Source organism: Gymnogyps californianus, chromosome 1 (genome assembly GCF_018139145.2).
Source record: "Gymnogyps californianus isolate 813 chromosome 1, ASM1813914v2, whole genome shotgun sequence".
In the NCBI taxonomy this organism is placed as follows: Eukaryota; Metazoa; Chordata; class Aves; order Accipitriformes; family Cathartidae; genus Gymnogyps; species Gymnogyps californianus.
The window spans coordinates 179,558,074-179,630,162 of NC_059471.1; the positions used below are offsets into that span (position 1 = coordinate 179,558,074).

At 38.4% G+C, this 72,089-nt stretch overlaps 3 protein-coding genes across 7 annotated transcripts in view; all 3 read right to left on the minus strand.

Annotated features, from left to right (window-relative positions):
• Positions 1-2,272: 2,272 nt before the first annotated feature.
• SLC35E3 (solute carrier family 35 member E3) lies at positions 2,273-8,697 on the minus strand. Of its 5 annotated transcripts, XM_050913847.1 has the most exons (5): positions 8,294-8,697; positions 7,998-8,108; positions 6,245-6,403; positions 5,247-5,329; positions 3,661-4,775 (listed from the first exon to the last, which is right to left on the minus strand). In XM_050913847.1, exons 1-5 carry the CDS (start codon positions 8,681-8,683, stop codon positions 4,589-4,591), a joined length of 930 nt encoding a protein of 309 aa, XP_050769804.1. In that variant the 5' UTR covers positions 8,684-8,697; the 3' UTR covers positions 3,661-4,588. The 5 variants fall into 5 exon arrangements, with proteins under 5 accessions (XP_050769797.1, XP_050769804.1, XP_050769808.1 ...); XM_050913840.1 differs by lacking the exon at positions 5,247-5,329 and having other exon boundaries at positions 2,273-3,728; XM_050913851.1 differs by lacking the exon at positions 7,998-8,108.
• A 1,100-nt stretch (positions 8,698-9,797) lies between these two features.
• NUP107 (nucleoporin 107) lies at positions 9,798-41,896 on the minus strand. Its single transcript, XM_050909017.1, has 28 exons — positions 41,859-41,896; positions 40,979-41,064; positions 38,548-38,637; positions 33,961-34,076; positions 31,916-32,051; positions 31,280-31,383; positions 29,249-29,376; positions 28,869-28,917; positions 27,561-27,632; positions 26,979-27,067; positions 25,988-26,066; positions 24,907-25,020; positions 22,588-22,678; positions 21,306-21,382; positions 20,731-20,790; positions 19,193-19,338; positions 19,049-19,097; positions 17,818-17,887; positions 17,255-17,373; positions 15,566-15,604; positions 15,046-15,196; positions 13,907-14,013; positions 12,807-12,909; positions 12,468-12,628; positions 12,149-12,274; positions 11,323-11,436; positions 10,871-11,038; positions 9,798-10,120 (listed from the first exon to the last, which is right to left on the minus strand). The coding sequence occupies exons 1-28, from the start codon at positions 41,864-41,866 to the stop codon at positions 10,013-10,015; spliced, it is 2,760 nt and encodes a 919-aa protein (XP_050764974.1). The 5' UTR covers positions 41,867-41,896; the 3' UTR covers positions 9,798-10,012.
• A 6,644-nt stretch (positions 41,897-48,540) lies between these two features.
• The window catches only part of RAP1B (RAP1B, member of RAS oncogene family), a 31,677-nt gene continuing 8,128 nt past the window's right edge, over positions 48,541-72,089 (minus strand). The window contains exons 2-8 of the mRNA XM_050895944.1: positions 61,051-61,135; positions 59,568-59,636; positions 56,688-56,744; positions 55,118-55,258; positions 53,183-53,326; positions 51,301-51,416; positions 48,541-49,849 (exon numbers count right to left, since the gene is read on the minus strand). Of these exons, the coding sequence (XP_050751901.1) occupies positions 51,330-51,416; positions 53,183-53,326; positions 55,118-55,258; positions 56,688-56,744; positions 59,568-59,636; positions 61,051-61,107 (555 nt within the window). The 5' untranslated portion in view covers positions 61,108-61,135 and the 3' untranslated portion in view covers positions 48,541-49,849; positions 51,301-51,329. The remainder of the gene's footprint in view (positions 49,850-51,300; positions 51,417-53,182; positions 53,327-55,117; positions 55,259-56,687; positions 56,745-59,567; positions 59,637-61,050; positions 61,136-72,089) is intronic.

A 72,089-nucleotide genomic window follows, 5' to 3' on the forward strand; every position in this document is an offset into this window, starting at 1 on the left:
CTAAATTTGTCAACTACTGCAGCATAGCAAGAATTGATACAATTCAGCTCTTGTATTCTTTGCAATACCTGCCTGGAGATAAACTCACACCTCTCCCTGCCGCTTAGCACAGGTCTTTTTGGTAAGATGCCTCTGTGTCTGAGAATAGGATTTCTCATTACCCAAGATTATATCAGCTCCTCCTGATAGTTTTTCACTTCATGTTCTTAACCTTCTGCGGCTGACATCCCAATCATCTTTACAGCAACTGAGCTGTCAAATGGAAGGCTGAGACTGCGATCAGAGAGAGCGCACCAGCAGGAAGACAGTGAATTTGTACGGAGCAGAAAGCTGGTGCTTTGGTGCATCTACCTGATTACAACTGTAGAGAAACAAACAGAAAGAGCTGCATCTTTACAGTTAGAAGAGTGAAATCATTGTGCAAAACAGGACATATCTTCACTATATATCGAGTCTACCTTTCATTTATTCAACATTCCTTTCTTTTTTGTTTTCTCATTAAACAGGGAACTTGGGTTGTGAATGGCTAACATAAAATTTTAAGAGGAAAAAACCCATAACACAAGCAAACACCTGCAAGTCCGCAATCCAAACTCTGCTTCTTTTAAAATCCAGGTAAGACACCAACTATGTAACTGGGAGCAAAACAGACATCTTGGGAGAAAAATCTTATTATGAAAGGTGATTTGAAAGACACTAAGGCCTGCTCTCTGAAATCCCTTAAACTGCAAGCCTCATGTTTGTTGTTAAAAGCAAGAAGATAAAAACCTCTCTCACCTATCAGAGTGAGCCTTCTTTTTCCTTTCCTAGGCACGTTGGTGAATTTCAGGCTTGATGTTTCTAAATCACTGCTAAATACATTAACAGTATGCCAGTGTTTAGTAGCACAGTATTGCTCAAGAGCAAGCCCCTTCTCAGCAGCCCAACTGTATAAATATATACAGCCAGTTACGAAATCCATCAGTACCTTTTGATAGATTTTGCAGAAGATGTGACAAACTAGACATGGGTTGGACATCAGCTGTACTCCAAAATGTTATAAAAACTCTTCTGAAGCTCCTATTATATAAGACTTTATAAAAACGAGATTTTTACCTTAATACTTAACCAGCATTGACTACCACTAATATTTTAAAAAAAGTTTAATAAAAACTATGGGTAGCCCAAACAAGGCTTTAATGTTGCTTTAGCCCCGGGGCCATCACTGGGCATTCATTTCATGAAATGAGACAGAGAGAGGATACATTCCTGCTGAATTGCAGCTCTGTCTTGAAGGTAGACTTCCTGCAAGACAAACCTCCTTTTCATACATGTAACAGCAGCAAACCACTCTCCTTCAACCTCAAGCCTGAGAGTAGCTGTTCACCCATCAACAGGAAAACTCCTCTGGCACAGTGCCCCCGCAGCCTGCAAGAACTTAGCAAGTCGTACAAAACCAGTTGCAAAATCTGTCAAACAAGTGCCGAGCTACCAAAGTCAAAGGTAACACAAAGCTTTGAACTGAGTATCTCTTAAGTGAAGGCATACTTCCTATTCCTTTGGGGAAAATGAGAAAACCTCCTGTATGTTGTTCTAAAGTGTTTTCAGGGACAAGGCTAGCAAAGATAACTTACCACCACTCACTCATATTTTAATCAGAATCATCTGGATCTGCCCTAATTTTTAAATGCCACCCTGGTATCTGCGCTAGCTTTTCCACTGGAACTACATCAATGGTGGCTTTTTAAAGTAAGGAATGCTAATATAAGCAGCAAAGCGCTCAATGGCAGAAAAGGACCAAGGTCTATCTTGTTACCACGGTTTAGTCGTATGTAGAATATGAAGTAAAATGAAAAGCAGGAAGTACACACAAGGGTTTGTACAGTACGGCTCCAATTGCAACGGCACATACAGGGTGATGACTACATATTGTTAAAGATGCCAAGTCTCTGATTTCTCTTTCAGGAAAGCCAAAATTAATGAAATACACATAATTAGCAGGAAAACATATTAAAGTGATACAGTAAAAACTAGAATAAGCAAGTTTCCCACCAGGAAAGTATCAGTAATTTTTACAAGACTCCAATTTTACCTCAGGATTTAAAAGTTCCCTCATTCATGTCATGAGTTCAGCCCCAAAACATGCAAACTCCTTGAAATATTTACACAGACAGAAATCCAAGTGGCACCATTTTGTCTTATACGCACCTAGACCCCCAAAGTGTATGCAATTCAAGCAGAAGATGAAAAAAGACAAGAACAACCGTTCTCCTCTGCAATAAGCAGATATCAGTCAAGTGATTAAAAATTTATTCCCACTCTACACATGGTATCGAAAGAAACAATACATACAAAGATCTATTTATCCCATGATTACACAAGTCTCCTGGATTTAATATTTCAAACCATATGACAAAGTTCAAGATACTTTGCTAGATACAACAGGTAAATCTCAAAGGAGAGTTCTTGAACGTATAAAAAAAATCATGTCGCTTAAGTCACCTCCACGACATACATTCCAGCAACAGACTGTATTTATAATGTATTGTTTTAATGATACTGTTAACTTTCTCTTGTGGATCTGCTCCTCTCCTTAAGGAGTCTTTTGTATTTTCAAACATGGTTTTGTTCATTCTACCACTTTATATGTATTTACATCAGTCTCATCCCAAATATTGTTGTCATACAGGCTTCTAATTCAGTTGTTTTCTAACTATAAGAGTCTTTGTGGTCTATCTACATTTTAGAAGAACTTGTGCACAGCACAAATTAATGCAAATGGCTTTCTCAGTGTACGTACTGAAGGATATGCATCCAGAGATTGACTGTCTGAACACATCTTTCAGTAGTCCAGGCTGTATTTTTAAACTAATTATACAGATTTATAAAAACGTATACAAAAAATTATCCGTGGACCAGTACAACGTCTAAGACACAGTTGGTAAAGATGTAAAATTATTCAGGTATTTCTAACTCTGAAAGGATATAGAATATTACGGTGTAAACTTAGGTTACACAGAGAAATAACTTTTTCTTAAATCAAGAACTCTGTAACAGAATAAATAATTTACAAGCTTGAGAAGATCTGCATTGTTTCCTACAAAAAGACTTGTTACCTGTATTGTAAAAAGCTTAGAGGAACTAAATATCATTTCTGTCGGTGGTTGTAAAACTTAAATACCTGTTTTTGTTCACATAATTCCCCTCTTTAAATCTGCTAGAGGTAGATGAAGATAAAACAAACCCCAAAATGTAAGGATTAAGATACTGCAAATAAATTCTAACCCTGCAAATCTAGCGAACATATGTTCTCACCAGATTTACTGAAAGGAGTTATTTTTTCTTCCTTCTTTTAAATAGAACAGCATTCAACTTCTTCCTTCCACGTTGTCAAAACCAGTGCTTGATACTGTCATAAAGTAATTTTCAAAGCATTCCTGAATTAGAGCAGAATCAAGTCCCACCTCGCACTCTTCAGTCGCTCTGATACATTTCTGGGGACTGTCTGTTGAGGGAACGCTGCCTACCCAGCACTGCCCAGACAGCCTCTGGGCCTCCCCCCAAAACAATGACAACAGACAAATCTGCAGATCCCACCAAAGGTAACTCCTGGGGAAAGGTGCGGGAGCAAGGGAGGTGGGGCTGAAGGCAGGAGAGAGAACTGGGCAACCTTCACGTCCATTACAGATGGTGACCTTTCCGAACATTTCTCCAAAAATATTTTTAGCATGGGTGTCCGCGTGCAAGGCCTGCAAAATATTTGGTTATTACCACAAAATCAGACATTTTATTAGGCTCATGAGTATTTACGAGATCTCATGTAAAGCCTTGGTTTTGGCACAGAGAAAATTACAAAGCAGTAACAGAATTTTCTAAAACATGAATGACTTCATTAATGTCCTGATGGACCAAAAGAAAAATCTAAGATGCACCGTTTAGATCTGACTTCCTACTTTTCTACAGCTTGGCCTGTGGCTTCAAGTTTTCCAAAGTCTCCTCTAGTCTCTCTCCACCTGTAATTTTATCTACTTCCTTCAGCCAAAATCTATCAATGTGTTGAAGCCAAACATACATAAGAAAGCATACAGAAACAGGAATGAGCGTGGCAGCCCTTTTTCAAACTATTCAGCCAAGTATGTTTCCTCTTCATCGTTCACCAGACAAAAAGGAGGAAGCATCACTACATACCAGAACATCTGCATAAAAGTGCCTCCAAGTTTCTTCACAACAGCAATACTGACATGATCACAGAGACAGGATTCCTTTTCTTTCTCTCTCTCTGTATTATAACTGTAGCCATCATGATCTCATTTGGTATGCAAAATATATAATTACTTCAGTACAATTTCCACAGCAATCTGAAGTGTGCCTTTTTCTCTTTTAAGTTACCATTTAAATTTAATGAAAATGATAGGACGGACTGAGATGGCAAAACCTCAGCATTTTACATAATTCAGTTCTTTTTGTTTAGTTACAGAATAACTATCCTGGCGGTTAAACTAAAACCATAGATATAAATGAACGAGGCAATTTTGTGCATTCTAGAATCAATGCATATTTAAATACTTGTTTTCCTTCACAATATTATTAATCTCCAGAAACCCTTGCTTTATGGACGCTGAACCAATTTACTCTTACTGCTTTCCTGCTCGCTAAGCTTGAAGTGGGTGTAAGCTAAAATGCCCAACAACGTGCACAGAATCCCAAGGCCTTGATTAACAGACAGTGGATCCTTAAATAAGAGGCACCCTCCCAGAAGGGTGATGCAGAACTTGAAATGTCCAAACATGTTATACCTAGACATCTGTTAAGGATAATAGCAAATATCAGTATTATTTTTTGTAAAAGGAAACACTTGGGAACTTCATTAATTACATCCAAAGCACGCAATGGTATGTCACATTGACTTCAACTCATGCAACTTTCCCGCATCTCTGCGGCTATGAGAATTAACCTCCACCTAAAGCCTTTCACCCATCGTACGCTACAAACCAACTGACAGGCCAACACTTCCTCAAGGTACCAAAAGTGTAGGTAAATATTCTTTGTCAGTATGAAGGTCACATCAGTAAGTTAACAGCCATTATCTATACAAACCCCAAACAAAGAAATGAAATACACTAAAACATGAACATGCTTTTCCAGCTTCATCGTTTAAGATAAAGCAGGCAGGTTACCAAACAATTTTCCCACAGTAAATCAGCCCAAATGAATGCTAACATAATTCATCCGGAAACAGGAGAAACAACTAATGTTACAAAGGATACGTGACAGGTGACGTATTTCCAATGATCCAGTAAATGGACAAGTTTACCATAAAGGCTATTATTCCAGACAGCAGTACCATTATCTGTGGATTAATGGACACAGTCAGTAATCTGACACACTTTTGGCCATTTGTAGATACATTCCAGGTTATTTGTTTAGTTTCCTTTACTTTCAAATGCAAAATACCAGGCAAGAAAAACATATGGAGAACAAATACAGAAACAGCTTCAAATCAGTACAGGCACTGGTGATGCATAGAAGTAGCTCAGGGTATGATGTCCATAAATATATACTGATATAACCACAAGCCTTTTCTCCTTTACTCTCAGGGAACATTTAAGAGTGATTTGGAAAATCTGGCTGCTCATACACATAGAGGTTGTATTCTTTACTTTTGAGACAAAGTCTTATTTATGGTCACAACAAAAACTATTTTGGAAAAATATCCTATTTTATTACTGCGAATACTTGCTATCCCATTCATAAACTGCAGCGCTGAGTGGCACAATCAGCAGTGGTAAGAATATGTGACTGGGACAGAAGGGTAAAGAGAGAAATTATAGCCTTCTTGGTGAAAATAAACTAGCAATCTAGAGAACAACCAATGCTGGCATCCTTCCACAGAAGAGGAGTTGAGAGTGTCAAAAGTGAGCATGCTTGTCTCTTTTCTGAGTGGATAGTAAGAGCTGGAACTAGGGCACTTACACATTTTTAATTTAATACACTAAGGGAAGCTTCTGGATTTTGTCAGATTTTCCTGTTGTTCAGATGCCCTCTAAACAGAAAGAATAAGGAGGTAAATCAATTGACGGAGACTCCTCTAGGAGGAAGTGGGGCAGACACAGCAAGGGTTCTTTTTCCTCTTGTACATGCCCCTCTCATCTCATCATATCAATGACTGTACAAAAATCTGTTTCACAAAGAAACAGATCTTACTATCAAATTTAACTATGTCAATGATGATTATTTATTTAAATAGAGTCCATAAAAACCTTACCACAGCAGAAAGCGTCCAGGGCCCAAATATTCCCCCTTCTCCAAAGACTGGCTCAAAGAAGGGTATGATGAACAACAGCATAGCTGAGGACATTGGTGCCTGGTAGTACAGCAACTGCATAGAGTTTACCTGCAACTCATGCTGCTTAGCTCCTACCCACTAAAACCAAAAGAGAAAGCTGTTAAACATCAGGGAAAAAATCCATAAATTGAAAACTTGAGCAAAAGCAAACTGGCTACTAACACAGGAGGAGCCTCATGTGGACAGTACTACATAAACAGATTGTTGAGCATCATCTTCTACCTTTGCCTAACTGGAGGCCCATGTGTTCGTCTCCTGTGAGCACAGAAGCCATGTGAGGAGAAAATCATATGCAGGGGCAGTGAAAAACTCCTGAGTGCCTAAACGTTCCTTTTCGCATAGCCTGAGGGTAGAGCATTATACTTGAGGAAAAAGTAGCAGAGCTAGGAAGAAAATGGCAGCTCCCTTTTTTTCTCAAGACAAATTCCAGATCCTGTCTATGATGGAGCTGAGCACCTTCGCGTAAGCAGAGATCTGCTTTTGCTCCTTTCTTCTCACTTTCCTCCACACACAAGCTAACAAAACCAGTAAACATTTGTCTTTCTTTTGCCAGTTTATTCCAAATTTACTGGATTTCATTTCAATATTGACTATAACTTGGATTTTCAATGTAGCATGCTTTAAGAGACAACATTAGTTATCTAAGGTTATGAAGACAGATGTCACAGCCAAAAAGATGCATCTTTATATCGTACTGAAGAATGACGTTTACTTTAATACTTCATAAATCATATTAATTGGTAACATGCATTCCAGCATATAAACTTACTAAGGCTTTTTTTTTTTAAATTACAGAATAATTTCACTCAGGTACTATCATTTCTCCAGTACACACACCATCACTTCAAGTTGTTACGCAGCATCTCTCTCCTCCTCCTGCCCCAAAACAGGACAAGAAACCATTATTTATCATCTTGCACACTACAGGTCAAAGAGCCTCACTTCTTTTGGAGGCACAGTACACCTGTTACAAAGAAATTCACGTTTAAATTGATGATGACTATTACATCAACGTGACAGCAGACTCTAATTTGGGAGGCTTTTACAGTCATGGCCGATAATGAACTGCTCGTGAGCTGTTAGTACAATGTTGCAGCGGAAAGGGTTAAGGCAGTCCTTGGACATATCTATTTTTTCAACCATAATCAGCCATAAAGCTTATATTGTGCATATATATTAATGCACCCTCCACAAAAACACCTTAGACTGTGTATAGTCGAAATTGAAGAAGAATGTCGATAAACTGTAAATAGCTCACAGATAAACCATGGGATTAACTGAAGGAGTGGAAAACGTCCTTTCTAGGGAAAGGCTCAAATGCAAGGCACTTGCTTCAGCAAGGAGAAAATCTGTGCTCTCTAGAAAAACAGAGTTTTACCGATAAAGCAATCTTTACCCCTTGAAAATATGCTCATGACCACGTTAAAGATGACACCCCAATTTTTAGCAGCAAGGACAATCAATTCCTTAAACGCTTTACCAGGGGTCGTGGTGGATTATCACAATTTGTTTGGGGTTGTGTTTTGTTTTTTTTTTTTTTTTTAAATAAATAACGGAGTATGGAGCGTTTCCTGGAAGGCAGGGTGCTATTTAAAGGTGATCTAACCAAGGGACGGCAACAGCTTGAAGACCAACCACCACAACGCTCCCGCCCTCTCCCGCCATTACCCACCACTTGGTAGAGGGAGGTCACCAGGACGCCCAAGGTGGCGAACGCCATCCCGAGGACGCTGAACTTCACGTCGTAGTAGGAGTTGAGGAAGACGCCCAGCGTGATGGGGACCTGTGGAGATGGAGAAAGGGGTTTTAGGCCGGCCCGCTGCCCTCGGCCATCGCCTCAGGCCGGGCGGGGGGGGGGGGGGGGGAGGGGGCGCGGGGTTCCCCCGCGCCCCCCCCCCCCCCGCCCGGCCTGAGGCGACGGCCGAGGGCCGCCCCTCCCCGCTCCCCTCAGCCCCGCCACCTCCTCACCAGGGTAAGCTTGATACGGAGAGGGAAGGTCTTTCCGTAAGCCAGGCTCTGGATGACCACGATGACCGGCGTGGTCATGGCCTTAGCCAGCTGGTAGGTACCGATGGTGTTGCTCTGCAGGGAGAGGTTGGTGAAGACGACGAAGCCGCAGAAGCTGAGGGCCAACGGCAGCACCTGGGAGGGCTGGAGGCTCTTGGGGGAGAAGGCGCCGAGCGCCTGGCACAGGTAGAGGCCGAGCCAGGTGATGGCGAAGTGCACCAGGGTGAGGCTGAGGTTGGGGAAGCCCAGCCGCACGTACAGCCACTTGTTCAGGAAGACGATGCAGATGGAGGCGGCCAGGTTCACCAGCAGCCCCGCCGCCAGCCGACCCTGAGCCGGCATCCAGCCCATGGCGTCCCGCGGGGCCGGGCAGCAGCGGCTGAGGCAGCCCGCCGGCCGCCAGCGTACCGGCCGGGCCGCCGCCGCCGCCGCCGCCGCCTGCCCCCGCCCCCGCCGGGACACGTGGGTTCGCGCCTTCCGGTGGCCCCGCCCGCCCCAGCGCAGCCCCGCGGGCGCGCTCGCGGCGTACAGCTCGCCCCCGGGTGGCTCTGCTTGCCCCCGGGAGCTACCGGGCAAAGGGGGGAGCTGCAGCCGCCCCTCCACGGCCCGGGAGCCACGCTTCCGCGGACCCCCGTACAGGAGCGAGAAGCACACGGAGAACGTGCGCCAGAAAACGCGCCCTGCGGCCCTGAGGACACCCACGCAAAGGTGCAGGACCCCTCCCCGGCTCCCCCCGAGTACACCCACGCAGGCATACCTCCCCCCCCCCACTGTCCAACAGTCCAGCGACGGGCAGAAACACACCTTCTCTCCAAGGTACAAGTACCTCCCAACAACTGGACTGGGTATTTCTATAAACACACACATAAAAATATATGTACATATAGGTATAGCACGAATTATGTTGTCAAGTGTCAGAAGACGATGACTGGGTGAAGGAGCTGAAGCCCTTGCCAAACTGCCCTACCGCTGTGTCCTCCACACTCTCCAGTTAAGGGAGAAGCAGCTAAAAGTGTGTTTACACATGTAAACAGGGCCAGAACAAGGTTTCTAAATAAATTACAAAATCTCAAACTTGAGAGTTTCAAGGTATGATCACCTTTCCTCCGGTTCAGGATTACGTCAGCATTTTAGCAACAACACAATGTAGGTGAGAACAGTACAAGCCCTGAAGCAAGCCCTTCTCTCTTCCAAAGGGCTGGCAGTAGCCCTTCGCTTTTCGCTCTTCCTTTCATGTTCCTCTCCTCCAGCCCCCTGCGTCTGCTTTCTTCTTCCCTGCTTTCCACACACATCCTCCTGCAGTCTCACTTTCCTCTCCGCTGTATGCTTGCACATTCTTCTCCTGCCGAGTAATGTTTCCAGTCTACAGGCAGCTCTTTGCTACATGCCAAAGAGATTAAGGAGGTTCATACAATCACCATATTTATATAATGACATTTTAGATTAGAATGAACAAACATTTTCTGTTTGTGAAGCACTTTTATTAGGAAAAAAAATGTTATGAAAAAGGTTGTATAACAAGTATCGTCTCTGCAGTTGGTCAGAATTTTTCAAGTTGAAATTGAAATCTGAGGGTTGGGTTTTTTCCCTCAGAGATCAGAACAGTTTGTCATGGTTTTGTTCTTTTTTATAACCAGAATGTCCACGTTCAGAAGTTTTTGCAAGTATCTACATGAAATCCTACGACTGAATTTCATATCCCAAAGGATCAAGATCCTGGTCCAGAAGCATCAGAGAAGATTCCCTCAGCTTCTGCAGAAGCTTTCGGAGTTCTTCTTTTGAAAATACCTAAGAATAAAAAAAAATAAAACCAACAACATAATGAAGTTATATTTATTTGCAATGAAGAGCTCTGTTATCAAAGTAAATGGTGGTTAATTAAGTTACTAATTTTTTTTTTTCTTTCTTTCTATTTAAGACAGTGTGAACATCTGACATTTCAGAACGGCATTCAGTAAAGGACTGGAAGCTAGTAGCAGTATCCAAAACCTGAAGGTAGTCTTAAGATAGCTCTGTCTCATAACTACTACAGAGCTTATTGGTAAACAGCCAAGTTTAATTTTCCTGTTATTGCTGGCAGAGATCTTAAGCCAATCCAGGCAAATGCATCACAGTATTTTTCTTAGCCTTGATGTTTCTTTTCAGATTTCTAATCTTTGGGATTTTTTGGGGGGGAGTGTTGTGGTTTAGGTTTTTTTTTCTTTTGGTTGGGTTTGGTTTTTTTTAAGTGATAAAGTTTTTTGGGGTTGTTTTTCAGGCTTTTGGAGGGAAAGGAGGTTAGGTAAACCAAGTGCTCCAAAACAAAACCTGCTTGTCAAAACACTGGCATCATCTTCAGTGTTTCAAAGTTAACGCTTTGATTCCTTAAGTCAGCATACAAGGAAACCCTTTACTACTGCAGTGAATGGGAAGAGATAAAGAAACTTATGATGTTAAGGAACATATGGCGTCTTCCTCTCTATATAGAAGCTTTTTCCACAGTCAACCCACAGAGCTTTTAAATGGAAGCTAAGCTGCCTGCAGCTCTCACTAACTCACCGTGTAAAGCTTGTGTCGCTCAGAAGCAACCATGTCAGCCAGCCGCAGGCACTCCTGATACTGTCCAGTACTATGTAACACCGTGTGCAGTAAAAAGCACATCATTGGCAGACACAGCTTTCGCAGCAAAATCATCTGGTGTGTTCGTTCAGGGTCATCCTCGGCATCCTTACCATAGCAAAATAACATTAGTATTATGAACAGCTACCTTTAAAAGGCAACTCAGCATAACCATGTAATTAGTAGCGTCAGAGGCAAAAAACTGGACTAACCAGCCTAGACTGGACTGTCAGATCTGATTTATATGGTAACCGAAGGGGAAGCAATCTGTACTGGTCACAGCAAGGCCAGAGTGAATTAAACAGAAGCACATCAAACTAAAGATGACAAAGGTACAACTGGGTACAATCTGCGCTTTGTGGTCTGCGCCACGATATAAAAATTCATTTTACCTCTCTAACATCCACCATCCATCCTCCATCAACAAACAGCAACACATTGTACATTTTCTCTTTCACGTCAGCTGTAAGAGCATCCAAGAGACCTTTCCAAATACCATAATCCATCTGGCAAAGAAACAAAAAATAAACTACTGCAGAACAGGGTAATTTCCAAGGCTATTGTAACACAGACTCTTCACCTAGCATGCAACAGCCAGTGAGGCTCCAATTCAAATTAGAATCTTCAGCCAATGGCTAAAACTTAAAAGCCTGCTGCTAACAGCTATTTCCATCCTTGCTTAATTCCCTGTCCAGAGAGTCAGACAGGTTGTTCAGAAGCAAAGCCAGTAGAGGAAGATAATTTTATACAACTTATTCTGCCATGCTTATAAACCAGATACTTGTATTAACTGAATACAGTATATTCATACTGGTCAGACATGCAAAAAGAACTTTTGGCAAACAAACAAAACAGCAGCATCTTTTAGAAAAGAAAATGTGACATACACAAGAATAAAAAAGAGTTAATAGCAAAATCAAGCACTCAGATTTATTAACAACACTGACAATCAACACATCATAATGAATAGTTACTATTACATTACAATATTATATGTAAAGCTGAGTCACATACAAAAAAACAAACCATGAGAATTTATTGTGCAGTGGCATGGCTATTCTACTGTCTCATACTCCCTCAACATAAAACCAGAATAACTTACTATAAAGTTCTTAAGCAATATGAATTAGCAGTCTTCTACTCTGTTTCATTAAACTAAGACTGCCTCCTAAGCAAGAACATAAATGTTTATAGTAAATAACTTGAACTTTTACCTACCTCATACTTCTTTTCTTTATGTTCATGGGCCACTTTTTCAGTGAAACTTGCTTGTGGTAACAAAGAAGGCTTCTGTGGAGCCGAGTTCATGTGCTTAAACCATTCGTTAAAGGTTTCGTGGGCTTCCTGGATTGCGTTGGAAACAGTGTTCGGACATTTTTGACTCATATAATTAAAAGAATGTCATTAAATGCACAGCTAGAGTGCGTCCAGGAATCAGAAGTTAAGTCAAACAGACAAAGCTTAAAGTTTCACCACCAAGGCAAAGCCACCATTATTTCTAAGTAACAACTTGGAATACAGCATATTTGAAACTCACCAAATATGCCCGAATACATAAGTGTTCCCGTATAGCATTGTCATCTTCAGCTGGAAGTGGAGTATCCATTCCCTGTTCTTCCCATTGGTTATATATTTCTGCTATAGAGTCTTGGGGAATCTTCACAAACACATCTTTTGCAGCTTCATGTTTCTTGGATGCTAGGACAATGTGAACTGAGTATCAACAGCTTTGCAATTTCCGTATTTCATTTTTATAAACTGACAAACCCATGCTTTTTAATAGACTAGGTTCAAAGTTATATCAAAGGTAGTGCCAAGAGCCAACGAGAACAAAAACAACATTTAAAATGTCTACAATATTTGTGAAGTTTAGTACCCAAGAACTTCCTCATGATTGCATTGCTTTGCTTAAGTGCTTCTGCCCTCTGTGCAGGATCAAATACGAGCCAGTCAATTACATCTATTTTCAGCCGATCTGCCTGTAAAAACCAACATATAGATTCACTAACATTTCAAGCATACAGCTGATGTTAGACACATTAAAGCTGGTCAATGAAATACACAAGTTTCTACAGATCTTTGGATAGCATTATGACATACTAACAAGGATCACTTTATTCACAACTTTAGTATCAAAAGCTTAGAAAACAATCTCTGCAATCTAGAATCATTCAAAAATCCATTTCTAAGTATTCCCAAGATATTCAGACCAATGGACGAGCATCAGCTCTCAAAAATTTTTATGGATTACCATGCATCCTCCTCAAACTTTAATATGAATACACTGCACAAACATGGTTTACGGAGCCCTTGCTATAATCTTCAGGGGTGCCATCAGCCTGCAACCACAGTTTTCCAACTCTTGTGTTAGATAAACTACCTATTTGACTTAGAGAGTTTAAACTTTGTACTGAACAGCAAAAAAATTGCCACAAGTTTGCAAACTATCAGTTGCTTTCTAAACAGTACTTTGAATGCAAGCTATTAACAGTACCTCACTGTCACTAAAGTACTGAGTTAGATCCAACCGACACTCAGTAGTGATGACAAGGAAACTGTCAGTAAAAGGCAATGTCTGTTGTAGCTAGAATACGTCACTTGAGCATGTAATAAGGTACATCTGAGATCCAAAGTATTAATCCTCATAATTCTTAGAAGCTACAGTAATATCCCACTCTCAGCTACAACGTATTTTGTTGTAGTCATTTCATGGGCTTTATCTTCACTTATTGTTTGCATACAGACATGCTGCTGAGCAACATACACCACAGCCCAGAAGATCAAGGAGATGTAGAAAGAGAAGTTACGAGTTCATGCAATTCAACTCCTCACTTGGTCACACGGGAAGTGCATTTCCCTCACAGGCTTTTTCAAGGCAATTTCCACCATCATTGAAAGAGAAATATGGATCATATATGGTAAAAGACTCTGTAGTTCATTGCAAACTGGAATATCTGCCCTATGAAGTACACTCACCTCTGTTGTGCCCATATCTAACATATGGTCATGGTGACTGAATTCACCAGCATCCTTCTTGCGGATGTTTTCAACAACAGTTTTTGTTATGGTTGCAACATCCAGACCTGGGTTAAGAGAGAACTATGTAAGAGTGATCATGAATTCAAACTTGCCACAAAAGGAATTTCAGACTCCAGTTGTTGATCCTATTCCTTACCAGTAATTCTTATCAGTCTGTTCATACTCACATTGTTAGACTAAATTATAAGCTTTTGAGAGACGTAATTTATTGCAGGTATTTTAGAAGAACGATATTTGAGACACCAGAGAACATCAAACATGGGAAAAAGAATAAGACAACTAACAAGTTTTTCAGTCTGTGCTGGGGACCAGCATATAGATATATTTGCTAAGACCACTGATTCCTACAATTCTGACAGCAAGACTACAATTTGACAGGAATGTACCAGGAAAAGCTCAGAATAGTTCTTTTACAGATGCTGAAGCAGCATGCTTTATTTTTTAAAAACCTGGCTAAGGTTTCAAAGAAAATGACTAAAAAATGAATGAAGAAAAGTTAGACACTGAAGTCTGCAGTAAATCTATTTCTTTGTGAATTTTGAGTGGCACAGAGGCATTGTCAAACAATGGACAGTGTGCTGTTTCACTGTAGCCCCTTTTAGTTTGATGTGTAGGCCTGGAAGGAAGTTTACAATTAATGCAAGCAACCCACCACAGCTAAGAAAGAGCACTATAAATAGGACAAAAAAATTAAGATACTCATAACCTTCCTAAATCCACAAAAAGGTACGTATTTTTATAATTAGTTTTCTGAAATAATACGATTATGTCAAGCTTCAGAGCATATATTTGAGACGGGCAGCTGCCATTTACTTCCTGCTGTGTTTGGACATAATCCAGAAGCAACAGTGATATTTAGTTTAATTCAGAAAAAGAATTGCAATTCCAGGTTAGTTAAAAACCACAATATACCTACTTGAAGAAGTGATCAGTAAATTCATTGTATTTAATTGAAAAATGAAGAGACACAGGAAGGAAACAGTATCATCTTCATAGCTAGGTCTTGCATTAAAACCTACTGAAAGACAAAATAACTCAGGATATAAAATGATAATTGGAATATCAGCATCTCTCACCTGCATCTTTTGCTAGTTCAAGGCAGTGGTGGCGTTGATCACTTTCAGTAACATCTTCGAGAAATAAAGCATACTGAGCAACAGCTAGCTCTGGGGGCAAGTGGCTAACATAAAATGCTATTAAATCTGTGTGCTTCTCAGATATCATCCGCTGCAGAATAAGAAGCAAATACTTAGAAAAACATACTATATTCCTCTGTGTAAACACATAAGTGTGTTTACACTTATGTAAAAACATGTTTTATGTAAAAACATAAGTGTGTAACAAATTTCTGATTATTTTGTTCTGATATAGGAAGATTCCACTTCTCAGCTTCTAAACAAGGATCAATAAAACTGTCTCTTATTTAAGCACTGCTGACAGAAACTCTGCATATTAGGCAAGCTTCCATGTATCTCTTGAGAAGAGAGCATTAACTGTGTCATCGTTCTTTCCATCCTGTAACTTTAAGTCTCCTTTTCTTCCTCCTTCACATCTAAATTACATTAGAGAAAGCAAACTATATTTTTGAAAGCTTACCTGAATGTAGGTCTTTAGGACTTCAACAGAAACTTCCTCCTTATTGCAAACAAATATAAATTAAATTTTAAATCAGATAATGTGGCACCAAAAAAAAAAAAAAAAGATACTTTACAGGCTACCACTATTACACAGACACAAGGTTATTTGCTTATCCCTGCTTCAGTCATCTACACATTCAAACAGGCTCAGCTGGAAGAACTGTTTCTCTTGGAGAGTGATTAAAAAAAAATATGTCTTCTGATTCAACGATTTAGTGTTCCAAGGATATTCTTTTTCAGCAGCTGGATAATACTTTTTGGTCTCACTGGAAAGTTACTTTCTAAATTGTTTTTCAAATTTTTCCATTTTACCGTATTTTTAAAAATAAATAAATAAAATGTCAGGCAAACAGATGACTATTGCAGTGTGCTACATGCACTGTTGTATTATAGAAAATTCTACTGTTCCTTTGTACAGGGCATAAATATCACCCGGCTCATCTGTAATAGCCTATACTAAAGAACCAAAGTATAGTCCAAGCACCTGAGACTGCTTTAGCAGTGTTTGTTACTGTGAAGAGCTATCATTTTAGTTTTATATGTGTAAATGCAATTAGAGATCTTCATCTAAGCATCTACCTATATGAACTGTACTCAAACATCAAATAAGGAACATCAGAAAAGCTTGCACAAGTGCCTTTTCCCTGTGAGGTCTACTGAGGGTTGATCGAGTAATCTTCCAGCAAATTCACCTACTCCAAAATTGTAGAGGCAGTAATCAACAGTTATTCACAATCCCACAATGGAATTTATGTAGGAAATTGCACCTTTTTTGTCTCGTCTGTTAAACATATGCCAATGACTAGTTCTACCATACTTTAGCTTAAAGACCTGCTCTATCAAATTTTGAGTTTGGCTAAAAAATGCGTATGTATACACACACACATACACACAAGCTCCTCTTAATTAGCTAACTGACTTCAAAATAAGTTTCAACAAGGCAATGAAGCAATGTTTAGAGGCATGAAAAAACCATAACAACTCAGAGCTGTATTTAAATCATCTAATGAAAACACACATTTGTCTTTTGCTAAAATAGGTTACATTCAGAAACTTATTTGATACATAAGCACTTCTAAATTTTAAAATAGTAGAAAAGGAGAGCTTCTAATTACTTGTGATTGCTTCAGAAAAGAGTAATTACAGCTATGTGACCCATCTGCATATTCAGCATAAATAGGCTAGGTAGCTAGTAGGCTACACTTAGTATATATTTTGAGAAAATATGAAAGTTTCAGCTAGTACCAATTACCTCAAGCAAAAACATTTATGAGCTTACAGCAATAGGTACAATTCCAAGGACTGTGTATAAGATCAGGTTATATTCAAAGTATCTTCGCTGCTATGAATAAGCCTAACATTGAAGTTTGAGTCAGGTCCTTTTCAATAAAGGGCTTATGAGTAGAATCCATCATCCTCAAAAAATAATTTTCAAGTTGAACTGGAGGGGAGGAGGATGGTCTTTTCTAATTTTGACTGTTGTATTTAGGCTCCAAGATCAACAAATACACATTTAAGCATGCAGCTCCTCATCAGCCTGGTAGTAATTTACCATCATTGTATACGGTTTATATATTTACACACAAGCATTTCTACTTCAAAGACTAGCTATTGCTACAACAAAAAAATCAAATACAAATGAACTTACCTTAGTCTGCAGACCCAAAGTGCGGAAAAACAGAATAAGATGCGTCATGAAACGAAGGAGGTGTCCAGGGAGCACACTTCTGTCTTTGGCAAGCCATCTGCTGAATTCTTCCATCAAACCTATAGCCACCAAGGAAATGTCGATATTAGCCATATCATGGGGAAAAAGCACCGAAGAAATATTTCAAAATTATGCATTTATTCAACAAATATAATTTAGCCTCAAAAGCCCAACAAAACAGAACAGCAACAGTTTTGGAAAGATTTAGCTCTTTGGCTTAAATATCTGCTGTATGTATTTTATCATTTCTCAGAAAAAGTTATAGCAATAGTCTCACATATATTCTGACACATTTAGGTGATTTCATGACTTCTTTGAAAACTACCTTGTATGTCAAACTGCAGAAAGTCCCTACAGCTCTTGATTAAAGAAGCAGCTTAGCTTTTACGTGGAGTTTGCCTACTGTGTGCTCCTAAAATCCATTCACATATAAATTTCTGGAAAGGTCACTAGAAATAATGTAGTCTAGTTGACATTTAAAAATCATTTAGAGAAAAGCTCACCATCCACATCTCCCAGTATAATGAATTTCTGAATCACATGGTAGTGTTCTTGATTCTCCTCTATAACCCTCTGGGGAGAGAAAGAAAGTTCAAACTTTGAATAAAATCTTATAGCATAATGTATAAAGAAAGCAAACTTATAAATAAAGCAAAGGTTCCTTAGGGAAAAAAGCTATCCTATTTCAAAGGCTATTCTGCATAAAGAGCAGGAGAAAAGGCACTTGCTGTTTCAATGTCAAATTACAAGAATATTGACAAACTGAAAGAAAGAACCAGAATATAGATCTGTGGAGTTAATACTTTCATGGAAGAGATCCAAGACTAAGGGCTTTTTGCTCTGAAGAAGAGAATAAATAACGATGTTACAGAGAATAGTCTACAAAGTCACAGAAGAAGCAACAATGCGTATAAATCCTTAAAGAAAAGGCCTGCGAAACTTACTTGAGGAGGAAGAGTTTTTTTTTCCGGTAGAGGAATTAAGGCATGAAATACAATTCAAATGCACCTGTAAAGCTGCATTATGGTGAGGATTGCACTAGAAAGGCAAAGGCAGCTGGGTGTATCTGTGGCTGACTGCATCAATCTGTAAGCTGTCTTTCAACATGTCTTTCTCTTAGCAATATGATAAATGCTATATGTCTATTCTATCAAATAAAAGTAAGTGTAGTTTCAATTTAATCTTTATGAAATTAACATATAAGTTATCTATTCCATCTAAATGAAATAAGTATCCTGGCTGTTAAAAGTTACAAAGAAACACAGTCTGTTTAAGCAAATATGCTTTTAAATTTTGAAAGGCCTGTTTTGAAATATGCACACAAACCTCCTATAAAGAAAAGTGAAACCTCCTATAAAGAAAACCGAAACCTCCTATAAAGAAAACGGCATGTAATCAATCTTTGCACATTTTATCAAAGTGTTAAATATTTTATTTACTGTCTGCTTTGTATGTCTGACGACACTTGACAGTCAGCTGTTTCTGTAGCACACCCAGCTAGTTTGGCAGATGCGGGGCAAGACAAAACCTGTATCTTTTTCATTATTAAAAGGTGGCAGCATATAGAAAAATCTATTTGAATTGAGAAATTACACATTACAGAGGTAGAAAACCTAAATTAAATCAGTCACTGTGCATATTTGAGCATTTCGTTATATAGCGTAGTAAAAGTAGAACCTAGTGAATAGTTAAAAATGGTGAACAGTGAGGAGAACCACTGTAATTAATATGTACCTTTTTGTCTGTTGCCTGAAGTTCTTCAAAAACTTTTTCTGAAGTCCAGCTTCAAAGTAGGAGAGAAAAGGCAAAAAACATTACCTTGAATATTCCAAACAGATCACACAGGATCCTTTGTTGAATGTAGAAGCATAATCTTACTTTGTTTCTAAATAATCTCTAGGGAGCTCTTCCATCTCCTCTGCAGTTATTACTGAGGTTCGTATTTCCTGCTCAACAAGAGTGTCCACCATGACCCTGAAATATGCCCAAACAGTATCTTCCCAGGTATCGCAAACTGGAAGAAGCTACATATTAAAAAAACAGAGTAAAACTTATCAAGAGATGGAGAACTATCAGAATCCAAACAGAGCAACTGTAATTTAGGATCAGATTTCCGGACACCAAAGCAGACTAATAACCATCTTGAACAGCAGCCTCTCCTTCATCAAAGTAGGATACAAAAAATCCTTTCACTGAATAATGCTCTAGTTTCTTGATTATTTTATATCAAAGGTAGTCAATAGAAATCGTCCTATCCTCCTTCCAGAGGCAGCACCACTCCGACACCATTCCCCCTCTTGTGTACCACCTCAGAAAACCAATCAAGATGAAGATTATCCATTTTTCTGCCCGATCATTTTTCAGCAGGATCACTTTGCCTTACTGGTTTATGTCATGGTTGCACAAGTCTCAGTGCAGTAGTGAGCAGTGAAGGGTAGAAGGAAGGGAGTACTGCTGCTGTGGTGATATAAAGAATTTTATATCCAGTTCTCTGAATCTTGCCAGGCTTTTTCAGCAGTGAAACCCTGGGACAAGTTCCAGAGAAAACACTACATTTCAGGAAACACTTCTCCCTTACAGTAATTTTAAAATTACTGAATTTTACTGAAATTTAATTAAATGTCTCTTTGCTCTGTCACAAGAAGGTCTCTTCCGTTCACAGAAGTATCTTCTGTTCTATAAGTCTGTATAATTTTACAATGCCTTTTTTCCTGTAAAAGAACTAATTTTAAATTTCAATTACTAAAACCTGAAAACATTCCCTATTCCCCCACTTTTTATTTTCTGAATTATCTTTATTTCTACTACATTATATCAAGGGGGAGGGGGAGGGGGCCAGGGCGTGGGGGGAATCAAGCTCAAGTAGGAGCTTACCACTGATTACTATAACAGCAAGGAAACTTTTATGATAATCTGCAATGTTCCTTATTGTTCTTAAAAATAAATAAAAAATTAACATCTGGAGGATTAAAACTAATAAAAAGAGAGAACTACTTAAAGATAAAAGTGAGCATTGTACAGAGTATAAAACCTATTGATAATGAAATCTGGGTACAGAATAATCTTTGCATACACCAACTCGTCGATAAGAATACTGTGCATGAGCAGGAAAGTGATTATATAAGCTCTTAAATAATACTAAACTAGAAACGAACTAAAACAACAACATTAGAACTGTTTGTACTGAAAGTCAGCATGAATAATACTAAGAAAAGTCTATCGTATATTTAATTAAGGCACGTCAATCCTACAAAGAACATGTCTACTAAAGCAGCAATGTTTGCTATTGTCCTGTTTACTCGGTCTTTAAAAGTACAATAACCAGTAATTGAAGTATTTCTGATGATACCACTGTCACATATGAGAAAGAAAATGTACAACTACCAAACACCACTTAACTAGGAGGCTTGACATACCTGTTTGAGGTTTCCACTCAGTGCTGCATAGATTGCTCTCTCATATCTATTAAACTGCTCCTAAAATAAACAGTAAAAAAATAAAACTTTTAATTACAAAGCATATAAGTTTTCTAGTCACTTTACATTTTATTAGAGATTAATCCGTTATAAAATGTTCCATCTGACAGTTTCCAAGAAAAGCTGGAGCCAAAATAAGAATAGCAAGTGACTTCCCCTTCACTGGCATCCCCTTGTAACTCATCTGAAAAATTTATATTGACCTGGAAAGAAGGCAATGTTTTTCCTTTCCCATTCAATTAAGCCAAGATGAAAGTCAAAGTTAGTGTCAGCAGTTTCACTTTCAACCAAATAAAAAAAAGTCAGACACTTCGTAAGCCTGAAAAATTGGTGCTGATTATGTAGATTTCTCACTACAAGACAAATATGTTATTTCAGAAGTCCTCTTAGAAACATTAATTGCAAATCCTATAAGCAGCAATTACAGAGGGGGTAGGTTTACTTAAAATCATGTTACAGAGTTCAGAAAAGTTCGAATTTATATATTAATATCAAGCAAATCAGCATTATCTTACCTCTTCAGCCATACGCCAACAACTTATTTTCCAAATGCACCTGTATGGATTCCCTTGAACAGGCTCCAGCTCTTTTCCTACATGCAAAGGATAATTTAAAAAAAAGGAAAAACAAAAAGGGGAAAAAAAAAAAAAAAGGAAAAAAAGGCGGGGAAAAAGGGGGGGAGGAGAAAAAGGTGCTATTAAAAAAAAGAGAAACCAGTAACAAGGTAAAGCCTATTTTCTGTTATTAACCCAATTTCAATCCCTTTGGAACTCTTCCCAAAGCATTTTCATGCTTTCGACTGGACCGCAAGGTGGCTTTTCCGGGAAGCTTGGTAAATGCATATTTTAAAGTTACAGTATTTTGAAAGCTTAGCTGCTATCTAGCTTTGAAGAAAATAATGGTTTTGACCATAACATATCTACAATGTTTACATTTGGAAAACACAAAGTTAAGGAGAAAAGGAATTTTTCTATCTTAAGGAATACAAACTTCTAAAAAATGTCACTGCTTCAGTGCTGCTATTCTGCATGCATCTGCATGAGGGCATGCATCATGGAATTAAAACCCACATAACAGCAGGCTAGGTAGGTACACTCAAAACAAGGCTAGGACACTGGTGAAGCATGCAGATAGAAGTAACAGGCTATCAGGATTTGAAAAGTAGGAAAGCATTATGCCTTCCAGACCTGGCTATGTACAACACTTAGACACGTTCTTAAATTCTTTGCTAAATCCTGCAATGTCCTGAGCATAAAGAGAAGCAAGGTACTGTGTTATAAATAGGACCGTGTGTAAGGAACCCCAGAACCAAGGAGAAAGGTAATTTAACAATTTTCAAATATTTTTAAAGTATCTCTTTTTCCTGCATTTACATTTGCTGAGCTCTAGTCCTACTATATCTTTCTGAAGCTGGATATAGAGTCCAACTTTGAGTCTGTAAGCAACAAAATGTTTGCTAGGTGGCACAAGTCACATGTTGAGAAAATACACACCAAAATATTATATGCAGGTGGAGAATATCTGTCTGGAACTCTGAGACATCTATTTCCTAGTGATTATGCTTGATTTTCAAAAAGAAAGTGACTTCAGCATGTTAAGTGGATTCAGTGAACTCATACCTTCAACTAAAATAATTTCGTATTAGTTTTTACATGTTCAACAGACATGGTAAAATATTTTAGATACAAAAAAGGCTCTTAAGGTGAAAAGAAAGAACTACTTCTCTTCGCCACAGACAGATATTAGGAGAAAGCCCTCTGCCCTATTTAAGTCTCAAATGCACTTTGAAGTAGATACCTCCATTTATGTTTGGATCATGATACAATTTCCATCCTTCCAAAGTTGCAGCTCTCCAGGCCTGACCACATCGTTTGCATAAGCGCTGTGCCTGAAAAATAATGGATTTTCTCTGCAACAGACTTCAAGGTAGGAAAACCACCAGCTTCTCCTTTAAAAATTTGAACACTATTAAAATAGTTAATTTGTGTAGAGATTCTACTATGCAAAAAATAAGCACAAAGAATCTTAAACTCAAAACAACTGAAAGATTTCAAAGTAAATAAAATATCGTCAGTGTTTTTTTTCACTAAGCATCTTAGTTTTTCGGTCAGTATTTATAACAATGTGAGAAATTTGCTACAGTCTCATCTTTGCTAGCTTAACTAGCTGTTATGCATCCTTCTGGTAAGTTTAGTTTAAGGTGTCGTCTTGTTGCTTAGATGTATAATCCATCTCTTCACACAGTCATCTATTTTTCCAGTTGACTTAGCCTTCCAAACCCCTCATGCACTTCTAAAAACAGCAATCCCACCTTTCCCATAATGATATTCAATAGTCTATGCACTAGCACAAACAGGTTTAATTCAAAGCTGTTTTGAATAGCATGGAAAGTAGAACAGAAACTGTACAAAAAAAGCTTGCCTACAATTCTTCCAATGCTACACCCTGAAGAAGAAGGGGGGGGGGAGGGGGGGAAGTCAGCTAAAGATTATCTAATTAGTCCGACTGGTACTGTTCCAGGACTGACAAAACACTATGAACAGTGAGAGAAATTGCAATATGCAGTCTTGGTTTGTTTAGCCAAATTCTGTTCTTTTCACACTGGAAGGCTGCAGACATTCAGCCATTTTGGGAATGGTGACAAACAGTAAATTTAAAGAATAGACAAGCAAGTTGTTCTAGCTTACCTGCTGTGTATTACCTATTGTATGGTAAATGAACAGAGGTTCATTCTTAATTCAGAGTAAACTCAAAATATTTTAACTTACTCTTTCAGTAGTGATTAACCCACTTATGTTTATCAGACAGTAGGGACATCATAGCAGCGACTGCAGAACAATTGATGCTGCAAATTTATATTCATATTGCCCTGCAGCAACATGCTCATGTGCCCATACCATCAGAAAATGAATAGACGTGCACCATATTGGAACAGAATACTAGCAAGTAACCATATTCCTAAGTCTAAGGTCTTGGGCACTAGAATCTCTTTTCTCAAAGAGACTCAAGTCCCTTTTTTTCCCCGCCATTACTCAAATGTCATTATATATACATAGAGCCTAGTATAAGGGAATCAGTTTCCAGCTGAGGCCTTTACACAACACCACAATACAAGTATTTACATGATTAAATCATGAAAGTTACTCCACAACTGGGAATCATTATTCAGAACAGCTTTAGGACCGAAATTGCCTGGATGTTACTCAGCTAAGGATTAATGCAAAGTATACACATCATATATTCTCTAAGGTGGAGGAACAAGCAGACTTATAGTGAAAGAGTTAATGGAGGATAATAACATGCTTTCTAGAATACTCAGATAAAGTCTATCAGAGTTTTCACTGCTGAAGACCCTGCCAAACAATAAAGGTAAGAAAACAAAAGGTAGAAAGCAAGAAATAACAGTTATTTTAACTAATAAGAGTAATCACTGTAAATAACTACGTTTCTTCTGACGGCAGTATTAGCCTATAGATCTTGTGCAGTGGTCCCCAGTTCTCAGTCCTGGGACACACCTCCAAATGTGCCATTGCAACTGTTTGTACAACAAGGTGATAGAAATAGGCCTGACTCTCTCCCTCAGCTCCACTCAGATCATATACCCGAAGGAATGTTAGAGGAGCACAGCCAGTAAAGTTTGCTTAATTTAATGCTATTTCTAAGAAAAGCATACCTCAAACCTCTCTCTCTAGTTAAAATTGCAAGCGTGTTCCACTCTAATATATCTAGAAGGAAGCGTGTATGATAAGCCACTGATTATTAGAGATGCAGTTAGGAAGTTCTTTGAAACATTCTGTGTGTTTGTCTGGCAGTATTTAGTATCAAGCCACTACAGTAAAAAAATATTGTCAAACAACCAAAAAAACCAAAGATACACCATTTTTTCCATAACATCCATTCTACACCCAAAATTACTTAACTAAATGCAAGATTTTATTAAAATACTAATTTAGCAGTCCATCACTGTCAGTATTGATAATAAATTGAAAATTAAATCACTACAAGCCAAATTTAAACAGACGTTTTAGTACACAGCTTTTCACTAGCTTTAATAGTAAGATTTAAAATAAGTTACACTAGTTAACCAAGAAGATACTATAACTTTCCGCAGCTTACCTCATCTGTCATTCCTGCTCTGATGAGAGTGAAGAGATACTTCAATAACCTTGCATCATCTTCTCGGTCCAAATCATCAAGTGGCAGTTTCTGTCTTATAGGAGCATCTGGATCCTGCAAGGGAAAAAGTCACCATGCATCCACACAATGCCTACATGCCTCTTCCGATGATTTCCTGCCCTGTTTTATAATTTGGAGTCACTTTTTCACATTGGCACAACAATCTGTACAACCCATGTAATATCTAGCATGATACTTCCCTGTCTTGACTCTCTCATTTCTTTTATTCCTCTTCTGTCACTGTTCCTATCAGAAGGAGCCATTGCAATTTCTTTATTTACTCCCCCACCTTGTTTTTTGCCCCAAACTTCTCATCTTCCTCTTCTCACCTTCAAACATCCTTTCCCCTTCTGCCTCCCTACCTGCCTGCCAGACTGTTTCTCCTCCTCCACCTTCTAACTGAGAAGGCTTTTCACAACAGCTGTACTTGCTTCTATTTAATCCAAACAGATTTTGTCAAGCCAGTCAATACCTCAGATCACTCACCAACTGAATTAATCTTCTACGACTGCTTCACTGTCACTGAGACAGTTCATTACCTCCTTCTACTGGGCAGTCCTTTCTTTCCTTGACTTCCCTCCTATTAGCTTTTACTATAGTAGCTCTGAAGGAATCCCATCAGGACTTGGTTTCATTGTACTAGTTACTGTATAAAGACAGCACGCCCTTATCTGCAAGGGCTTCCAAACAGTTTATAAGCTTTTCTGGTTAGGAACATGAGTTTGTATCAGACATAAAAAGTACTAATAAAGCCATCTACTTCACCAAATAGACCACAGGTACTTGTCATGGGGGGCAGGGTGGGGGTATAGAAGTGACTGCTGAAAGAAAACAGAAGTCCACATATCCCAAAAGGAACTCCAGAGGTGCCCTGCCTCACAATTTCTGTACTAATTTTTAGGTAGTACAACTACTTTTGGATAGTACAACTATCTAAAAATTGGTGGAAGGCTGTGAAAATAGCATATATGCTCTCTCTAACCCATTTTGAAACCACACCTTATTTTTAAATAGTACTTACCAACTCTGTTACCAGAGCTCGAGAACTTCCAATGTATGTACTTAACTGTCGCTGCTTCAGGGTATGTAGTGTGTTCTCCCTGAAAGCAGTGAAATGTTTTTCAGAAAAATGCAAGCATTTTTTAATAAGACACAAATATTGAAAGATATTTTTTATTACATCAAATATGGTTAAAGAAGAGACACACTTGGTTTGGTTGGTTTATCAATGGACTGTGTTACTGTTGTGAAAATGCAACATTTCACAGGAAGTACAATAGGAGAATCAATTCACATATCTTTGATTTCTTTCAAAAGCATCCATTATTTCAATCATTCATGTATTTAACTATGAATTGATTTCTGCATGAGCAAAATTTCCCATTAGCATTCACTATAAAGTCAGTCTAGGACAGAAATTCAACTTAGGATGAACACATGATTCCAAAAGCCTGTATTCACTGGCCATTAAAAGCAGGTTTATTCTAGGCATCTAGCATGAAAGGTAGTCTGTGGTCTTTTCTGCCATAAAACCCATCATTGATAACAAAGACAATAATAACAGCTTCTGGTGAAGGGTCAATGACACAAAGGGACAACAAGAACTTAAACAGGCAAAAATTAAAGCCAGACGAAGAAGTGACCACCTGAGAAACACATAATAAAAATGGTTTTATCCAGCGTAAATAACAGGCTGATCAGCAGGTGACCAGCTCTTATTGTGCTTTGTTATGAAAAATCAAATCTGCATCCAGGTTAAGATTAAATTAAGTTGCTTCAATGGTTTTCCTTCCATCCTTGCCTCCCAAAAGCAGTAACTGACTTTTGAGAAGATACGCTTCAGTGGATGGTAGGAAATCTCAATTTTTACATCTAAGAATTTAAAGAAAAGAAGTGAATGAACTGAACAACTTTTAAAAATGCACATCTTTTTAAGAGTGATTCGGTGTCTGTGCCTGTGAATCTTACATTTGATGGGAGCATGTATACAATCAAAGAAAGTCTGAACTCACCAATATACAGATTTTGCATAAAACTCAATATTATCGGAGAAGTCCCCAATTTCATCCTTGGCAATGCTCTCTAGCCAATCTACCACCAGCTGGAATAAAATTAAATTGCATTTTTAAAACAAACATGTAACAAATAATATTTTAACTGCCTTCCTCTCATCTTTGGATCTACTCGTTATCTACATGGTAACCAAAGGCATACACATCCTGAAGACTATTCCACTTTCATTTTAAGTATCCAATATGAAGGTTGTTTACGCACTTGATCTCTATTTCTCACTAGATGGTGCAGTTACTACAGTGCTACTTAATAGTTTATTAATCACCATCAACAGTAACAGATGCTCCAAATGGGAATAGCTCTCAGCTTTCCATCCTCTACAAGCTAGCCTGAAAACCATTTCTGATCTTTAGAAACTAAAGAGCATTATTTTTACGCATACAAAGAATAACACACTTCAGTGAATATAAAAAAATAAGTATTAGAAACAGCTTAAAAGAGTGCACAGAGCATTAGTGTTATAAACATTTAAGAGTCTACTGATCTATTTCCATTCCCATCTTAAAAACTTTCCATCATACCTGGCTTTGTCGAACAAGTGAATCTTTCTGAAACAAGTTGTCTACATTCGTTTTTTCACTAGCAGTTAAAACCTATTTAAGAAAAAGCTGATTATTACTTCATGGAAAAGAAAACTTGCCACAAAACCACGAATACCAAACTGGACACATACTAACTCATGAACTTTCTACAAGTTCAGTATGCTACCTCTCCCCTACCCCTTTTTAAAAATGGATGATACTATACATTTGTTTTATTTGGATGATCTTTTACATCCAGTTACACTAAAAACTGTAAAAATGAGATTCAGAATATAATTCACAAATGTATCACCACAGAAAGATTCTACATAGTAGATCCACTGATTCCACTGACTGCACTCATATTATCCTAAATCCCATTTATTACTGTATACATAAAAAAGATGACATTTTCCAAGACCATACACACACTTAACATGAACAAGTGGAAAAAAAAAAAACACACAAAAAAAACCAAGACAAAAAAACCCAACCCCAGAACCCTGATCCTTCTATCTGCTCTCCTGCATTAATTTAGCTTTCATTAGACTTGCAACAAAAAGAGAACAGAACATTCATTTTCCTAAAAAACACAGGTAGAAGGAGGTTGGGTTTTGGCACAACAGTGTTTAATCTAATAGTGACAACTTCGCAGTGGGAATCCTAGAGGAAGCTATTTTATGACTGAGAAAAAAGCAACTGCAATCATAAATTTTACAAAGGCAGAGTCACTTTACTTATTGTTTTGTCTTCCTAAGCATATTCTGGCAGCAAAGGCTGGAAGCACTGTATTAACATAGACAAGAAGACTACAGCTGAAACAAGAATGCTAAAAAATTTGGATTTCTCTTGAGATAAATTGGAATCAGGATTGCAAAGGTGAGACAGCTTGAGACCACATGTTATTCTTTTAGGCAAAGCAAAATTATCTCTGACCTATCGGAACATTACAGTTAGGGATGCAACTTTTAAAAAGAAATAAATAGTTATTTCTAATGGATTTTCCAAGTGTATGTGGAATACTTAAGGAAATAAAATATAAAGTATAGTTTATAATGTTTTTACACTAGCATTTTCTCTTTAGAACTGAATATTTAAATTCACTTTTCACACTATATGAAATAACTTAAAATTTGTCTTGATAAAAATCAAATCAGTCTCATTTTTTGTTTACATTCTTTCATCTTTGAGTTTTGAGTGGCTGCAATATTGAGATTCTAAAAATAAAATACAAGCATTTAGCTTGCATTTAGCTTATTTAGCTTATTACATCACTTAAAAAAAAAAAACCCAAAAGTCCAAGCTTACTGTGATATCAAATGCTGTTTCATCTTCCAGTGCAGACTGTATTCTGTCTCTAGAAATAAAAGCGCAAAACGTTAATGATTAAAATAAAGCTGAGAAAATTCAGCAGAATCCATAATAAGTGAAAGCACTTAAAAATACCTTTACAAAAATGTTCTTTTAAAAAAATACTAGAAGTTGCAAAGGTAATAAGAATAGGCCTGTTTACAACTTTCATTTCTGTAAATAGATAACAAATAGACATACATATCAGCACCTAGTTCCATAAACAGATTATTAATAGGTACTTAATTGCTTCACTCCATATTTATAAACTCATAAAAAAATATATTCAAGAAAGTCAGCTCAGTGCAAAAATATAACGTGCTTTTCAAAGGAATTACCTATAAAGCGAGGACAACAGTCTCCAAGTTACCATCTCCTGCTTGAGAAGCCACAAGACACTGGCAGTTTTTGAAAACTTTTGCTGTCCAGGAGTTGCCCGATAAACTATTTTCCCTAGTATATTCACCTGAGGTAAATAAATTCATACATAGTTAATATTGCCCATCATTGTATTTTTTTTCTAAGCCATTACAGCAATCTTTTCATTATCCTGAATGCTTTCAACAACCAAGTTTGATTACTATCTCTTCAAAATAGGTAGATGATACTCCACGTCATAAATTCCCCTAATTATTAATAAAAATAATATTAACACAGCCTAGAGGCCATAAACCAAGAGAGTAGCTTTGTTTTGCAACGCACTGTACAAACCCAGGATAAAAAACAGCTTATGTTGATCAATTAAAAAGCACCAAAAGACTGGGAGGAAGAAAAGGCAACCACTGAAAAAAAAACAAACAAAAAAACCCCCATCAAAATCCCCAACTTTTTTCCATATACATCAATATCAAACATAAAGTCAACCCTACTGGTATTTGTGACAGCATTTATGCATTTATAAGTGCCTGAAAGATATCCTTTCCTTTCTAGCTCTGTTAAATGAGGAAACCCAAACTGTTGGTTACCACATAATTTACAGTATCACCAAAAAGAAATTCTATTATCTTTTCCTTTATTTATTACGAAGAAAACTTAGACAATAAAGCCTTCTCCATCAGTAGCTAGTTCCAGAGCTCCTACTACTTCTGAGAACAGTCCCAAACTCTCACATTTTAGGAGTACCCAATTTGTCAGGCATCAATATATTAATCAGTTTTCAAGTGGGAGGTGAGCAACAGATTTGCAGAAAAGAATGAGGTGTACCATCACGATGCAAGAGAAGAGCATGATCTTCTGTTCCCTTCTATTACCTCCCAGAAAATAGGAAAAGAGTTCATGGCTGCTAGGAGCCACTGGGCTGATCTCAGGGTACAGCTGAGAAGCAGCATGAGAGCTCAGGGCTGTCCCTCCACCCCCATCCCAAGCCCCATCAGCAACATCCAAGCCAATCCTTGGAGCAGCATCCTTCACTCTACTTTTGTAGGTCCTTGGCAACATACAGTCAACTCCCCCCAATTCCACATGCCTTAAAACAACCACTCTGTATTCCATGATCTTGAAGAGGGTATCCATATTCTCAAACAGGAGGAATGGAAGAGACTTTCTTTTCCATTTCAGCTTGGAAGTTCCACCATCTCACAAAATAATCAAGTTCACATTTATTTTCCTTCTCTTGTCTGCTTCCCACTTGGGAACACAATTGTGGTACATGCCTCATTAAAGATCTCAGTGTTCTCCAACTCTGCCCCAACAACAAATTTGCACAAAACAGGGCTAGCAACCTTCTACCAAGAATGCATTTTCTTAACATAGACACAGGTATGAAGTCTCTTAAAAAAATTATCTGCCCACCTCTCTTTTTTGTGATCAACACTTATTGACAGAAGCATCATAATTTCTTCCTTTCAAACTGTCAATCCCTGCTGATGCTGAACTGTCAGTCAACAGCCAATCAAATAAAAAACTGTGTCTAAAAGCAGAGGCACCTTAAAGCTAAAGTCAAGCCCTCTACTGCCAGCTTGTTAGTAACGTAGCAGAAAACTCTTAAAGCATCATAATACAATGATTTTTGTTATTTATACCCGAGAGAAGTAAGTACATTTTAATCCAGCTTATTATCATTAACAAAAAAAATCTATACATCTGCTCATGTTTATTGTCACTTGACACTTGTAGTGGAATGGCAGCCAGATGACATTTTTAGTATTCAGCAAGCTACACAATGGGTATTCCTGTGCCAAAGTAGCGTATGAGGAAAGAGAGATGCTATTCAATGCTAGTGTTCAGTGACTCATAAGACTGCAACCAGCTGGAAGATTTAAAGTATCTATGTTAAGCACTGTGACTTCTCAGCTTAAAGAAAAATAGCAATACTACTTTGGGAAGGGACTGTAAAATAAAGTAAATAAAAACCCAAGCAAACTACTTACCTGACTGTTACAAATACTTTCGTACTCATCCACAAGATCGAAAATGGTAGTTGATGTATGCTTCAGGAAGGAATGCAGAAAGTCTGAGTACATGCTCATAGTCGCTAGAACAGATTTAAGAAGAAACAGCCATATTAGTCAGACACAACTTGGTAAAAAAAACTCAGACTACAAAAAAAATCCTTCTGATGACAAGGCATCTCATCTTTCGTAAATCTAAATGAGGACAATGATGATATGAACTATTTATATCCCATAAAGTCAGAAGAACTTATCAGCTAAGATAGTAAGATACACAGAAGCTACGAGGTAAGTCAAATAATTATAAAACTTTTGCAGATGACAGGTTTACAGCAAAAGTTTTAACAACAAACTCATTTGTGTATCTCCACAAAACTAATCCAGTTTGCGTCTTATATCACCAGAGCATCCCATTGTGCCATCAGGTTCCACAGAAGACACAAACTCTCAAAACTCCAATAACTGGAAGAGATTAAGTTCCTGAACTTTTTAAACTAGACTGTTTTTGACAAAGAAATATCAGCAAAATAATACAGAAAAAAAAAGAACATATATATTTATATCCCACAAATAAAAAATGCGGTCAATTATTATGAAAACTTCAGATTGTCTCACCAGCTTCCCCAGGATCATCCTCACGCAACAGTACAGCGCTCAGAGTGACATCTTCTGTCATATTGGACATGTCTAGATTTACAAACATTCCTGTCTGCTGAGGTGAGAGTGCCATTGTCCAGCTACTTTCATCCAACTAAAAGTGTAACAAGAACATAAGGGAAATAAATAGCAATCTCAGACTATTATAAGCCTAGCTCCAAGTTTTCTCCTTCTATATGAACGGTATAAACAGAGCAATCCTAAAAAACTAATAGTGAAATAACTGCCTTTAGATAAGGTGCAACTATGCCTTTAAAAAAGAGCTCTCAAAAGAAACTTTAATCTGGAAAAAGGAAATGTTCAAATTTTTTCAGGAAATAACTAAGGTAGAAGCTAATCTAAGAAGACCATCTACTTTAAAACACCATGTGTCACTTTTCATCTTAAAACAAATAAATCACTCTAAACTTTCATATTCTATTATGCTAAATGATTACTTAGTATTTTGTCGTTCAAAGTAAAAAGAGACAGAATAACACTGACTGGGTTGTGAAGCAGCTGTGAAAAGTTAAGCAAAATAGTTAAAATTTGATTCAGAACCATTTATCAGTCTTTCAACCTTCATGGTGAATTGCTCAAAACCATTTGATCGAATGAAGCAACACACGTTTAAAATAATAGCAAGTATCAGAATATTAAGGGTGGAAATAAAGACATACCTATACTTTGTGGGAGGTATTTCAGGGGAGGTATTTGGTAACATATCTGACATCAGAGCAGCAAAATGACCAAAACAGAAGATAGACTGTACATATACTGCACTGACTGTACAAAGACCTAGAGATGTGCCACTGGTTGATTCTTCTTTCCAGACCCTTAAAATGGTCCCACCCGAACAAGTACAAACAGGGAACCAGATGACATTGCTGTAGCAGTCTCTTAAGCATATCCAAAAACTGTGGACATATACCTGTTATTCTTCCTTTTATGCCTCAGTTTCTACCCACAGTATTCCTCTTCCCTGATCTCTCTCTGCCATTATTGCCCTCTAGCCGACCAGAACAGAATGCTATAGCACTCTGACTGCAGAGTAAAAATAACAAGAAACTCAGTTCCAGTAAAATTGTATCAGGTCTCTGTGGGAAATACAAAAAGGGCTGATGAGTGTTCTTATCTACCAGCAAGTAAATTTCCACAAGACATAATTTTAAGTCCTTTTTTCATCACCCTCCTGTGAAAGCCTTTTTCTAGTTCCAGGTTTCCACCTGCTAATCTAAACTGGATTCAAGTCAGAGCACTAAATGCTAACCTAAAATGTACTCCACTCACAAAACACTAGTTACAGAATGACGAGAGGCTCTGAATCAGAGGAAAAGTGCCACTGCTAAGAGCTGTATACATGTTGATCAGCTAGGCCCCAGAACCTGATAATTTAAACAAACAAATGGGCTGTAACAAACGATAGAAACAACTAGAAGGGAGAATGAATTAAAATGCACATAAAGACATTGTAACTTGTTTTGAGTTAATTTAAAAATAAACGGAGATACAATACTTCAGACGTCCCTACTGATAACTTTTCTAATCAGTGTTTTTCCAAAGACATTGCAGTAGAAGATAATTAGCGTCATCCGAAAAGTCATCAGAAGCACTTGTTCTTTGAAGTCCAAACTTTTAACATCCAAGTGAAGCCTAATACTGGAGAGTGCTAAAATAAGAAAAATTCTGAAGGTTTAACTTGCTGACAGAACAATTGTCTTTGAAGAATTTGTAAACAAGCAAAGTCAGGATTTTTGTAGTCACAAGCTGATGTTATAAAGACTAGCTTAATACACATGGTGTATTTAGCAAGTCCTTAAAACCCTCTATTATTCCTCACTGCATCGTCTCAAAGAACACCACAGTAATAAATAATACTAGCAGCAAGCAGCAATAGTAGTACTAGCAAGCTTGTACCACTCATAGTTTGTCCTTGGTGCAAACAACACTGAAACACTGTAAACCTGTAGTGTCTTCTAAATTTCACAGGAACTAAAGACAAAAAAGTGCTCTAACCATCTTACCATTGACAGATTGCCAAAAAGTCCAGGAGTTGGTAGAATCAGAGGAGATTTCCCTCCTGTTCCCAGGATGGCAGACATATCTGACGGCTTCATGGAGCTTCGAGTTAGTGCAGTAACTGAAAGAGAGAACGCCTTTTGTGAAAAGAAAAAGCATTTAAGACCACTACGGTCTACGAAGGAGCTCCAAAGGAAGTCTTGTAACGGAGACTTAAGTATTTATGAAATCCTGCTCTGTCACACAAGAAACAGACAAACCAACCTGATGGAGAAATAACTTGCTCCTGTCCATCTTCATTTTCCTTCCATCAGAAAGCTTGCACCAAACCCACAAATGCCAATTATAAAAGAAAAACAAGTCTTAGGCCCAACAACACTTAGAAATAAGGAGATTAATTATCAATAATGGAATTTAATAATCTACACATCTAGTTACGCTAGAGTTAACATCTAGTTAAACACTGTTAACCAAGTCTGGAGCATACCCAAGCCCTAGTTTTTCAAGTAGGGCATGTATAAATGTAAAGACAAAGCCTGTCCATTGTCACTTCAGTTCCTCCTCAAGTCCAGCAGCATTCCAGATAGAAGTCTGAAGCCAGGCTGAATGCAAGTGTATATATGCACCAAATATGTGACATACCTTCAGTTGCTAGAGTTCATTGGTAAACACACACCGTGAGCATAAATAGCAATAAATCTCCAGTCACTCTTTCTTGGAAACTGGTCTCCAAACCCTTAAAGCAAAAGGTAACCACAAGTCTGCTCTACCAAGCACTACATCTGCTCCAGATACTCCTGCACATCAGTGCAGTGCCTAGTGTTCCCAGGAATATCTGACCCATGTTAAAAACAGAGACACTGCTTTGCAAGATGATAAATGCTACATCCTATGACAACAGGGAGCTCCACCACAACAGACCTTCATACAGCCCAAAGACCACAGAATTTGCATCGAGACAGCAGCTGCTTTGGTCCCCTTATCAATCACAAACAGCCTGGGAAGCCATCTAAAAAACACTGGTTGCATCAAGACAGTGACAGCCAAATCAGGAGCTGTGTCAACAGTGCTAAAGAGGGAATGACGCATAGTTCCAACATGTTGTTAGCAAATTTGGAGTGAGAAGTGCTTGTACAACCCTCAACAGCAGTTCTTGATAACAAGACAGCTTCAGTCAGCATTGAGATCATTAATGTTTCCTTTTGGACTTGAGGACTGCTGGAATCAGAGGCATCAAAGATGCCCACAACAGCATATACAACCACAAAATAAAGAGCATGTCCAGGGTCTCCATCAGACTCCATCCAGTTTGGAAGCACAAGATCAAATGCCTATGGCACCTTTTTTTTTCCCTCCAGTGCCTGAGGTAAACAGAACTTTCTTGGAATGTCCCCAGTCCTGAAGATCGCCGAGAGTGTATCTCATCAGATTTCTGACACCCTCAAATTATAAGGGGGTAAGGTCATTGCAAACAGGTACAGGGGCCCTACAAGGCTTTGTATCAATAGGTAGATTTAGTTTTCCATGCATCAGTTTCACACAGATTGAGAAAGCTGAAGAACCAAAAGTTTCTGTCCCAAGGTTTCTGTCCTTGTATTAGCATATATTTTGAATCACCACAAGTAAATTTGCCCTAAACTCTTGAGACGTGAAAGTCAGGCATACTGAAGATCAAAGAGACAAATCAATTTTCAATCTGTAGAACTAGAATTATGGCTACTAAGATTAACAGTCTGCCTCTGAAGTTGCAGATCAAAGCATTTAAATTGTTAATGGGTCATCCTTCTCTCTTCCATGGCACCAGAAAATAACTGCTATATCCTCCCCTACCCATATGATACAATGCACTCAAGGGTTAAGAATTTACAGGGTGGCAGAAAGGAACTAGGATGAATAATCCTCAAATACAGTTTCCAATACCCCCAAATCCACAATCAGGAGAAACTGGCATCAAAGTAAGCAAAAAACCTTGTGCTCAGGAGAGGAGATAATGGATGCACTTCAGAAGAACACTTTAAATGTTCCACTGTAGGAATGGGACTGTACAATGGGAACAGAAACAGGAGCGAAAATGCCGATGCTTTGTTTGTTGCAGAATCTTCGGACAGTTTGAAAGAGAAGTAACTCTAGCCGATGTAGCAGATGACACTTGTGACTCTCAGAAAATCTGTACGATGCAGCGGCAGAGGTAAAACAGAAGAAAGCCAGGATGCCAAGGAGAAATACAGAGTTGTAATGAAGAAGTGCAGAAGCCTTTGAATTAAATAGTGCAGGAACATCAAATAGCAAACCTTTTGTAAGGACTGCCTGTCCACTCATAATGCTGTTTGAAGAGAGTTTATCACAAATCATAGCCACACATGTGGATAACTGTTAGCTGTGTTTAGGGAAGTTTGCAGAGAGAATCATTATTCAGAAACCAGAAAGTCTCCTTCTGAAGTCTGTTAAAAAATAGATGGTAGGTTTACAGAATATATACTGCTGTCTAGTAACATCTCCTGATGTTACATCTCTATGCTGACGGCCACACAAATGAACAGAACTGCTCAACATTAAACCTTCTTGATCAGAGTATTTTGCATCTGTGATCTCTACTTTCACCTGACATCAACTCTCTGTATGGTCTGGGGGCAGCTGCTGCAAAAGCAAACTGTACACTACCTCTTACTGAAATTCTGTACTGTTGAGCTTTCTGAAAATAGACAAAACATAAACTTCATAGTGACAAGATCATGGCAAGCTGTTAGATCAACACACTAACTGAAATAAAGATCTTCATTGAAGACAGACAACGGTCAGGATGGTATACACATGTTCCAATTTGAAGATAAAAGTGGGAAAAGAGCTATTTGATTTTGAAGTGCTCTCTGATCATCACAGTATGACACAGAACGCTTCTCTCTTAAAACAACTAACACATCACCCATTGCCAAGCAGTCCTGAAAGGAGGATGTGGAGTAGCAGAAGGTGCAACCATCCTCTTGGAGCATGATGGAAAACAGACTGGCTAGAGAATGACGAAAAAAAGGAATCCCTTACATAAATGCCTGAATGATGACAAAATAAAGACTACAGGAAGAGACTGTGACAAGAAAAAGGGAGGTAAGTCCTGGTGATGACATGGAAATGTAAGGAATGGGCATGTTTCTTTATTTCACCCATAACTAGTGAGGAAGGCTCTAAGAGGATTACAGACCTTTTCACAGTGTATTTAGTGTCAAGTCAACACTAAGAACAACTTGCAGTTTCACTGCGAGAGCTGTCAATGCTGACACACAAGTAGCTTGTGCTCGAGAAGAAGGCTGATGCTAACAGCATTTGTCTTTGCTGCTGGCTGCCCAAACAGAAGCCACTAGATATTACACTAAACGAGAACAAGCAGGGGCTACACAGAACTTGCCAGGAACCCTGAGAAATCATGAAGAATCAGTCTCTCTGGAACTACCTTTGCACCAGTGCCAGTTTGGGAATAACCCCCAACACGCTCCTAATACGTGTCAGCTGATGCAGAACACAGAGGTTGAGATTGGGAGGTTTCAGGGCAACCTGACCCTAGCCACCATGTGTGGTTCCACAGCCTTTCTGAGGTGTGCCATCTAATTTCTTCTCCTGCTAGTGGAGAGGGAAATTATTTACCAGTGCATCCAATAAATACACCTGGTAGAAAGGTCAGCAACAGAATTAACCTGCCACAAAAACAAACATGGAAAACTATCTCAAGAGACACTACATGACAGACAATCTTGAAGAATTAAAAGCTACTGCAAAACCAAAAGAGGGTTGCGAAAAAGAAGGAAACACAACAAACTAGACTGCTGACTAGTAAAGCAAGAATCAGTTTCAACATGGTACTTGAGAAACTGAAATGATACTGGACATACTCTTGTGCCAAACAAAGAAAACGAAGCTCAAACATGCTCTAAAAACTGAAATGCAAAAATCCATTGCAATTCAGCAATAGCATAAATATATAACATATGAACATATATGCTGACTCCTTCTAGGTGTTTTTTTCCATATTTATAAATGCGTTTAACTTCAGAATCACAGGATCACAAAGTAGTTGAGGTTGGAAGAAACCTCTGGAGGTCATCTGCTCCAACTCCCCTGCGCAAAGCAGTGTCAACTAGAAAAGGCTGTTTAGGACCTTGTCCAGTCAGCTTTGGTTATCTCCAAGGATGGAGACTCCACAGACCGTCTGGGCAACCAGTTCTAGCATTCAACTACCCTTACAGTAAAAAAGTTTTTTCTTATGTTTAAACAGAATTCCCTGTATCTCCTGTTGTGCCTGTTGCCTCTTGTCTTTTCACTGGGCACCACCAGGAAGAGCCTGGCTGCCTTTTTACTCCCTCCCATCAGGTATTTATGCACATTGACAAGATCCCCCCAAGCCTTCTCTTTCCCAGGCTAAACAATTCCAGCTCTTCTCAGCCTCTCCTCATATGTCAGATGCTCCAATCCCCTAATCAACTTTGCGGCCCTTCACTGGGCCCACTACAGTATGTCCATGTCTTTCTCATTATGAATTGTTATCAATTATGAAGCCCAAGTGTATTATTCCTTTAACTAAACACTAAAGAAAGTAGTCTTACCTGGCTGGCGAAGCAATGAACTAGGAGTTCGGGAAATCAACTGTCCTCTGGGCGTCATGTTTCCAATAGTGTCATCCAGGGATGTAAGAACTGATTAATAGACAAGTTAAGAAACACTCTCCTAAACACGCTTTCGGCTCTGTTCAAAATGATTGTGAATACTTGGAAAGGAAAAATATTTTGCTGTAGCTCAAATATCATGAAGATTAAACATCTTGTCTTTCAGACTAAAGCAGAAAGTCCCACTCATAAGCCTGAGTTAGGTCACAAAATGTTTCACCAGAAGCTTAAAAGCTGGAGGGTTAAAAGGGACACTGTAAAGTTCAGAAACCTGAGCACAACAGGTCTGGGACTCCTCACTCCTCCTAACTGCTCAGATCAAAGAGAATACTTTTGCCCCATGAGGAGCTGCTTTATGCTACATAAGCCATAACCAGAAAATCTGAGGCTGAATGGATTTAAAAAAAAGTTCTCTCTCAGTTTCAGGATGCTGATGACTTTAGGCCGTTGCTCTACTTTGCCTCTTCCTGTCAGCAACTAGGTTGAATGCTCTAGGTATGGTTTACTAAGTAGTAGTTGTGTAAAAGTTTCAGTAGCCTATGTTATATCAGTGTCCAAGAACATCATGATTCTTAGGGACAATATAATCAGGGCCAATATCTCACTAGTTTTATTCTGCTTGCAAAAAACAGAAGGATGAGCAAGTGTACTGGATTCCTTTGCTATCGTAACCAGAAAAAACCCATTATATTAGCTGTAAAATTACAAGGTACTTTTTCTTATTGTAAATAAGTGGGGGGAAAAAAATCTGTGGAAATATAAATCTATGTCTGTGCACTCCTCTTGCTATTACTGTGGATAGAAAGTTAAGAAACGCTGAATAATCTCAATATTCTGACACATGCAAAAGAGCATAAAACCATAAAATTAAGATATAATGGAGTGAAGAAAACTTCATTTTTTCAAAAACTTAGAGATGAAGTCAGCTATGGCTCACATAGTTCTCTGGGCTGATATCAACCTGAGTTCATAAGCCCATGAAAAACTGTAAAACACCATGCTACACAAACGTGACAGCACCAGTTTAGGAGACAGGTAATGCAACAGGGCATATTTAACCCACAACAGAAATAATCAATCTAAATGTAGTCAAGAATTGACTATACAAGCATTTCGACAATCTCTTACTTTCCCTGAAGTCTACTGAATAATCTGTTCTGAGCCATCACTACCAACAGCTTTGACATGGTTTGAGACTAAAATGCGGGGGGGGAAACGGAGGGGAGAAGGAAAATTCCATTCAGAAGAAATACTATTCTGTGAAAAGGCAAAGAATTGCATCTTTTGGCTCACCCCTAAGTTCTTCTGTAAAGGCCAAGTAATGTATCATGTTGCTGAAAATGCAGTATTTTTCTAAAGGAAACTCATCCAGACTTCCTAGTCACACTTTCAGTCATTAATATCCCTGCCTACTAGTTTTTAGATATTTGTCCTGGTTTCAGCTGGGACAGAGTTAATTTTCTTCTTAGTAGCTGGTACAGTGCTGTGTTTTGGATTTAGTGTGAGAATAATGTTGATAACACACTGAGGTTTTAGTTGTTGCTAAGTAGCGCTTATCTTAAGCCAAGGACTTTTCAGTTTCCCATGCTCTGCCAGCAAGCAGGTGTGCAAGAAGCTGGGAGGGAGCAGAGCCGGGGCAGCTGACCCAAACTAGCCAAAGGGGTATTCCATACCATAGAACGTCACGCCCAGTATATAAACGGGTGGAGTTGGCTGGGAGGGGCGGATCGCTCCTGGGGCATCAGTCAGCAGGTGGTTAGCAACTGCACTGTGCATCACTTGTCTTTTCTTGGGTTTTATTTTTCTGTCTTTTTGTTACCTTCCTTTTCATTACTATTATTATTATTATAATATTTTATTTTATTTCAATTATTAAACTGTTCTTATCTCAACCCATGAGTTTTACTTTTTTTTTTTCCCGATTCTCCTCCCCATCCCACTGCGCGGGCTGGGGGGGGGGGCGGGGGGGAGGGGGAGGAGGAGTGAGCGAGCGGCTGTGTGGTGCTTAGTTGCTGGCTGGGCCTAAACCACAACAATATTGCAATCATAGTTTTGTTTTTGAACTTTTCTCCTTCCTAATGCATGAAAATATCACACAGAAAAGAAAACAGACTACAGAAGGGGAAAGTATGAGACAGTTCAATAGCAAAATTTTGACTGCAGAATACTTCACAAATCAGATAACAATTTCACATTATATTCATACATTCCTCACTTTAAATGGCTATAAAACAAAGAGTAACTTGCTGTATATTTGAAAACCATTCTCAACATGCTCAAAATCAAAGCAGTGGTAAAAACACATGCACCTTGTGAACACAGCAAGCAATGACTGAAGAGAAGATAAAAAGTCTTTACAGAAAAAGGATACTAGAAACTTTTTTCTGAGAGCTTTGCTTCCGTCCAGGTCTGGCAATCTCTGCATCACGGGGGGATGACATGTCTCCAAAACCATTTCTAGAGAACAGCAACATAGACACAAAGTAAGCAGGCGAATCCAAGCAGAACATACAACACGATTTTTTTGTTGCTTCAAGTAACTCCACAACTGGGAAACTTAAACAAAGCGTAAGTCACCTCTAATTCTAGTACTGATGTCCACTTTCCTCTACAGAACATGTAAGTATCACTCATCAGCTCAGGAAAATGAGTTTGTCTGAAAACCCACGCTTTGTTCCTCCTACACCACAACAGACATTTTCTTATTAAAAAAAAGAGCTAGTAAGAGATACAACTGTATGAAATTCAATGTTGAACTGAAAAATTAAATCAAAAGAATGACATGATTTCACTATTTGATTTTTTTCTTCAGATACACAAAAGCACTACAGATTGAGAAAGTTCACATGTCTTGCAGAAGGGGAAAAAAAACGTCAACAATTACTAAAATGCAACGGAGAAGCTACAGGTGGACTGTGAAGGCCACCGCTGTGACTGCCTAAGCAGGCCTGTCTGTAGAGCACCCTGCCAAGGCCCGGCTCAATGATTCCTGCGTAATTAACAACTTCAGTTTAATCCATAAATATATTCCAGAAGAAATCAACCAGATTTAAAGCTCTCGGGTGACAGAAAAACCTCCGATACCCCTCAGAAACTGTTCCAGCCTTGCTGCGTTTTCCAGCCCGCACTGTGAGCACACCGCTCCCCGCTCCTCCGCGGCCGCTACAGGGGGATGTGTCACATCACATCACACCCCCGAGGACCCGGGACCCCCCGCCAGCACCGGCCGCCCCCCACCCCGCGCCTCCCACCTCTCCATGGCGGCCTCCGGCCCGGCACAGCCCGGACTCGAGAGTTCCCGCCTCCGCCAGCGCCGGCCCGCGGCCCGGAAGGAGAGGACCGAGCTTCCGCCGGCGCGAGGCGGGGCCGCCGCACTGCGCATGCGCGTCTTCGGGCCCCCGAGCGCCTTCCGGTAGCCCGGCCTGGGCAGGGACGGGCTGCGGGCACCGAGCCTCGCCGGCAGCACGGCCCCGGGGAAGGACGGCCGGGGAGCGGCCGTGCTAGGCTGAGGGCGGTCGAGCTCCGTCAGGCGGCCGGGGTGGCAGGGCCGGCCCGCCGCCGTGCTGTGGCAAGCCAGGCCGTGGTGGTGGTTGTGAGGGGGTAACGGCCTGACCTGCTGTCCTCTGCCCGGGCGGCAGCTGCCGCCGGCCAAAGACAGCTCTCTTCTGTCAGTCCCCGGGCAGTGGGATCCCGCGTTAAGCGACAAAGCTTAAAAGCCCCCGTGGTTTAAAAGCTTCGGGTACTTTTCTTATTGCACAGAGAAGGACTAATCTGATGCGCAGAGTATTTTCTTACACCTTCAGCTGGAGCAGCCTGCCTCCCGGCCTTTGCAAAGATGAGTTTGTTTTCACCAATTTACAAACTTGTGTCTATTTCTCTTCCTCTCCCATTTCTCCCAGTGTAACTCGGACTACTGGCACCAACTTCAAGAGGTAAAGTAGTAACCACCATGCAGGATCACTCAGCCCTAGCTCCCTGGACAAACTAACAAAGTTACGAAGCTACCTCTCCCCCTTTTGCACACTTGAATTTTGCACACTTTTCAACTATAGAATAATATTACTACTTTGTCAGTACAAATGACTGTGCTTCTGACAGTGGTTCATTTACTTGTGCTCCAGTACAAGGAAAACTGTCCAAACTGTATTTTTAGTGTAGACAGGCAAGTTCTGAAAAACACTTGCAAGTACTTAGGTGTATTTGGGGCTACAGGTACTAGGGGGTACTTTGAGCAAATTAAGAATTTAAATTCCTCATACAGAGCATCTGAAAGCAGTGGCAAAAGGCAGCAGAACTGCAAGACATCATCTGAAGTCCCATAGCTTGCTTAAGATGCTGATAAAATGCCGTGGCACCCAAGCTTGGTGTCTCATTGAAGCTGCTGAAGAGCCTAACCTGAGAAGGCTTCACAAGAAGAAGAAAGCCAAGCCGCCTGATGAAGATTGGGTATGCAAGAACACAAGCAAGCAGAAGATCCTTAGAGTAGATTAGTCACTCAGGAAATGTAGTTTTGGATTTAAAAAAAACCACAACTTGTCCTTCTATTATGCAGACTATCATGAAAGCACAAGTGAAGGCAACAACCTTCATTACGGCAGAAAACTAAAAGAATGTTAAAGGAACTACTATATTTTAATTCATTACTACATATTTAATAGAATTTATGTCTTGACACATCCTCACAAAAGTGTGGCATTATCGTCTCTGTAGTGCAGTGGGAAATTCAAACAGAGTAATGCACAAATTATCTGGTTCAATTCTTTGCCAACAGCTCGCACTCTCTGGCTAGCCCTTTCTCAGGGCAGAAAAGTGTAAAGAAATGAGAGATGTAAGGATGACAGAGAAAATGCTTCCTTTGCGTGCTGCCTCAAGTTTATTCAAAGCAATGACAGATGACACCAAAGCAAAAGAAATAAGGCTGAAGAGAAATTAAGAGGGCAGCATGCATGCTTTAAACAAACCCAAACCAAACAAACCTGCAAAAGAATATAAAAGATTTGGGGCCCTTGAAAGAACTTGTCTTAGTATATACAGCCTCTTTAAGTGCAGGCTGGGGAAGCACCTCATAGGCTTCAAGTTGGCTCCAATAAGGGGGCAAGGCGGAGGGAACAGGGCAAAAACTTGGAGGTGTTTTCAGGCAGTATTTTTTGACTAGCATCCCACTTCATATTTATCTAATGGGAGGGAAAGAGGGAAAAAAAAAGGAGAAAAAAAGAACTGAAAGTCTCATGCAAGTATCTTACACTTCCAAGATGCAGAAGGCAATGCAAATTTTCCACTCAGTGACATAAAGCACTCTGAATTTAAATTTATAATTAAAAATAATAAATCCATCTTAAGTTTCACATATTTGCGTCAACACTGATCCTAACCACAGCCATGTTGTCAGAACATCACGAGGGGTAGTAATGCTCCGTACTTAGAGGCAGGACAAGCAAAGACAACTCAGCAGCTAGCGTGACTAACAGAAACATGGCACGTTTATCGCCAACGCCTAAGATTCCTCTGCTCCCTACTAGCTTTCTGTGAAGTTAGCGGGGTTTATAGGATGTACTAGGTTAAAGTTCAGGATATACTAGATTAAAATCAAACAAGTAAACTAACTCAAAACTCCAACTACCCTTTACAAAATATGTTTTAATATAGACAGCTCACAAATCTAATTGCCCTAACGCATTGCTAAGCTGCATACATGACATCTGCATATACAAAATTGTAGTCTTAATTCAGAACTATCAAAAGCAAGAGCACAACAAAGTTCTTGTGCAACGTGTGACAGCAGCACAACTGCATTCAGTACAAAGAGAACGGTGGAACCTACACTATAGCTTGCCTTTTTGTAAGACAAGGAAGAAAGCTCGTTTTCGCCCATCTTTTCTTAGTTGAAACACATTCCTGGAAGTGCGTAATTTTTCACTTTTTTAAATTTAAATGTAAGGAAACTTTTTTTTAAAACCAATCTCAAGAATTTAACTAAAGTATTCATGTGCTTGCTTAGTATTAAAATACCTGTGTTGACTGTCAAATTAATGTTTACTGGGGGTCTTACCCTAAACAAACTGATTCCCATGCCTACTCCTATTGAGGAAGCTCAGCTAAGAAGCCTTTTTTATTAAAAAAGAAAAAGAGACAAATTTGTAACTGTCATTTTATTTGTGTCTGAAAACCATGACAGTAGTGCCAAGTGTCTTTGTTGTACTGGGCACATTACAAGCAGTAAACCCAGTTTGAGAGCTGGGATTTCACATGTAGATTTTTGTACTTAGTATGGGAGTGAAGTTACTGACTCCTCCCTGCTAGATTTAGAAGTATAAGGTAAAAATGCCCCATAGTATGAAAAGGTAAAGCATACTGATGAAAGAAGGAACTATAACTTCTACTATAATTTCACTCAGTATCCAAGATTGCAGAAATGCCCCCTCCTTCCAAGTTTATGGTAGCCAAAAGACATTACATGAATTAATTCGAAATTACAATGTCTTTCAAATGAAGTAGTTCACCCCAGCCACAACCTCAAGGGGAAAAAAAAAAAATCCTGGTGGCAATGAACTTTCTTAAAACAATGAAGCTGTAGAGCTTGTTCGGCAGAACTAATATTTCTTGAGGCTGAAGTGAGTACAGTGGAATTATGAAGACATTTCTTTCTCCATTCACAAATCTCTCCTAAAGAACATCTCATTGAAAACAGGAAGCCACCCTCTGCTTGATGATTCAAAATTCTGAAAATAAATGGTTTTGGAGAGTATTTAAAAAAAAAAAACACCAAACCCTAAAAAACCCCAAACAGAAAAAAGAAGCAAAATCCACATTCATCCATTGTTTGAAGCCCAGATACTGCAACATTGAGAACAAAATCAAGACTACAAAACAACTTTGCTTTAGTTCCAGACTAAGAATGTAAAGTTTGCGACAAATGTATCATTCCAGAGTTTACAGAACAGAGAAGTTAAATTAGGTTTTAAGAATCTTCAAGTTGTTCATAAACCTTTCAAAGAAAAGCATAAGGTGCTCGAGACTCAGAAATAAGAACCTAACGTGATGAAGAGCTCTGCTTCTCTAATGCAGTTGTATGTAGTTCTCTACGGTAGCATTTTGTTACATATTTGAGCAACTTTTTCTTTGCTTTTATTCTCCTCCCCATACACAGGCAAAATAAAAGCTATGACTTGAAGTATAGCCTAATGCTGTTGGGACAGCAGTTTAAAATTGGACAAAAAGCCTTCTGTCTACGCTGATGCTTGGCTGCATCTTCATATCACCATTCAAAAAGTGCTACAGACAGCTGTATATAGACTACTATTTTTGACCATTCACCTCTAGAAATAACTTTGTGTTGATATGTCTAAACTGAAGTCTGTCTAGAACTAGTACAGTATTGTGGCAAAATTTCTCCCCCTCTAAGTTATTCCCAAAACTGGCAAAGATTAGAAAATTTTGGAAAAAATCCATCAAGTTTGATTCATCCAGTTTGTTTAGAGCATTTTAAAAGAAGAAAATCCTCATCTTTAGTGTTCACCCATGAGGAAACAGCAACTCTATTTACACCAGAAAAGGAGAAAAACGCACAGTTTAATCCAAATTCCAAACTCCTCCCATCTCCCATTTCTAGCATCGCAGTATCAGTACATATTATGAAAAAAACTTAATATCTAACTCTACAATACTTTTCCAGAAGTTATGTTCTCTTATGCAGAAGAGCAGTAGTAGTTTGAGCTTACAGTTCGTTCATTTGGACATCTGAAAACATCTTGCAATGTCTCAAAATATTCTTCTAAGTTAGGCAAGTAGACATTCATTTCACAGAATAACTTGAGAATGAAAAAGGGCATTAGGAACAAGGTGAGGCATAAGAAAAATTTATACTGCAAGGAAAGAGTCCCTATTAGGCCAAGTGCAATTCCATTAAATACTACCTCTGTATTTCAGGATATAAACATTACTTTTTCCATAGAAAGCTCAGACATTTAAATACTGACATATACCAATTTCAGATTAGGGTGGAAATAAAGCAGTCACAACCTTTGTGTGCACTGTAAGCATAAGCTAACGTTACAAGCAGTAATACATGTGTATTAACACTGAATTTGGAAAATTACTGCATTAGTTCTCACAATATGAATTATGCATGTTTTCATCCAAAGCTTTAAGAAAAGTGTTCTGTTTCTGTGTAAGTAGTTCAAGTGTGAACTTCTTAAGTGTTGGTACACAAAGCAGTTATCCTGAAGATATGTAAAAGTTCGTTCAAAAATTTCAGCAGACAGGATTCTTTTCTAGAATTGGTAACTGCTTACATAGTTCCAATTCCTGTGGGGAACTGGATGTTCACTTTCTCAGCGGGAACAGCTTCTTATTCTGCAATTACTTAGAAATGGAAGAAAATTCTTTCATGTGTTTTTCCTTATGCTTCATGTCCATCACTTCCTCAGCATCATTCTGTCATGCATTTTCCCTTTAACAACTGGGACACTGCTCCCTTGAAGCTTGCCTAAGTTTTCAAGGAGAAAAATACTGGGGTTTAGGTATTATCTGGGTTATGATGTGTTTGCTTTACAAATCTGGTCTAAGTTCTAAATATAGGGAGTGGGGGGAGTGTATTTCACTTTTTTAGCACAAGCTTTAGATGGTAAAGCCTAGAGTTTCTGAAAATTTTACCTCCCTGGGGTTTGATCAAACTGACTACCTCTAATGCTGAGGAACTGTACGTTTACTATTCCACAGAGCAATCAAGAATGCTTCAGTACAGAGCTTTCAGGACAAAGCCTGATGTTGCCTGTAATCGGTACTCTTTGGCGGGACACCGAGACCAGACCGGGGCCCACTGTCTGATGTTATCAAAGAATCTTCTCTCCCTCCCACCCAATGCCATCTGTACAGCTGCCTGGAAAAGAAACACATTAAAAAGACGACCGATAAAAGGACAACTGGGACATAAAAGTGTTATAAGACCTGAATAAGCAGAGGTTGAAAATGAAGGGAGGAAAAATACTGATTAGCTCATCAAGGAGGAAGGTACCTAGTGAAAAAAAAGAACTGGAGCATCCAGGGCTCCAGTCTCATCTGCTCTGGGGACCAATCAGGATGCAGAGAGTACCAAAAGAGATATTTATGGGGATCAACTACCACATGTTCTGGTTTCTAATGATAAATGAAAAAGAATTTCAGTCTTAACTCTGACTCTGCACAGTGAAAGAGTGTATTACCTCCATTAAACAATGGTGATGACTGATGAAATTACCAGCAGGAAGGATCAGCTGGGCTCCTTAATTCACTTTGGGCAACGTAAACTATCTCAAAGCTTACTGGTATTAGCTAACCTAATCTGATTGAATTTGCAGGAATGGATTAGAACGAGCTCTGATAATTCTGTGCCAGAGAAACAGGAGGTACCAAGTATTTGGGTGTGACATTAATTTTCAGCAGCACAGCCAAGATCAGGAAATCATCCACAGTCCATGCATTCCATTTCACAGTCCAACAGTGTTAACAGATATTTAAAGTCTGCAAAACTCTACACTCAATACTGCAAGAATGCTCTTCTGCAGATTTCCTTGAAACCAAACAAATACGGTTTAATCATGCAAAAAAATCATATTTTCTCCCAAGAGGAATTTTTTTTTTTAGCTACACTAAGTCAATTTTAACAATTAATTCTTACTGGAAAGAAGGAAAATAGCAGGCAACATATTTTCAAGTCCCCAAACCAGCCACTGATAGTCTAACCTTTGAAGACAGATATTTTTCTGTTACACTCTCCCCTACATTAGAACTTGGAATATTCCAAGTCCAAAACTGTAAACGGAATTTCATTCAGTCAAATTCATCCACCCTAGCACATGGGATGCTATTAGAAGAAATATTTACGGCATGTATTTGTCAGACGACAAAGTCATAATGGTTCCTTTTCATCCTAAGATGCATGAATCTGCACTGTGCGAGAGATTTAAAATCAATATTTACTAGCACTACTAAAACACAAAACATTCAAGTAGTATATAACTGTAATGCAAGCCCTTGCATGGCAATCCAAATTTATTGAACTACTGATGCTAAGTCATACAAAATTGCACCACTTTAATTAAGGCTTTTAGTTTACATTTGGCCACCTCAAAGCAGTTGTAACATTAGGTTGGTCAATTTAAATACTGTGGCTCCCTGTTGGATATACACACAATCTTTACACCCAAACGTTAATGCATACAAAGCAACAAGGCATTGTTAAATAAATCAGCAAAAGTTAATTACTGCAACTTAGGCCCTGTGACCAATTACACATGATTAAAATTACTTCCCACATTCACATCCACAGTACTCTTCCACCATTTAACATCTCAACCAAAACGTTACACATGTAAAACAATCACTAACAGGCAAAAGTACTAAACCTGTATATTTGGTATTGCAAATACACTTATGCATGAGCAAGCAAGGGAATTCACAGTGAGAATCTACAGCTGCAGAAGCCCGAAAATGATTTACAAAAAATTGTTAAATCATTAAAAAATCGTTTTAAAATATACACTTCTTGTTGTAGACCCCCACTGTACACACAACTATAAACATTGTTCCCTATGTAAACAAGGAAAAGGAAACATACAATAAAAGGTTGAAAAGTCTGGACATTTCCTTCCCAACAGATATTAAAGGCCATGTCTTTAGTCAGACGTTATACTGAAAGGACTCTTAAAGACTAGATCACTGTCTCCACAGGTTTTTCCTAAAATTAAAAAACTATATAGCTGTTGTGTTAATCAAAGCGCTTTTGTACAATACGATGATGATGATGATGATCCTGTATTTCTTTAAAAAAGTTACAATAAGCTACAAATACCGATGAAGCAAAGTTATCTGGAGTAGTCTATATAGGAGCTCTTTGGACTTTCTTTTATTATGCTAAAATAGTGGTGCTTTTAGGATTTACATTATTGTACTCTCCAATAGAAAGTGGGGATTGTTGAAGTATACAGTACACAGTTTTCATACATGTACAACATTGGTGGATGAACAATGTCTCTTATCAGTAATACTGGATGTAGGCTCTGGTTTTACCAGTTGCATACACTTAGAATATTCATAGGTAAAAATCTCTCATGACACTGGAAAGTGATTAGAATGTGCAAACTGATGTAGTAGCTTTCATCCATTTCTTAAAGGGTACCACCACAGGAAAGTCCATTTAAGATGTTGGTAGGTTTAATAAAGTTGGAATGCTGGCACTGTTGAATTGGGCAACAGTTCTTCACACCTGTAACAATAAAACAAGAGGTTAGTATTAGTAACAACTAGTCGTCATTGCTCTTTAGTTAAAGCAACTAAAGCAGGAACTAGCAAAGTTCTTAGCAAACAGACTTAGAAGATAACCTTATCACTTCTCCTCAACTAATATCATTTCTACTGTACACATACAAATAACAGACTATCTCAATTAGTAAAACTGAATTGGGATACATATGGTCATCCAAGCTGAACTGTGGAAGTAGTATTTGATAGGTGGGACTAGTTTTGCTTACAGTATGACAGTTCCAGTGGCTTTAAAAACCAAAGCACATTTGCAGGATCAAAGCTCCTGAATCAAAAGCCCTGTTAAGGAAATGGAGCAGCCATTTCTGCCATCCTCAGCTAATGCTTTTGGAACACTCTCAGTTTTACTTTGAACTGATTCAAGTTGTTCAAATGAAGTAAGTTTTAATATTGATACCAAAAAGAGTTAAACATGGCACTATCTGAATATTAATAAAAGCCTGCAATTTATGACAGTGAAATCTCCTACCAGGATCCTCCAGTACATCAAATACGTCTATCGGATGACAAAATAATGGATCATAGCAGTGAAGCAACCGAACCACCATATGTCCAGTAAAATTGAAGGGAATCGAGATGAACAGGCAACTTGCATGATGTCAGGTCAATCATGAGAGACCTCTGCCCATACTAAGGCTTGGAGGTGGAAAGAGGGAAACAACCTGCCCAAGAACAAGTTGCAGAAGAAAATTCATGCCTGCTGACTAACTTCTAAAAAGGCTTGCTTAAAGAGCAGGCTGGAGCTTGCTTGAGCCTTCAGCAGCATTCTTAAAGCATGGATTTAGTCATGTAGAACGTTAGCCAACTGCCGAGTAAGAAATTGATCTAGTAACCAATAGCTCCAGGTCGAGTATTTGGAGTGTTACAATGATCACTTCACTGTTCTCTTCCAAATGTACTAATTACAATGCAGCCTATACAATATCCATAGAGTCCAAAGAAAGCAAGCTAAATTCCTATGACATCATGCAAATATATGCAGGAGTTCAAAGCAGAAAGTGACATTTTAGCATGCAAACTGCAATATTTTACAGTGTGCATTCCTGATAATTGAGCTCTTGCAGTATATTCTATCAGCCTTTAAAAAAGAAAACTCTGTTTCCAAAAGCTAAAGTTTTGAAGTATCAGAACGAACACTGTTAATTTGAGCTCTACCAACTCCTTAAAGCTTGAAAAAAATTTGATACTAGTGTGAACAGTGTATCTTGCACATATTTGTAGTTCTGACTTTGGAATGGCAAAATAAAGACCATGACGATTTCTATGATAATGTAAATCAAGAACTTTCAATGCTATTCTGCATCAACAGCTACCACAGTTGTTTAGGTTTTTTTGTCATTGTTGTCTTGTTTGTTTTTAATAGCCATAATACACAGAAAATTTTAAAAGGTTTACCTGGCTCAGAGCTACAGTACAGCTATGTATTAAAGTAGCTGACATGATGACTTTTTGCGTGCTTTTCCAGGCACTGGAGTTTTTCTGTTAATTTGTCGCACAAGGTCATAAAAGATCTGAGAATATAAAAATCAGTTGGTTATTGGAATTAAGAGGCTTCTCTCATAACCTTAAGCCTTGAATCTTCACGCATAATGTACTCACATACTCAAGAACCCATAAATATTTAGTTAGCAAAAGCCAGAAAGTTAAGTTGTATACTTAATTAATACCTTTTTTTTTTCTGTTTAAGATAATTGTCTGCCAAGGGTTTTCTACTTTCAATAAAGCAAACTGGAAAGGCGTCTATAATCTGCAGCTATTTAATCTCTGGGTCAAATTTATCTGAACACGCATGATATATGCCACAGTGATCAACTACTATATGCTATTACTCTGCAATTTAACACTGAGGTCAAGAAACAGGCCACAGCTTTCTTCTAACTCAAATCACTCTAAGGGTGTTCTTTCAAAGAAAGTTCCAGTAAGTTTTAACTACACATTTTCATGGTAACTCAAGTACACTGCATATTCAGTAATAGTTTCTTGTATTTGAATGAGATCATGCTTTTCCAGATACTTTAAAAATACTAAAGTCTAGAGAATTAACTCAGCAGCCTCTCTAGGACTCCAGCATGACATAAGCGTAACATTTCCTAGAAAAGTAACTCATGTATGAGACTCTCTCACACTTTGAGTCTCCTAGAATTCTAATTAGAACATGATTTTGTTGAAAGGCTAATTTAAGACAAGTCTACATACTACAATTAAACCGCATCTGTTTCGTTCATAATTGACATTGTTCCAATTATTTCTGCATCTCCTAAATCAAGGAAGTCCTCATACTAAAGCCATCCTAGCAGTTTCCTAAGCACTGGCTGCAAAGCAGCAAACATTCCAACAAGGGCTTTTAGTACTTGATGGAAGTAAGTTCTAGTTTATTAAACATATGACTTTTATATAGTTCAGCTGATTAATTTGTATTTAAGAAAAACAGAATAGTTTCCAGAAATTCCCAACTAATTAAACACACATTACTTATTTTTAAAATCAGCTGTGCTTAAAACCACCATAGTCTTTTGATTACACGCAAGTCTTGCACAGAGGCCCTTTCAACTTGACTGATGCTGCAACAATGTTTTCCAAAAGACACAATGAACTGTAGGGTTTATCATAAAATTCAAGCTGTTCCAGAAATTTAAATACTAACACAGCTTCTTTTTCTAAAAATTTCTGCATTCCTTTCTTTATGCTGGCACCCCCCACTAGATAAGAAGGCATGCACTATGGCAAGTCCCAAAAATGCTTGTATTTGATCAGTCACCTAGCTCCTGCTAAATAAGTAGCTAGATAGTAGAGGGTTTTGCCCCCCTTTTTCTTTACAGAGCTGCTAATTTTGACAAAACCCTTAAGAGTTTTTGTTCTTACCATCTCAAATAATTTAATACCAAATAACTTAAATCAAATAGTTTTAAGGACTTAACTCTCTTAAAGGGCTTAAAAAGTAGTCTAGCAGTACATTCTCAGTTGATAGAGATTGTATCAACTAGGGAATGTAACATGAAAAAAGTATTTATCCCAAATTCATATGAATATGATTTGAAAACTAATTATACTAAAATTAATATAATTTGAAAAAGTCCCAAGTCAAAGCTAAATACATCCTTTAATATAAACATCTCACAAATGTTCACAATAGTAGGTACAGTTTTGTCCATTATAGTGAATGTTATTCATAATTTTGTTAGTTTTTCCTTGACAAACGGTAAACATTTGATTACCAGAACAGTGTCCCATCCTCCTCTCCCTGCCACCCCTCCCCTCCATAGGTAACGTGCCTTACCTCATTAACATTTATCTTTGATTTTGCAGAAGACTCTAAGAATGCACAGTTATTCCATTGCCTTGCTAGGTTCTGACCTTGTTCCTTTCCCACAACTCTTTCATCTTCCAAGTCACACTTATTGCCAACCAGAATCATAGGCACCTAAAAACCAATTTAATACCAGCAAAGAAATCATTAAAATTTTGGGAAGGCACAATGTAAATGCACACCTAAAACCCTATTGGAATCCTTAGAGGATCCTGACTTCCAGAATAATCAAGCTCTGGTACAACTGAAACTTAAGTTTACAGTTGTGCGATACTTTCATCTTCAAATCAAAGTGACTGCATTTTTTGCCTCCTGTTTGACAGGACGGTGGGGGGAATGGTTTGAGGATTCAGTACACTGCCAATTGAGCAAGTTTCACATCTTCTAGATGAACTAATGAGATTTCATTTTTACATGTTTAAGGCATCAAGAAGTCTACTGAAGAATCTGCTACAAGATTCTTACATGTTCAGAAATCCTGGAAAAAGTGGCCTGTACAGGGTAGCATGATGAAGGACGCTAAAGCTCCTTTCACCATTCCTCTACTTCCAGCATATCTGCACTCCTTTCAAGAGCGGTTTGCTCACACAGTTCTTATTAGTAAGCTCATGCACAGAGAGGAAACAAACATGCTACCTTGCCACAATTACCAACTACAGAAAACACTGAATTGACCTTTGTGGCAAGAAAAGGCAATCATACAAAGTTGGTTTGTATGACAATTCCAAGGAAATACTAACAAAATACTACCAAAGAAAGCTTATGCTAGTCAGCATAAATATACCATGTAAAGTAAGGTTTCAAATACAGTCACATTTATCTTGATTTTAGTGTGCAAAATTAATTTGATGCTAAACAAGGCTATAATTTGGTAGGTTCTGGATGGGAAAGGTACATGCAACTTAAACAGTAGCCTTTTGAGATACATTTGTGATAACAGGTAATAAATCACTTCTAGAAATCTTCTGAACATAGGCAAGACCTGCAAATGCTTATGGTTAAGAAAGTGCAAGGTGGTTTGTATTACAAAAGTCATAATGAACTTCCCTGAAATTGAAACATTTAATACATTCTGCGTCTGCTGACAGCAGAAGCATATGTGGATACACGCAGTAAGGAAGGCATCAAAGTTTCCATGAGCACAGTTTAAATGAGAAGAGCACAGTTAAAAACTGTTTATTGCTTACTTTTTTTTTTCCCAAGAAGGAAGTTTTCCTGCCTGATGACTACAGCCTAAAAGGTGTTTCTGTTAAAAACACGCTCTTACTGCTGCTTCACGTTTGAAATACCTTTCTTCCTTTTATTAAGGGACTGAGTGTTCACTTCCTACAACCATAGTAAGTTTTTTTAATCAACTATACACTGGAATGTTTTAGCATTAAAGCTATAAAGTGAGGCTAAGAGGTGCATATTGAAATTGTGTGGAAATAGTACGACCAAACTTACTTGCAAGCACACACACAACATATAAAAGCTACGTAACATGCAAGTTTAAAGCTTACAGTACTGTCTTCTGTAAGAACTTAGAATTTTGTGCTTTTAAAATACCATAAACAGTAGGCATATTGAAGAGAAAAATTAAACTGTTTTTTTAAACCTTCATTGATAGTAACTGAGGTAAGAATAGAGTTGCTTTAGAAATGTTTTCTGCAGTACTACTGAATAAGGTTATATACAGTTTCAAATAGTGTTTTAAAGGAAGAAATTAAAAAGACAATTCTCTATATACCGCATGACAATTTACAATTTCTCCAGTTTGCCTTGAGTTGCATTTCTGTACTATGCATCTACTGGTTGATTTGTCTCTTAATTTAAAGCTTGGAAGCTATCTGATCGCAGTGTATACATTACCACATCTAATGAAAACTCTAAAAATAAGTATTAAGCATTTTTAGAGATGCTTACATCATCAGTGTCTTTGACTCGAAGAATCTGTTCTCTTAGATCCTGTAAATCATTAAATGTGGACTGTGCTGTGATGGAATATACTAATGCGAAACCTTGTCCGTTTTTCATGTATAGGTCTCTCATTGCTGTAAACTGTTCCTGTAATTAAAAAACAGATACAGATGTTGCATTCAATTTGCACTTCCCTTGCACAAACCGCTATATACTTCAGGTCACAAACGGATTACAAGTACGATGCATTTGTGTGCCCTCCCCCCCTTTAAACTGACCAATATTTTACTGTTTGACTATAAGCATTATACTAAACTGAACTGCTTTTAAAGAAATCTGAAGTTTGGAACATTACCTGGGGTGGCTGAGCAACATCTAGGGCTATTGTCAAGGGCTATACCCTGGGAAAAAGTCACAGAAACTATAGTAATTTCATAAGAAAGAAGAGGTACAGTAGAAGGTAAAGTGTAATCTGTAGATTACAAGAGTTACATTCCTCCCGAATCTCTCCTTACATACCAACTTTTTCCCATCTCCTGATCATTCTTTAAAATGCATCGTAAAGTAAATGCATCCCTTTTCAGCCTCCATTTTGTAGTCTAGGCGCTTTCCTCTGTTAAATTCTACTTTAATTTTCAAGGAGATTGACTAAAGGATGGAGACACTCAATAGACTTGTCACATTTCCTAGACTTTGGTGACAACTACGATATTGCATATGAAGACTCACTGGTGCACTGCACAGCGGCATTAGGACTTCTCCCTGTTTGAAAACTCTCACCAGTATGACTGTGGAACAGCATTTGCCTTTCTCACATTGGTGACTCGGCTATCTTGTGCCTGATCAATCACTCACTGAGTCCCTTGCTGTATGTCAGATGAAAAGTGCAGTTTATTTCGGGAGAACAGCCACGCCATCCTTCTGTAGTTTTACATGGCCTTACTCTAATACGGAGTTTAAATAAGTTATTATTGGACCAGATTAGTATTGTAGTTCAGAGAACACATTACACTCCAAGGGTCTTGAGCTTATGCTCACTGGAATCGATGAAGGAAATGACTGGTTCCAGTAATTTTGGAACTCGTCAGAGAAAAACCTGACCAGTATGCAAAGGGTCAGCATAAACTCTGTGCTTTGAGTTCCCATAAGCTGACTAAAGCGATACTATTTTTATCCCAATGTCAGAGTACATCTCACACACAAAAGAAAAAGGAGAGGAAAAGAAAGCACATATTCTCTACAGCAACAGAAATCAAACCTGAGTAACCATCAGGCCTAAATTTTCCTCTGGGCAATATAAACTTAAAACAGCAGCACAATCTCTTTTAAAATGCTCAGTCTTATGTTTCCCCTATTACAGAACATAAGCTTACAGGAAACTTGCAATTAATTTTCTGCTGCAATACTCAAGTTTTGTTTAAATACTAGTATGTTAAAGAACATCCTTTAATCCAATGCACTGACCACAGTTACTCTCTAGAGAATGAGGAAGGAAACTTGTCACCATTTACATCCCTACAGCTTTTGATGGTTTTAACGCTGTACATCAGTACTTAGGAAAGTTGGTTTTACATACCGTTCCTGCAGTATCTAAGATTTCAAGCATACACTGTTGTGCATCTACTTCAACTTGCTGTCAAGAGAAAAAGATGTGGTTAAAATTTTTCCTCTTGCAACTCTCCCCTCCAAAGACACCAGGAATTGTGTGATTTTTATAAGAAAATTCATAATGCATAAAGCAACATAATGGCTTAAGAAGTTTATAGGGATATACACTTTGAAAACAGCGGGAAGAAGCCTTTCAAAGAGCCCTAGTGACATTTTCAAAAGCAGCGTCAGCAGCCAAGTACCACTTTGCAAAGTGATTAGGGATTTTTGATTATTAAAAAGGAGGCTGCTAAATTTGTAATGATGGTTATCAGCAACTAGCACAACTAATTTCTACTTGTTTCAGGGATCATTCACAGATTGAAAGAAAAGTACAGGTGAAAGCTAGAAAGTTGGATTGGCATACTAATGCTCATTTAATAGTAATTTAGATCAACAAGAGAATAAGTAGTACACAGCAAAAAATAAATCAAGCAAACCACTAAGACTGGTGTCCCCAAAACAAGCCTTTAGTGACACTAATTAGGAAATGATCCAGCTTAGAAAAATTTGCAAAAAATAGAAGGTTTGAGAAGCTGGATCAGTTTCTGTATCTGTTTCAGAGTTCCTCTATCTAGTTTCTACCTCAAAAAAAAAAAAAAAAAAAAAAGGCTGCAAGGACAGCAAAGGACATGGAAGTGCCCTCAAGCTGTTTCAAGCAGGCTACCCACATTTTTTTTTTTTTTTTTTTTTTCCTTTCAAGCTCTTGGTATACCTCCCTTGTTTCCATTTGCATGTAAAATTCCTAGTTGGCAGATCAGCACTCAAAGAACTTTGTGTCCCCTATTCCCAATATATGCATTATCACTAGTTTAACTTTGAGCTTTTCTTTTGTAACTAGATTTGAGTTAGGGGGAAGGGAAGAGGAGTATTTCCACTCCTCTCATACCTCCCCCATGTCCCCTAGGGATGGGGATTCCTTCAATAACCACTATTTTAGCATGTATTGCTGACAAAGTTATTCAGCTAATTAAGTAGCATCTATTCTCTTTATGAAGAAATATTTGGGGAGTAAACCAAGGCATCAAGTTTCAAGACTTCATGCTCAATTATTTAGTTCCAGACAAACTTAAAATATTTCAAGCCACATCCTCTCAATTTCAAATATTACAAAATTAGATTTAACATTAATAGTATAGAATTGCAACTGCCAAACCAATACATTTTAAGGTCACCCGAGTCAAGAGGCAAGTTAGAACTGAAACTAACAGTGAGGGGAAGAAAATGACTGCATAAAGTGTTGTCCAGACTTAAGCAAGACTTCAACAATCTGGCTGATTTGAAAAGAAGTATACACAGAGATATTCCTAGTCATTTCAGGACCAAACCTGAAAGGAACTTTATAAGATCTTTGCTAAAAAAAAAAAAAAAAAAAAAAATAATTAATTAGCAAAAGGCAAATTTTCTTAAGATGACTTTACTTTTTCAGGCTCCATATAAACAGTCTTTGGAAAAATTCACCCAGCAAACATCATGAATCTAGCATGACCTGAAGAATGTAAGTGTATAACAAAGGAAACATCTCACTTTAGTACAGCTTGTGAATATTTCTGGAGTCATTTATTGGGCCTGACCCAGCAAAGGCCTGCACCAAACACTGGGATAGGGTCCAAAATTCCTGCTCCTCTAATACAGAAATGTGGCTGTATAAAATTTGTTGTTGCTGTTGTCTCTTTAATAAGAGTTCTAGCTTTGGCTGGAAGCCCACATGCTTAAGACAGACTAGGATTTTTCCAGCATACAGATTTCTATGAGGTCAAAGAAAGCAAGTGTGAAATTATCATTTTGCTCTCACTAATTCCTCTTCTGTTCAGAAAAGATTCTGGTGACTATAGGCTGCAACAGCTGTTAATGCAGCCACTTTATTCCAATATAAATGTAGTCCAGTGCTGAAAGAGGAGGTCCTAGATTTTTTGCCCATTCCCCGCTAGGATTTGTGCATCTTGCCTCCCTTGTATAGACACTGGCATTTTTGTGGCCACATGGTGAGTGACATCAGAGTATCACTGCATCTGAAAAGTAATTCAGCTAAAAAAAGGCAAAGAGAGATTAAGAAACTGACACAGCTGAAAACTAATCTGCTTCACCAAATGGTTAACTCCTTTGGTAGCAGTCCAGATGTAAACTATCTTAGCCTGGAATATTAATCATGGTCTCAGCTGAAACTGAAGAGTGAGCAATATGGAGATTCAAGATGATGCAAGCAGAATCAGACCTTTCAGCCTGTCAGGCTGAAGATGGGAAGAGAGAAACTAACAGGCCACTGTAAGTGTTTGTTCATTTATGATAGGTTTGTGTTAACTTATTAATAAAACAACAACCCATCTAATGGAAGCATATCAAGCTATCAGTTAAATTGTTATGAATACAGTACGATGTCTCCAGTGTTCTAAAGGTGAGTGTGAAGTTGTTTTTAGCAGATTTGCCTAGTAGCAAAGCAGCTTAGAACCTCCAAGTCCAAATCCACCTGCAGATACTAACACACACACAAACTAATAATAAATATGATAAAAAATAAAAAGTGGTAGTGTATTTTACTTTTTTTTTTTTAATCAAAGTTCTCAATTCTGACAATGACATTTTTTAGTGACTAGCTAGTAAGGTATTATGCTTAAACATTAAAAAGCTAGTCTTGAATTATTCCTTTTAGACAGACTTTAAGAGCACCTTTACATTTCAAACTTGTTAATTTACCTGGTATTATGTGGCATTACTAGGCATACCCTTTTTCAAGCAATGACTCAAATATTTGGCAATATGTACTGCAGTTTTAAGTTTCTGTAACACTAGAGAGGTCTTATGCATATACCTTTCTGTAGGAGTCTTCTATCGTAGGATCGTATTTTTCAACAAATATTCCTTGAACAAACTGTACAGTCTGCAACACAAAAGTTCTTGTAAGATTCTTCTTGTATAGCAAGATTTTGTAAACATTGTACACAAATTGCTGTTCTAGGTGTAAAGTCCATTATCCATTACATTTTTGAAGACAAGTTAAGTGATTGACATAACTATAAATTATAAGAAACAACAGGAAGTTAGATGCATATGCCTATTTAACTAAGTACTGTTAGATGAAGCAATGCTACACCTTCCTTTATCCATTCTCACTTGGAGCGTAAGAATTAAAGCATGCATTGATTTAAGGTTTGTCTAACTCTTGGAATCATTATTAGTTTTCAGTTGAGTAAGATACTACACAGCTGCATGGCTTTTATATTTGCATTTAGAACTACTGCATCTTCTGCTACTTATCTGCCAGCACAGGAATTGGTCAAAAAACAACTACCAGCATTTACTAGTCTTAACTAGACTCAGTAGGATATTCCTGTGTACCTAGCACGTAGGACCTTTTTAAACACAAGTCAAATGGAACTTTAAGACTCAATGGCCAAGTCAGAGCAGACAGGTTCAAATCCAGAAATGCTGTAAGTAAGATAAAGAATTCAGAGGTGAAGCAAAAAGTTTTTTCACAATCTAACATGATTTGTCATTTAAGTTTTCCTTTAGGAACTGCTTTGTAAGAGAATAGTTCTTACCTGATAGAGTGGACCTCTAGACCTTACTTTATGATAAGGTGCCCAATTAAACTGAAAGATGTGAAGTTCTTAGGTGGGCTGAGAACACCATATTCTGTGAACTTTTTCAGTGCTAGTCTAGGTCAGACTAAACTCTTCTGTAATCATTTAACTAAAATGCACAAGCTCTTTGGTTTACAATCATCTACCTGCTGCAGCTATACACCTACTTGCAGGGAAAGATGTAGAAAACACGTTAAGCTTCCTACAAACATGCAAATATATATTTGTATTTGCATTAAAAAAAGTTAGTGCTTTAGAGACTGCTATCAAACATTAAGCAAACAGCACCCTGAAGACCCTTCTAGAGACAGGAGTTACCAAGGCCAGACACAGGCAAACCAGTTCATTGTGCGAGTTTCATGAAGCAGCTTGATTTCCCACAGACCTATGGCTGGGTTACCCAGTAAAGCTAGAGACCTTCATAATGCTGTGGCTATGCACTTCACTGTGTACGACAGGCAAAGATCTGAGCAAGCACCATCAACCAACCCCATACAAAAATATTAGCATGCGAGAGCACACCAATGGATGCAGATACACCCAGTAAAGGATGTACACATTGTAGCCAGGAACTCTCAGCGGTCATTACTTACATTTATGTTTATTTGTGCACACTTACATCAAAGAAATATGGGTTAGTAGAGAGTGTAGAGAAAAAAAGACATGAGAAGCCTAAGAAAATGTACTTGAACTGCCTCACAGAGTACTTACCAGAGCAGACTTTCCAACACCTCCAGAACCAAGAACCACTAGCTTGTATTCACGCATGATGCAAGAGATAAATCACCCTCAATACCTAAAAACACAATAAATGATTCACCATATTGATCAACAGAACAACTATTTTAGCATTACTACAGCCACTGTAAGATTGCATATATAACAAGACGTGAGCAGTTAAATATATCAACTGATAAATGCAGGAGATATACCATTATAACCAGGCATAAGCTAAGCAGGATGTCACTTTATTACACAATATGAAAACTATGGACGTTTATTCAAGACACAGTAACTGCTGAACGATGCTACTTTTTCACCTAGCACAAATAAAGTACCTCCAAGGTTTTCTTGTTACCAGGATTTTAACACTTAAAGAAGAACCATTATTCATGTGTTATCTAGCTTAATTTCATAGTTAAGATAGTACAGACTTGGAAAGTTTTTAAAATTGAGATTTTTATATCCCATGAAACAGTAATTTAGAGAAAAGGCAAGAACAGATTAAGACTCCCTGTAATAAAGACCTCAGTATCATGATCTTGCCAAAATGGCAGAGGTGTTTGAAAAAAGTGCACGGGTATCTGGAAGAACTGCTCATACCCATGTGCACATATCACTTTCTCAGAGGCCTCTGGATGGATTCATCTCCTTTATTTACAGCAAGGAGGAATCAGGCATAGAAATTAATTTACTCCAATTGATAGGCCAATTACTTGGATTACAGCATACCATCCAGTGAGGTGTGTTCACCTCGTAACATTTTCCAGAAACCTACAAGATCTCTTCTAGTCATGCAAAGAAGCCCGTAGCACCTCTCAGCTAGTCACAGCAAGCATTAAGGTTTCACAGGTTTCTCAAGATGTTTCATTCACTCACAAGAAGTTGCTTGCACTATATATTTTGCAACAACAGACCAAAACCAATACTCCCAAGAACCACACAGATGCCTAAAGGAACTTGCAGTTTTACAACCACTACATTCACAGTATTGAATAGGTTTATTGGGTAAACAGCTGCTAATGTTTGTTAGCTATGGTACTGATACAGTAATTCTAAAAACACATCTCAAATTTCACAGCCACTACATCCTCTCCTCATCCATCCCCCAGACTTATTTCATATCACACAAGTTTTTGTAATTTCATATATATACACACATACACGTGTAAATGATTTTGTTCATAAGAGCTGACATGCATGAAATGTCTCCAGTCTCCTCTGGAGAACTGAAAGCATCAGCATGCCGACAAAAAAAAAAACAAAAAACAAAGCAGAACGGGAAACTTCTTTAGGCAACAGCATCTATTTTTATTGTCATTTACTTGAAATAACATCCAAAGTTTGTATCTACTGACCCAAAGTTTGATCTATATGCAGAAAGTACAACCACGACACCACAATCCAGTTCACTAAGCAGGGTTTGATAAAAGGGCTTAGTTAACTTTTTTTAATACAGTGGCCATTTTCAAACTATCAACTCAATGCAGCTACAATAAAATGCTGCAAACCACCAGATATAGTATTTCCTCTACCTCATTACTGCTCTCCCATAAAGAAATATTGACTAAACCCTACTATAGTAAAGCTAAGTTGCTATTGATAAGAAACAATTATCCATGAGGAGATAGCATGCATTTTCTCATTCTGAAACACTTAAATGCTAAACAAAGAATCAGAGAGACTTGTATAAGAAAATTAAACCAACCTCTTCCCAGCAAACAAACATTTCTCAAAAAGAACAGCAAGATCCCAGAAGTCAGTTTTCAAAAAAAAAAAAAAAAAAAAAATCCCTTCTTAAGTCTGAAAGTTGATTAATGTTTTGCTAGATAGCTAACCGCAGTTACAATGACTGTAGTTTCATGAATAACTGGAGGCAACTAAAAAGAATTCTTTTGAGACCATTCTTCTCCTACAAGCTAGATCTGTTCCCCTGTTCCAAACTAGCTAGTGTGGCTGCCTATAGCAGTCTGCCAGATCTGCTTGCTCATCTTTGCTGAAAACTGACCCAGCAAAAACAAAACAAGGCCACAGATTTTGGGACACGTCTTTGGGTCATACTGCTCAAGAAAATGCACCCCTTACAGTCCTGCTAGCAACTGAGCTAACAGGACTGTTACTGCTGCCCTGCAAGGAAGGTCTCAGTTCTCTTCCTGCAGGGGCTCTAGCACTTATCAGATCGAGTTACCTGTTTTCTCCCCTCTCTGCCCCCACAGAAAGATGAAACCCTCCCCAGCTGACAAATAATTTGGGGGTTGGGGCAGAGGGGACATGCAGGGAATCCAACACAGGCGCTTGTACAAGGTAAGCGGCAGAAGTAAGGTAAGACAGACCCTTCTCATCAGCAGTAATCTCACAGCATCTCTGGAGTCACACCATCTGTTAGGTGTTTAGCACAAAATGCTAAGACGATTTACACAGAAATTAGAGCACCTCCATGTTAGTGTCCATCTTTGCCATCACTGATTAACTCCACATTGTCAGCAGACTGAGAAATCAAGAGGCCAGGTCCTATTTAAATTTTCTTCTTGCAGACACATAATGAGCAATCTTTCAACTTACCCAAACAGTTCCTTGCACCTTAAGCAAGCAAAAGGAACACAAGGAGAAAGCTGTAAGGAAATAATTGACCTGATGTCCAGCAAAGCAGGTCTCTCCACAGGCTTCTGTTACCAATAAATTTGCAGACTCTTCAGTGATTTTCACACTTAACAGAACATCTTTTCGCTCCTAACTTTAAAAAAATGTTTCCTTCCCTACCGGGAGTTTTGCAAACATGGATCACCAGAACCATTCACACCACAAGTTTAATCTATTTGGCACCGCTGTAAATCTTCAGTTACATCCACGAACCTGGATAACTGTAAGTTATCCAGCCCTTCTACAAACAATAGGAATAAAGGATTGTCTGTAAGTGTACTGAAACACACCTTTCAAACTCATGGCAAGTTAAGCCTATAACTCCATTACCTGTCATTCCTTTAAAACAAACATTCAGTTATGCCTTTATTTTTGGAAAGGTGTCACTAGAATGACATAAACTTAGTGGGTGTAAGGGAAATCCCAGTACAGTAATCTGGGTGAACTGCAGCAATTTCACTGTCTTTAAAAGAACAGTTTAAGCTGAATTTTTCAGTCTTCAGTCTGAAGTTAGCAATTAAATATGGAGATGTCAATAACGAAGGCTGACGGTAATTTAGAAGTAACAGAACTTAAGCAGCAGGTACCAAATATCCATTTTACCTAATGTTTTGAGTAATTTGTAACTTTTTCTTACTGAACAATCTACAATTCCTCAAAGAAAATTCCAAATCCTGAAATAAGAAGCTAACAACTTGGTTTCAGTGAGAGACTGGCAATTCCATTTTGGCTCTCAAACAGGGATTCAGGAATTTAACGCAAGCCAAAGCTTCTTTCAGCATCCAGATTTGGAAGTTCAACCCTAAATATCCAATTGCTGTACAACACTCACGCTAATTCCAGTACTTTAAAGTGGTGGTACATAATTAAAGCTTATATACACACTATTACAGCTTGGTTAGCCAATCTTCTTAATCTCTGAAGCACCTAAGCGAAAAGCTTTTTTAAGATCTTTGAAGACGTGACAAAAGCAAGACTGCAGTACACTCAAACGCTTCTCTGACCTTCCCTCCAAACTTGGGCAATGAGCAACATAAGCACTAACTTCCTCTTTCTCCATGACAACTTTTTTGTCATTTGTACAGTTACTCCTCAACTCACCGAGAGCACACAGTAATCCTTTATATATACACAGACCTATACAGCATAAAGGTAGCTTGGCATCTCTGCACTGGTCTATTGTCAGGTAGTCTGGCCATGACATCTTGGAATGAAACAAACCAACGTATTCTCCAAAACACTTTAAGAAAGCTAACTTGGACATCTCTAACACAGCATGCAGCAGAAGCACCATCTATTGTCTGCTCCCACTTAGATCTACCACCCCCACTGGCTTTGAGCAGCAGTCCTGATGTCACTTCACCTTCCTCTTACTGTTTTCTCACAGAAAAGAAAAACTCAACTCCTAGCTAAGAGAACTTTCCTCAGAAAACTTTTCTGGTTACAGGTCTTTGCCTCCTTCTCAGCTTAGAAGCCACCAGCCTATAAAGCTAGGAGCTGCTTTAGGACACTGCGGTCTGCCACACTATTTGGTGTAATAAAAGCCTAGCACGCACTTTTTCCACTGACCAGCGTGCCTGTTCACTGCAAGTGTGCCCCAGACTGAGTGAGGGCTCTGATCCTGCCTGAACTTGACTTTCCAGTGATTCCCAGCTAGCCTGACCTGACTCTGCTCTAGCTCAAACCTATTTTTCCATATCACATGTTGTACAGACTGCTTGCATCCTAAACCTTGACCATGCTCTTACCTTACTTTTCAGATTGACACAACGCTTGACTCTGGAACTAATATTGTATTCAGGTCCATTCAGTGCCAACACAATTTCCTTCTGACTCATTTATGACAAATGAGTGGGGGCAGACGAGGAAGACGACCAAGTATAAAAGAGGAGGTTTAAGGCATAAAGCATGCTATCTTCAGTTACCTGATAGTATTTGAAACAACAGAAGCCATCAAGCTTCAAGCAAGACATTGAAGTAAAAAGTTCAACTGCTGAAAGAGATGCAAACTATAAAACCTGAGATGGAAGCTCAAACTTCTGGTGGATTTCCTTTTCTGCCTGGAAAAAAAAAAAGCACTTCTCTAGCCATTCTAAAACAAATACTGGACTTAGTGCATGCAACATCTCTTTATAAAGTCTGTGCCTTGCATTTCACATATTGCCATCCCCTCCCACCCCCGAAAAAAAGAAGTTACTGGAAGAACTTTGGAAGAATATGTAATTATGAAACCATTTGTACAGTCAAGACAGAGCTCAATGTAGCACCTTAAGAATAATTTTCAGCAGTCTGCGCTAACCAGTCATTTCAATGATACCCTTCAGTTCTAAAGCTATCAGAAAGCAATTATATTAACTGGAAAGGAGGAAAAAGGATCATTAGATCACACAATCTCAGTCATTCAAATAAGGAGACAGTTAGGTGTATGTGTTTCCTCATCTACAACTTAGCATTCTAAAGCTACAGCTGTATCACAGCATGGCCAGCATTTCTAGAATAGGATAGGGTTAAGTCCAACAACAATATTTGTCTGTACTCCCCAGATCACCCAATCTCAGGGCTGTAAAATGGATATACTCAACGGGCACAACAGAAATGAAGAGACTATGATAACCGAGTAACAGATAAGCTAAACCCCCCCAGATTTATTGGACAGTTGATGAGAAGTATCCACCGAATCACCCAACAATTAGATACAAATAAGTTTAAACTTATTGCTACCAAATAAACCAAGTAACCTGTCTGAATCCCTCTTCATTTAGTGGAGTCTATTTTAAGAGAGAAATTTTGCTTTGAAGGCTGGCTACCTGTAAGGTGACAGACCTGCAAGGAGTGAAAGCAATGCCAACTTCCTTTGCTTTTTCATTTTTCTGCTCCTCCATCTTTAGGCAGGAAAATACTGTCAACTGTGGTCTCTGTGCAGGTGCTAAAGAAGAAGATAGGAACCATGCAAGAAGTAAGGCCTTTTTTTCCCCTCTTAGTTGGAGCAGGTACTGGCTTTGAACAGCTGAGTCAAGTATTTATATGCACAGATATCTGACATAACTGTGAACTCTGGAGACGTCTAATGCAAGATTTAGCTAGAAAGAGAAAAATGAGGGAAGCTACTCTTCTTCAGGAAGTAGCATTTTCATAAACTGGATTCTAATGCTGTCTCAAATATACAATCTCTCGAAAGTACAGAGCTCACTTTCAGATCGCCTCCATTAACTGCCAGTGGCGCTTCGGTAACTGCCTTGCATACTTCCTGAAACGTAACAGTCCATAAAACCAACATGTCTGTGCAACCTCTCTCGCTAGTCTGTTCCTATTACTTTTTCCAATTAATGTATGTATTAATGCATAAGTGTAGTATATTAATGTAACTGCTTAATTCTACTTCTTCATGGCACACTTCTTAAAATTAAAGTACTTGATAAACTAGAGGAGCAAGAACTTTATATGCACATGGACACTTTTTCCAATAAAGATTCTCTTTGAAGGATGAACAGATCTTTGAATAAATCCATTTGAACAGAAGGAAGAAAGGTTAACCAGGACAAGCCACTGGAAAGGAAGTATTTTAAAAGCTTGACATCTGTCAAGGACCATGAACATTGAACTTGCTTTCTGCTTCTGCTCTTATCAGACAAACCGGGAAAAAGTGCCTCCTGGACATTTTCTTGAACAATTTCTTGAAGCATGTCTCCAGAAAAAGGCAAACCAAAGTGATGATGCTAAGAAAGCTGAGGAATAAGAAACCCTGCTTTAGCAGTGAATGAAGAAACTGCATGCTTACTGCTTGTAAACCTCTCCTTAAAAGCAACCATGCAACGAAGACTTCAGGAAAGTTCAAATACCATTGGTAATTAGGCTTGATATGATAGTTATGCAAGTGTTACGAAAGTGGTTGTTGGGTTTTTTTTTTTTGTAGAATTTAGTTTTCTCTCAACTCCTTCAGCTTCAAACTTTGGTTTCTGATTCAACTTTGTTACCTGTCTGAGGAATGGGAAAGCTAATAATCCAATCTTTCCAAGTGATATTAAACCAAATTAAGCTGTAACAGGAGCTCAGCCCCAGGCCAAAGACATGAACTCAATCAAGACAGTCACTACTTGAGGATATCCCTGAGACTTGCTTATGAGAACTAGTTGTTCAGGTATGGAATTAAACAAATAGTCCCTCCCAGAAGCATTATCATTTTCAGAAGGGATCATGATTATTCAGCACTTTACAGACACCATGATTCTTGTTCAGACCCTGACATTCTGGTTGTATTGTGAAGTTGCAGTGTATTCACTAAAATATTCATAATGCTTCTGCCCCAGCACATTTACCTCCTTGGAAGAGATGCTTTGTAAGAACTACCTTGGGAACACCACTCCTAAATTAATCTCAACTGTTTGCATGAGGGAAAAAAAGTTTCAAACATTAGAATGACAGATGAAGCAAACTAACTGACTGGTTTACCTGCTTACAATTAGCAATGGAGGGAAAAAAGCCAAGGAAAAAAAACCCTGCTTCTCAGAGAGGGGATACTAGCCCTGAGATGGAACGAGACAACCATGGTCAGACATTTGGAAAAAGAGCTCTAGTTCAGTCACAGGACCAACCAAGCTCAGAGGATTAAGTCTTTCCAGACAAGGTGTTTCCCTCTTCTGCTACTGGAGCAGTCTCAGACAGCCAAACCTAAATCTTTCTAATTGTATGTACCATCCAGATTCCACTAACTTTTGAGCCTCTCTGTTTAGAGCCCCTTCTTCAGGGAAGCAACTAATTAGAAAAGAGAGGATGCGTGCTGTTCTTAATATTCCCCAAATGCTTACATGTAAGGGGAAGTCCTAAATTCTTACTCCTCAACTCCAAAGAGGGGTTTTTTTCAGAATAATTTCAGTGCATAAGCAGCACCTTGACAACATAACCCAAAGTGGAAACGTGTTCATTTTCACCAACTTTTAGATGCTTTAGAAATTAAAGCAACTCAGATAATCCTTACTCAACAGGGTAAGCGGTATCTCTTATAAAAGAGAAAATAAAATACCCCAGAGCTGACTTTCACATTTATTTATAGAAAACATTATTCAGAAATCAATTCTGAAGACAAGATACACTGAAAAGCTGATCAGGTCTAATTAAAGACTTTTATACTCAAGACTCCTGGAAGTAGAGCTATTTCATTACTAATGCAGACTCTTCGGAAGCGAGTCAACTGTTCGGTAAACAAAGCTAGAAGCAATTTTTATTTCTAGTTTTCACCTGGTTTTGATAGCTTCTTGTCTTGACAAGTATTTTGTCAGTTGGACAGCTAGTTCTTCTGGGCACTAACATAGTAATTTTTCTTGGACAAAAATATTTCTTCAATTATGTTCAAATATTTTAACTGATGCCAGAGAATCTTCAGAGGATTTTCAAAAAGCTGTCTGGGTGATTAAGCTTATCCAGTGACATGAAATCATACTAACCACCTGAGAAAAAGGCAGAGACCTGAGAACAAGTTACTGCAGCACAAACACAGCACTGAGGTTTAAGTTGCTCCTTGAACTGCCCACGGGGACACTTACCCACAGAGATAGCTTAACCAAGTTTTCCTCCTTTCATTGAAGGGAGCTACCTTGATTAATACTGCACACAGGGACAATTTCTGCAAAGCAGCTAACATGAGCTTACCTTGTGAGACTAGTTCCACTGTCCATAATTAGTATAGCTGAATAAAATCTGGGTTTTTTTTCTTAAGTCAAAGTTAACTCCCAGCTAGATCTTAAATCTGAACACAAACTTAATGCATGTTCTAAGGATGAAAACTGGCCTGCTTGAAGCCACTGATATCTCAACATGAAAGCTTCCTAATGTGAGAGATTAACAAGCATGTGCAACTTGCAGTAGTTTCATACAAAGTATAAAAAGTCATTTCAAAACAAGTGATGTAATGAACATTCTTAAGCTACTAAAAAATATGCTATGCTTCAACACTTCCTGAGTTCAAGTTTCAACTTTGTGCAAGAATTCAAGTATGTCAATTCAAATTTGGAGTCCCTTATAAAACCTAAGCTATAGAGTCTATTCAAGCCTCAACTGGAGTTTGTAACATTTATCAGATTTATTCTTATTTTTGGTGACTGTTTGCCATGGTTTTGCATTTTCTCCCTATTTCTGTAAAATAGTCACCATCCCCCATGAAAGTTGTTTGTGCATGTTCTACCAGACTTCCAGCTAAAACGATGATCTCAGAATTCCTGAAGAAACTGAATTGCAAATGTTTTTTATGCTTGCAAAGAAAATCCAGGCAGACAATAAATAGAAGAAACACTCAGATTTTTACAAATACTACAACTATATTAAATTCAGAGAATGCATAATTACCGCATTACAATATCTTGCTATGCATAAGCTAAGTATTCAACCATACACCAAGTTTTGCGAACTGAGACAGCAATTTACTGCTGTGAATTTGGCTCTACTGCCACTGCAGAGAAGGATCAGTATTTAGCTCTACAACTTTCATCAATCAATGGATTGCCACATCACAGTATACCCAACATGCTTTACCTGATACGCATCCTTCTCATTAAAAGCAGATATAAGCATTTGTTTCTCCCCGTAATTGTTACAGTAAATTTTATCTTTCAAGCTACAAAAAGTTAAAAACAGCAGGGCTACAAAGCATAGAAACTTTCAGAGTCAAGATACTTCTCTTGTAAAAATGCACTCATCTGCAGTTTGAAAGTTACTTCAAGAATAAACTTGCCAGTTGGCTTAAGATACTCTTCTTTGGAAAGAGGCAGCTTAACTTCTGTTGCAGAAACAAGAGCTAGCCTCAAATTCTATGTGATATCTGCTTAACATCTGGCAATCCTAGCTCTACTCTGATTGTGACACTGGCTGCTGGACCAGTAAAGCCTTGTATCGGGTTTCCTTCTACCGACATAAGGCAATGCTCAGTTCAACTGTAATTCCAATACCACCTGAATTTTTGTCCCTCCTGTCTTATTTTTCTTAATAATCCACACATCATATACACCCCGGCAATGCCAGAGCTTGCATACCAAGGTATCACTACTTGCACTGTCTTCATTATTAAAAGTTTGGTTTCAATTCACGTTTGTTTAGATTAGTAACACATTGTCAAGGCACAGATATACAGATTTCCTTCATCATTATATGATCTTTTGTTACTGGCCATTTAAGACTGGCTGGTGTAGGCCCTTTACATACAAAGTATCCTTCCATAGTATGATTTACAGTAATTCTATTACAAATCAGGTTGGTAGCCTGAGAGCAGTCTTACAAATTCCCATACGTCATTTTAATTAAGATTAAAAGTTTTATCTGTTGAAAGAACACTGATTCTACGCAAACTGAGAATACTAGCTACTAGCATTCATTAACAGGAATAAAATTAGTTCTTCCATGATAAATGAACCATACCAGCAAAGTCCCAAGTAATTGTAACTCGTGTCTGTTTTGACCTCTCAATCAATACTTCCCTAATAGAAACATGGTATTTGAACGTGAGCAGCAAACATCACTCGAAGTCACCCAAATTATACCTGATTTCACAAACAGTTCTTTTGTTAAAACTTAAGACATCTGTCCTGAGGTTAAGTTGAAAAAAGCATACACCAACACCCACCAATAACTGCCATCTTCTGCCACATGGTTTTGCTACCTCTGCAGTAACAGAGATGCAACCTTAACTGCTTCTTTTCACAGTTAACTTTATTAGCTGAATCCACTGATGAAGGTGGGTTTGTAAAAGGTCTGAAACACTTAATTGAAGTGGCTGAAACTTGGGCAGAACATCCTATTCTGTTTCTGGCAGTGAGGCAGTAGCATCTTGAACCTAGGCATGATAGCTCCTCAGGAAACGTCCAACTCACAAACACACCTTGACTAGAAGATGACAACTGTAGAAGTTGACCTCCACACCTCTGCCCATATGCAGATGCACAGACAACTTGGTTGTTTCTGAGGCAACTGCTAAGTTGTCACAAGCTTCAGATGAGGGTATTTAAAAAACAAAAAAACCCAAACCAAACCAAAACCCCAAAACACACCCTGTCCGTCCCCCCCCCCCCCCCCCCCAAACTGCAAACTAAAACAAATGGTGGCTTATCTTAACATGCCAAACTGTGAACTGCTGTAGTTCTGCATCTGCTTTGTAAGCAGCTGATGCATCTTAGACAGCCCCCAAAAAAATCTCATTTAATGGGTCAGGAATTTCCAAGAGAGGGAAAAATCTGACAGTTATGAGCAGGAACCCAAAGGTAAGCAATTAATACTTGCAAGCCTGAGCTCATAGACACGACACCTACACAACAAGCTGAATAATTTTAACCAAATGAATTTGAATCACACTCATCCCCACACCGCTTTCTATTACATGGACTAGATCTTTAGTAGAGAGTCACCAA

Coding starts and splice junctions, on each gene's coding strand:
- SLC35E3 (XM_050913840.1), bottom strand. CDS start 8,683: ATGGGCTGGATGCCGGCTCAGGGTCGGCTGGCGGCGGGGCTGCTGGTG. Junction 8,109..8,293: donor TCCGTATCAAGCTTACCCTG/GTGAGGAGGTGG, acceptor CCATCTCCACAG/GTCCCCATCACGCTGGGCGT. Junction 3,729..6,244: donor CCTGGACGCTTTCTGCTGTG/GTAAGGTTTTTA, acceptor AATATTTTGCAG/GCCTTGCACGCGGACACCCA.
- NUP107 (XM_050909017.1), bottom strand. Junction 32,052..33,960: donor TTTTTGGCAATCTGTCAATG/GTAAGATGGTTA, acceptor TTACACTTTTAG/TTGGATGAAAGTAGCTGGAC. Junction 27,633..28,868: donor AAACAGCATTTGATATCACA/GTAAGCTTGGAC, acceptor TTTCTTAAATAG/GTTTTAACTGCTAGTGAAAA.